This window comes from Marmota monax, unplaced genomic scaffold, assembly GCF_021218885.2.
Source record: "Marmota monax isolate L192 unplaced genomic scaffold, Marmota_monax_Labrador192_F-V1.1 WCK01_AAM20220418_F8-fsc00039, whole genome shotgun sequence".
In the NCBI taxonomy this organism is placed as follows: domain Eukaryota; kingdom Metazoa; phylum Chordata; class Mammalia; order Rodentia; family Sciuridae; genus Marmota; species Marmota monax.
Genome location: NW_026693602.1, coordinates 11,321,990 through 11,394,078, shown reverse-complemented (window position 1 = coordinate 11,394,078; position 72,089 = coordinate 11,321,990).

Below are 72,089 nucleotides of genomic sequence, written 5' to 3'. Positions count from 1 at the left end.
TGACTTCTGGGACCAGCCAAGTTCATTGGAGGCTTCAAAAGCACAAGGCCAAGTGCCAGATACAGCAGTAAAGAAACATCCTGGAAATGAGTAATGCAGTCCCAGCTGTCCCAAACCCAGTTCCTTCAGTTAAGTATGTGATTGAAAATCTTCCCAGTTGAGGCTGAAAATGCAGGAGCTGAGGAGAATCAGCCCACTGTGCCACTGCTGAAATCCCCACCCACACAATCTGCGAGCATAATACAAGTGTATCTTTTATACCAATAAGTTTGGGGTGGTTTATCATGAAGCAATAAAGCTGGAATTAATAAAAATCTCTTTTTCAGTACATAAATTACATAGCCTAGCATCTGCTTATGGCTTCAACTTCTCTCCAATCTCCATTCCTCTCCATATACTCAAAATAGTCTGGTTTTCTTTTCTATTTCTTTGAAAAAAAAAACAGTGTGCTTTATTTATATATTAGATAAAGTATATTATTAACTCAAAATATAATACAATTCCCAAGTTGTTTTACAAAACTGATTTTTTTTTAGTGGGGGTAGTTACCATGGATTCAACTCAGGGGCACTCCACCACTGAGTCACATCTTCACCCCTATTTTTTATTTTATTTAGAGACAGGGTCTCACTGAGTTGCTTACTGCCTCGCTTTTGCTGAGGCTGGTTTTGAACTCATGATCCTCTTGCCTCAACTTCCCAAGCTTCTGCCATTACAGGAATGAGACACTGCGCCTGGACTGAATTTAATTATTTTAGGTTTAAACATCTCTGTCTTCAGATATCATCCATTTGGATAATAATAGTGGGACATTTTTCTTATAGTCAGTTTTTCTTTTTTCTCTTTTGAACTACAGTTCTTTCAATCATATTTGTCATATTGGAAGAACTGCTTAAAACCTACAGTGTGTGTGTGTGTTTGTGTGTGTGTGTGTATATATATATATATATACAGTATATATGCTTTACAGTTCTTTCCACATATCTGGTAATTTTGAAGCATTCCAGCTCATATCTTTAGTTCATCACATTATTCTCATAGATTAAATATCTTATTGATCATACTAATTACTCAAAAATGTTTGTTATTAAATGAATTAAACCGTATGTAATCTACTATAATTTCCAGATTAAATCTATGTCATAAGTGTTATCTGCTTCAGATAGGTCGGGTTTTGACTGAAAACCACATACAATGTAAAGCAAAGGAGTCCTGACATACAAAGGGTTAATGTTCTTCAACAGAAGCAGCCAGGGAAGACTTTCCAGGACTAAGAGAAGAGGAACCAGACAGTGACATTGAAGATTCAGTTACAGACATGGAAGGACATTTTTCACATTTCCCTGGAAAGAAGTGTCATCTAAGATTGCATGATATCTCTGGCACCTTGAGGCATGATGTTCATGTTCAAGGCATAAAAAACTGGGAAGGCAGGAGCCACAAAGAGCACAGGGCAAGAGACCTGCAAGCCAACTCTGCTTTTTAAGAACTTTCCTGGAAATCTTCTGTAATATTCACTCACGTTTCACCTGGATCACCTTGCCACGCAGGAGGCATGCATATGGAAGCTTCACATATAAAAATCTAGGCAAGGGAAAAAGTTTACAAATAACTGTTGCATGGCTTATCAATACTTTCTGCCAAGACACTTCCCATATTTAATGATTCAGAAAGTGAGGTCACAATGTAGCTAATTGGTGTCTTTTTATATTTAAAGTAAAAAGTATATGTGTATATGAGTACACACACACACACACACACGTATTTGTGTGAAACCAAACAATTTCTGCTGATTGTATTGTAAAACCCAAGTTTCTGTCTCTCAAATTTGTCCCCTTTGAAGGTATCTTTGATTTTGGTAATAACAGCCATGATTTATTGAGTGTTTTCCTACGTAGAAATTACTGTGTAACTTTATTTCCATTCAGTATGTCATTTAATCTACCTTTCTAGAATCATTACTAATATTCCTACTTTAGAAATTAATAAGGTACAAGTGGCCAAATTTAAAAATCAGCTCTTCTTTTCACTGCGAGTCAGCAGCACATTACATTTGATTACAAATTTACTGGTTTCCAAAGCTTCTGTTCTTATCCCTTAGGTTAAACGTGAGACCACTAAACATGTGCAGTGACAGTTGATTGCAATGAGCACAATATGCCTGATCGAACAGGAAAGGTACTGAGATATCTTCCAAAGTGAACAGCACTGCTTCTATGAGGAAGAAACACTGCCAATGAGTGTTTTGTAAATCCTCTGAGAGATATCCACATATGTATGTCACATTTTCTAAAAAAATATCTGTGCAGTAATTGCCACAAGAAACCATATGTTCCAGCTTTATATATTCTGAAAGTGCAGTCCAGGATAGGGGGAATTTTCCCTGGTTAAACATAGATTTGATTGTTAGTTTGTTTAACACTAGTTGTCAGAGTCCGATCTTACTGCTGTAACACAATGTCATTATTTATAAGTAATTATATTTGATTTCTCACAGTTCTGTAAGTTGGGAATCACAAGATCATTGCACCAACAGATTCAGTCCAGGGTACCTATTCTAAGATGGCATTTTCTCCAAAATCCTCACAGGATGGAAGATGCGGGAGGGCAAAGGGAGAGTGCTGCATCCTCATGTGGTGGTAAGGATAGAGAGCTGGCAATTCTCTAAAGGCTCTTTTGCAAGACCATTAACCCCATTCATGGAGGGACAGCCATAACATATTCATCACCTAAAAACCCCACCTCCTACAGTCTTCTCATCTTTAAGTAACAGCATGAATGTTTGGAAGGACGCATACGTTCAAACCATAGCACTAGTTTAAATATGGTTAAAGAGATCTTTTTACTTTATAATGGTTAATATTTTAAAATTTTAGGAATATTTAAACAGGATAAATTATATAATTCCCCCAAATATATTTACATGAAATAATTTCAAGAAATTTATGTACATGGCAACACTATATGGGCCTATGGGCTTTTTGAGATCATCAACTAACTTTTTTTAAAATTTTTGATAGCGATTTTAGGATACTGATATTTTTCAAATTTTTAAAAACACTAGTGCTACACATCCATTGATTTACATATTGCCATACTAGTGTAACAGATGTGATTCTGCAATCTGTATATGGGGTAAAAATGGGAGATCATAACCCACTTGAATCAAATTGTGAAATATGATATATCAAGAACTATGTAATGTTTTGAACAGCCAACAATAAAAAATTTAAAAAAAAAAACACTAGTGCTACTCAATATAAATGAGATGAAATCTGTATGGAACAAAAAGTATTAGGAGAAACAGAACTAGTGACTATGATCACAAGTTTCAGCTGCTTCTCTGCACTGGTCATTAAGAATTAACACTGTACTTATATCATTGGAGTTCACCAATATATTTATAAATTCAGATATATAAGAAACTCATTCTAGGGATTTCAAGCATTACTTCTGGGCTTTTAAAGGAATATTTGTTCCTCTTATTCACATACAGAATTTATCAGTCCAATGAAAGCTGTATTTTTAATTAAGGACCAGTGGGGAAATATTTAACACCAAGAAAACTTCAGAGTAAACTGTATGCAGGAAACTTCTGTTATTTGGTGGAAATTTTCAAATAAGTTCCACTACTGCCCTGAATTCTATTAATATGTGGAAGAATAAAACTATATCCCCATCTCTCACTCTCCACAAAAATCAAATCAAAGTGTGTCAAAGACCATGGAATGAGAACAGGAACACTGAAACTGTTGGAAGAAAACATAGGGTCAACACTCCAACATATTGGTATAGGCACCAACTTCCTTAAGAAGACTTCTAAATCTCAAGAAATAAAATCAAGAATCAATAAGCAAGATGGCTTCAAATGAAAATAAAAACAAGAAAAAAAAAACTTCTGCTTAGTAAATGAAACAAGACAAGAAGACTGTGAAAAGAGAGCCTGTGAGAGGGAAAAAAAAAATCTTTGTTAGCTATTGTTTCAGGAGGGCAGTGATATCCACATCATATAAAAACTCAAAAAAATTAGACCAAAAAGAAAAAGCAAATAACTCATTCAATAAATGAGCAACTGAACTAAATAGGCATTTCTCAAAAGAAGAAATGCAAATGGTAAGCAAATCTATAACAAAATGTTCATCATTCTTAGCAATGAACAAAATGCAAGTGAAAACTACACTAAGATTTCATCTCACACCAGTTAGAATTACACTCATTAAGAACACAAGCAACAATCAATTCTGGTGAGGTTGTAAGGAAAAAGATACATGTATATATTGTTGGTGGGACTGCAAATTAGTCCAACTGCTTGGGAAAGCCAGACACCAGACTGGGTGTCCCTCAATAGATGAATGGACAAAGAAAATACAGTATATATACAGAATGGAGTTATACTCAACCATAAAGAAGAATAAAATTTTGTCTTTTGCTGGTAAATAGTTGGAATGGAGAATGCCATGCTAAGTGAAACAAGCCAGACTCAGAAAGTCAAGATTCAGATGTTTTCTCCCATACATGAAGGTTAGAAAAAATTAAGGGATTTAAGAAAAAAAAAGATCATGAAAATAGAAGGGAAAACATTAAAGTAGAGGACGGGCTTCAAGTAAGAGGGAGGAGAGATGAGAAAGAGAAGTACATAGTGAAATTGACTAAAGTATGCTATGTGCATGTACAAGTACATCACAATGAATTCCACTTTCATGTATAACTATAATGCACCAATAAAAAAATATTAGAAGGAACACTGAATAGAACAGAGGACAGAGATTAGGGCAAGGGAGGAGGGGAGGAAAGAGGGAAATGCAAGATGGTACTAGAAATTTAAATGGAGCAAAATAGCCTACATGCATATGACTACATCAAAGTGAACCTTACAACTATGTGTCACTATTATGTAATAATGCAAAACATTCTGAATTGGCTTATACCTCTTTCTCACTGTCTTAATTGAGATATTTCATGATTTTATTCTTTTTTGGAAGGGAGTGTACTGGGGATTAAACTCAGGGGCACTCAACTCCTGAGCTACATGCCCAGCCTTATTTTGTATTTTATTTGGAGACAGAGTCTCACTGAATTATGTAGCACCTTGCTTTTGTGGAGGCTAACTTTGAACTCATGATCCTCCTATCTCATCCTCCTGAGCCACTGAGATTATGGGACTGTGACACTGCACCTGGCTAAGATTTTATTCTTAATAACTTCAAGAGAATAAGCTGAGTAACTGTTTTTATGAGCATTGATAATTTTTGCTTTTAATAATTTAACAAATCTTTAATTTTTCCATGTTTTTCATGATTTTGAAGCTGATTATTATTATAAAATTAATGGAAAATTTGCTTGGCATTTTTCTGAATAATAAAAATCAGGAACATTTTTAGAGAGATATGGAACTGCTGTTAGAATATGTAGACTGACAAAATCTCATTATATGGAACAATTTATATATATATATATATATATATATATATATATATATATATGGAAGAATAACAGATTTTCCATCAATTTTTTTTTGCAGTTAAATTTTAGGGTAAAAGTTATGTATCTTAATAAGTGATCTAATTTTTTTAAAAATTCAAGACTAAATTGATTAAAAATTTCATTATATTAATTTTTGTTAAGTTTGATTATCAATCTTTATTGAAGTATTTTCTCTAAAAGAAAGCAAATAACATGGGTTTATAAATAAATCAACATGAACTATTCCTCAAAGGATATTAGAATGGCAATTAAATGACATGAATATAATAATTATTTAAAGTAGAATGTGATGTCATAAAAAAGTGTAGGTAAAATAACTTATTAAACTACAATAGCAAAAAATGTCTTGGGTAGCTGAGGCCAGAGGATCACAGGTTCAAAGCCAGACTCAGCAACTTAGTGAGGCCTAAGAAACTTAGCAAGACACTCAAAATTAAAAAAAAAAAAAAAAGAACTGGGGATGTTGCTCATTGGTTAAACATCTCTGGTACCAAAAAACAAAAAAAATAAAATGAAGATGTTTCCTTTATGGGGCATAAAGGTAGAATATTTGGAAGAACTGATATTTAAGCTAGATCTTGGACTCAACTTATTATAAACACAGGCAGAAGAGATGAATGGCCACCTCAAATTAGAAGAAATACAAATAATTAAATACATGAAATATGCTTAACATTACTATGAACCATTGAAGTAAAAAAATTAGCTACCATTTTTTCTCCCCGCAAAGAATGGCAGAACAAAAACATTAATACGGTTTTTGAGAGAAGGGGGAAGTGATAGATTCAGGCATGGTGGTCCAAGTGTAAAACCTCGAGTTTCTTCTGAGTGCAACCCTTTCATATTCTATATTTGGTATGTGATAAGTTTCTGATGTCGTGCTCTTGGAAATATTGTAGATAATTGCACAAGGCAGAGCTATCTGAATCTCAATCATTTCCTCCCTGTGTTGACCCTGAGCAATGTACTTCCAATCTTGTTTTTTTTTTCCTCATCAGTAAAATAGAAATAACAGCATTATAACCTTCACTAGTTTGTCAGGATGATTAAATGAGATTTTCTATATCATACTTAATACCCACTACATAGTAAGCACCCCATTAAATTTGCCTATTGCTATATTTATTATTTATTTTTATATTATGATCATGGTAAGATTTATAAGTTATATTGTTGAAAAAAAAATGATGTTTCAAACTGACCCATATGGTAGCCCTTGACAATGAATGCAGTCTCCCAAATCAGTGATCATATTTTCAGTAGGTAAATGTGCATGCATTCATCAATGCATTTAATGTGTTTGGAGAAAAGACACACCAAAGTGGAAACACTGATGTCTTTGAAGAAGAGATTGTGCTTGAACAACGTTCAGACAAGTCTATGTTTCTGAAATGTTTTAATTTTCTGTAATAAGGAGGTATTTCTGATGCAATTAAGATAATACACCTACTAAGTCCTGAGTGACTGATGGAATCCTGTAAAATAGATGGGGACAGACACTGCACTGGTCATAATATATTCAGTTATTAAGAAATCATGGTCTTCTTCAAATATCTAGGCATAGTAGTCTTTTAGATGGTGATATGGTGTGATTTCTTTCATTAAGCCAAAAATTATTAAGTTAATGAGCAAGAGATTATTTTTTCAGCACGGGGGTCTCTAATGGTGTTTTCAGGTTTTTGTATTATGTTGTCTGCAGGCCAAGTTACCTATTTCCATTCCAGCTTAGCATTCTGGTGACTAGAATGCATTGTTGTTCACATTATTTACTCTTCAGTGATCTAACACAAATAACACCAGCCTATAGAAACAACAGTCAATTATAACACAAAACATGCTGAAGAATCAAACAGCACCATGCGATAGACATGAAAACACCTTATTAACATTTTTATAACACTCTCAACTGAAATAAACAGACCACTCTCAATTATAGCATCTGGTTCCAAACAATTCTTTTTTTGGGTGAGAACTTTTTTAAAAACAAATGCTGGGCATCTTTCATGGACTTCTCATCAAGAAACAGCTGTTCCTTTGGAACAAAATGTATGCATGTTGGAAGTGTGACTGATGCTCACTTCTGCTTAGTTTTGTGTGAAAAAGCTTTACGTTGGGTGCAATTCCGGAAGACAAATGGCTTCAGATGTTTGAAAGGATGCCATAGCAGTAGTTTCAATGCAGCTTCTTGTGATTTTTAGACTATTTTCAGCTACCATTTTTGCATTCACATTTTACATTCAAATTATAGCTGGAGGAAGACATTCTTCTTCAGGACAAAGGCATTTCTGTTTTCATGTGCTCTTGGGCATCTTTAGGTTATTCATTATATCAATCATTTATCTTCATAAAGAGTTTGGTTATGAGCGATTACTTACTACACCAAAGCATAAAAGAAAGAGATAGAGTGCATCTATTCTTGAATGCACTTCCACAAGATTCCCTTAGGATAATTCTTGTTTCAACTTCAGCTATTAAAATTTTTGCTGAATTCAAATCACCTCATCGTGCTGGAACATGTGGAGAAAAATACCCACAGATGTTTGCCTGAAGGTCCCAGCATATTTAAAAGCAACTTAATTATAAGACACTATGAAGTTTTCCCAATTAATTTGGATCTAAATATTCTACATCTGCTTAGTCTTTAAAAAAAATAAAAAACTTAAAGAAATATTTACTTTTCATATGATTAGGTCTTTGATCTTAGGTTAAAAATAACATATATTGGCATTTAGAAAATAATTTTAAACAATGAATGTTTCAATAAGTGTTTTTTTTAATAACATTAAGAATACCAGTCTTTGAAAACACACTCTATTTTGTTGGCTGCTCATTTCTTGTTGCATTTGTTTATACTCCTGAACTTCTTGTTATTAAAACTCTCATGCAAAACAGAGAGAAACCTTGAATTGGTTATTTTCTATCTAATCTAGGTTAACATATTAAAGTTAGTAAATTACCGTGCCCGATAACAAAAATCTCATGCACAGAAAGCTTAACATTTCTGAATAATAAGAAGTATAGCATTATGGAAGGTACAATGCCACTTTTGTATGATTTAGAAATGAGCACTGAGCTGAACAATGATCTCCCTCCCTCCCTCTGCCCCCTCTGCCTGTCTCTCCCTCTCCCCTCTCTTTCTCTCACTCTGTGCTCACTCTTGATTTTGCATAATCGATATTTCAAACACTCACAGGGCTTTTGAATACTCTGGCCCAGATTTAATCTTCTTATTTTCTATTTTCTTGCTTCAATGTCTATCTGTTCTTCGCATTTTCCTTTCCATTTCATAAGAGGAGAACACATCTTTTCTTCCATGCTCATAAATACATTGCTAGCATTATTTACATTTCCCTTGCCTATATCTTTTCATTTTACTTCTCTTCCTTGAACCCAGGGGGAAATTTGAAAAGAAAGCAAAATCCTGCTCTGACCAGATGTTGATTGATTAAGCCAGGGATAGACAATCTATAGCCAATGAGGCAAATCCTGGTGGCTCTCGCTGTCATAAATAAAACTTCATAGGGCCCAATGGGATTCTCATCCTTTACACATTGTCCTGTACTATTTAAGTTCTGCAGTCAGAGTTGGGTGTTTGCCACACAGGCTGTAAGACCTACAAACCTAAGCCAGAACCCTTGTTGTAATTTCAGAACAACTCTTTTTGAGTTTCTAGTTTTGTTTTCTTTCTTGAAAAGCCCCACTCCCTATTCTCCAAATATAATGTGCTATAGACCTGACAAAATACAGATCCACTATGGCTGTGGCATGGAATTCTCTTAATATTTTCCTTCCCTCTCAATTTTATACAGTGGCATCACTCCTTTAGCCATTTGACTACTTTTTAGTGGCTTTTGCACTCAATCTTGACTACTGATTTTTTTTTTTAATTTTGACTTAATAATAACTTACTTCAAAAAATTCTGTCCTTCTTTAATTCTACAACACTTTTATTTCCTACTTTTCCATATTGATTTATAAGTCATATGAGTGTTTATTCCCATCTACTCTGACCTCAAAATGAAGAAACCTTTTAAAATTTCTGGACTAATTCTTACACATAGACGCAATTTCTTGAAATGATAATAAATAAATAAATATATTGTACTGTAGATCATACCGAATATCAAGCTTTCCTGGTAATTGTAAGAAAATGGCTTATGATCAGGCACAAGCGGAGCAGGGAACAGTTCAGACAGGTTGTCTCCTGAGAGTCACTTCTTCCCAGGCAGACAGACGCAACTTCTAGGGAGATATGTGTAACACCACACTTGCATGGAGGCAGCCTACTCAGTCAAGTGTATTCACTTTTTCACTGTAAGGGTTACATTTGTGACATATGTAGCTTTTTTCAGGGAGTCAGAGATCCTTTCCTTTCCAATCTACCTTCTTACAATGGTTAACATATCAGTGCAAGATATTCCAATGTATTCTCATTACTGGCTTTATAATATTTTTTGCACTACTTCACTTAAGCTCACTAATACTCTGACCTTGATTGGAACCCTGAAATAGAGAAGAGGCATTTCCTCTGCAAAGCTTATTATCTTACAGATCTACTGATGTTCACTTAACAACTCAATTATTTTCCTCTAGATCACCCTTAATTATTTGCAACAATTTTTACCTGTATGTGGGAACATTTAATTGGATGCATAATTTTCTCAGTTCACATTTTATGAAAAGTTAGTTTCTATATAAATTGTATTTTAGAGATTGCCAGTTTCAGCACACTCTGGTTTTCATAGGTCATTTTCCAATAAAACCCCATTTTCCCCATTAACACCCCATAGATGTCAGAGAATTATTCTTTATGCATTCAATTCCAGCCAATTCTACAACATGGAAAACAAACTCTCTTTATATCCATACTACCTGGGCTGTTAGAGATCAAAGTTCACATTGTTCAGTGAAACTCTGCTATATCTTAGGAAAATGTGGCTTTCTGCTAATTTAATCTGCTTGTCTTGTCTATCTGTGAACTCACTGAACAAAAGATATAGTGATTAGCATTTCTAGTAATTCTTCTTAAGTGAAGCTACATGCTTACCCCTTGCGCTATTGATGAGAGAAGAATTGGTATTCACTTCATATACTGAGTTTGATCCATATCTTCCACACAAATTGATTTCAGTTGTAGCTAAGTCCTCTGAAAACTTGGGGCCCCATTTAAGTATGAAGCCATTTTCATTCTGATTAGTCTCCTAAATGCCAACTGAACTAGATTCAATTTCCTGTGATCAACTCCTATAATTTTTTTTAAGAATGCCTGCACAGGGAGGGGGTAGTGCTGATTCATTGGTCACTTAAGTTGTTGACATTATATGTTAATTAATGGAGTTTGAAAAAAAATAATATGCTCCCCAAAATAGTGTGCTCCTCGTGATTCTCAATTACATGCATATACCCACAAACATTGTTTCAATTTGTTGTACCATAATGCTTCCCAGGAATGTCCTCTGGAGAGGACTTCTTCATTTTCGATGAACAGATCAAACACAAATTTATAGACCTAAGACTTTCTGAGTTCTAGTTCTATATTTATATTAATTCATAAATTTTATTCATATTCCAAATGGTATGTTCAAAGGAACAAATCAGATCAAACTGTGAATTGCTAAGCCGACAGCTACTATCTGCTCCCATTATAACAGGGAACTGTCTTAGAAATGCATCATCTTGATTTATGGCCATGTAGAGTACAGAAAGTCTGCTCTATTGCCTCCTCTACTCTCTACAATTCATTGCTAGTTTCCCTGAGGGGGGAGAAAGGAGGAGAATGGTAAACAAAGCCTAGGAGCTAACTGATAACTGCAGACAGCTACTCATAAACTGAGCCATCAGGGGGTACTTTGTCATTACTTTTATCCAAATTATACAGGTAGAACATCCAAGTCAGTAGGAGTCCAATTTCCCTCCTCTACAGAAAACAAGCCAAGAGATTCCTACCAACAAAGGCCATTTGTTTCAACAACAATGGCAAAAGATAGTTAAGTATTATATCTTTTTTTTTTTGAGCTGTTTACATGAAAATATTGTAATGGCTTCCCTTTGTGGTAACATAATCTTATGAAAACCTCTCCCATCTGCTGTGATTTTATCCTATTTCCAAAATAAGTTCTCTTAGCTTGTAGACCTCATCACACATATTTATCTTCACAGGTAATAACAAGAGCTTTCCTAATGCCCAAATGAAAGTTTGACAGAGAACCTCAGAAACCTCTACTTGGTGATAGGGCTGAATCCACCTTTAGACGTAATTTGGTTCCATGGGATCATGCTTGGGAACTGATATAATCTTCCTCATGGCATGTAACATGCATTGGGTTTGGGGCTCTATGGGAGGCAGAACAAAAGTTTGAAAGGTGGGAAAGATATGAAGTTATATCATTTCATTCCCCTTCCCCACCCCCCGCCATTACTGTCTCTTAGCTTAGAAAACCTTCACAGTGGATTTTGCAACTCTGTTCTCATATCCATCTGAGGACTCCATGATTTAACTGGCCAGTCATTCACTATTTTTGAGTAAGGACCTTATTTTTCCATTTATTATTATGTCCTATGCAATTACGTTGCTGGTGCTGCTATTACCTCAGCTTCTTCATCTACTCTGATAACATGTGTCATTCAAATGAATTATAAATAAGCAGGTGTTATAGACAGATTTCCAATCAAAATTCTGAAGAATTTGAACCTGTGATCCTATTTAATTTTTCCTAGTTGGCCCCACTTTGGGTATGTTCTAATATCATCTGACCCACTGGCCTGAGGCTATGGCCTGTACAACCAACTATCATAATATCTTTATACCACTTTCTGCTAATTGCCTGTAGTGTAGTCTTCCTAAATTTATATCTTGCTTGGAATCTCAGAGAGTGATCTTAATAGGAAATTTCCAGGTATAATTAGTTAAAATGAGCTTAAAAAATATTAGAGAAAGTCCGAAGTCCAATAACTGGTATTGCCCAAATAAGAAATAAGGACACACAGAGAGAAGAGGGTGATATGTTAAAGGGGAGGTTAGGGTAGCATGTGTATAAACCAGGAAGCACAATAGATTCTAGGGAGGCCGCAACAGGTAGGGAGAGGTAAAAACAGCTTCTCTCCTGGAAGTTTCAGACAGAACACAGCCCTATCAACGCCTTCATTTCAGTCTCCCAGCATCCAGAACTGTGAATGAATAGATTTCTGTTGTTTTAAGCCACCCAATTAGGAGTACCTTGTTACAGGAGCCATAAGATGCTAATTCAGTGCTATATTCACACTCTAAATACTTTTCAGGGACTTTGTAAATAGGGTAAACAGATTCTTGGTGAGGAATAATCTTGGAAATTTCATTGTTTATTGGCAAGTTTTATGAGAAATTAATTACCTCTTACAGTTTAAGAAATGTTCCTGATTGCTTCATAATAATTGCCAGGAATTTTATATATTGGGCTGTCTTAAATTGTACCTGGTTTATCAGCTTGCTTCTCATTGCAGTACTGGCAACTATGATCTTTAATCTCCTATCCAGCTCTTTTCTCTGAAAACAAATAGCCTTAAAGAAGTATAGAATATTTTTATTGTTATTCATTTGACTTCACTGGATTATAGCAATGCGATAGTAGATTAATGAAACAAATCTGACATAAAATAGTAAACATATATTTGTGTCCATTCCACAAGGTTCAAATTGTTTCTGGCTCAAACTGAAACTTGGGATAGAAAAGAAAATACTAGCTAAAGCTGGAATAGCTTACAAGACAAACCCATGTGCTTGCAGCCTGTGGAGCCATGTAGAGCCCTGTGCAAGGGTTCCTGCCACTAACTAGTTTAATGCTGTGTTGTAGCTACCTTGAAATCCTTAATAATTTTTGAAAAAAGAGCTTGTATGTCTTTATTTTATACACAGCTGCATGAATTATGTATCCAGTTTTGATTAGTTATTTTTACCTTTTTGTCTATTTTATTGCTGTGTACTCTTTCTCCTATGAACTCTACCTAATGCCTTCAAATGAATCACTGTCCACCTTACTTATTGTCTAGTCAGAAATATTCAAAGGAAGTACTTAATGGAAGAAAAAGTTCTGAACCATTCCCTTAATTAGACAGGTAATTTCCCATTGCCCCTTAGGATTCTGCATTGCTTAATGTTTATTAATAATAAGAGCTTGAGAAACACTAAATGATCTCATTTGGCTCAGGTAGTTAAACCTAATGAAGAGTGAGTCTTGTCACTATCCTATGAGGAAAAGGCAAAGACAACAATGTCCCACTCATGTGTTCATTCTGTCTTAATTTTATGTTCATGTAAAGGTGTAACAACCACATCCTAGTCTCTCCAACCCTGCGGTCTGGTCACATCCTTCATCTTTACCTTGGCTTCCTCCTCATTTTATTTTCTCTCAATCCACTCGGATTTCATAAGAGCATATGTGGGTCCCTCCCTGCCTTCCATGAGGGTTAGTGTACATTTGGTCCTACTGTCTAGCAGTGCTAAAATACTTCGCATACCATTCCAGGCCCATGGCCAAAAATCTCTGATGGGGACTGAGTGAATTGATTTCTATCTTTTTCTACCTTTTTCAGGTTCTGTGGTTTTAACTAAAGGGGTAAATTCAGACCATTCTACATCATTATTTTCATAATTAATTTGAACTCCTCTTGTCACAGATGAATAAAGTGAATTTCCATGGTACTTTAAGAGATGGGGATGGGCTACCTTTACTTCATCTTATTTACGATCTTATCAAGGTTCTCTTTTTAAAATCTTTTTAAAAAAATTATTCCATCCCTCCCTTTTTATGTAAATTCATGTAGATGAGCTAACTGTCTGTGTCCTTCTCTGATTTTTAACTTCTGTCTGTTGTGCTCAGGACAAGAAAGCTTGTTTCTCCAGATAGCCCTGCGTGTATTAATTAAGCTAGAAACCTGTCACTGCTCTCTACATTTATTTTGTCACTTTATTTATTCATCTATTTTTGGTCTCCCACCATATGCAAGGCTCCTAAGTTGAAGGAGCTTTACCTGGCCACTGTTCATTGCATCTATTACCATCCTCGACCAGAGCATTAGCAGAAATACTCTCGGGACAGCATATAGCCTGCATCAGGTCACTTGTACCTGTGTCATTCCAAGCACATGGAAAGGAGTGTCCGGGTGGTGATTTAGGAATGGGTTAGAGCAGCTGCTTGCCTTAGAGCAGGTCTTCCACATCTTGCCTTGACAAGTGCTGAGGAGATTCTCTCATAGTGTCTGGAAATGTCTTCTCTAAATGTGCAGCTCCTCCACGAGTGCTTCCTGGTCCAGGCGGCCCTGCTCATGAGTCACCTCAGAACTGACACACATTCCCATAGCTAAGTGAAGAAGCCATGCCAAGGCAGCTCCACCAGTCTGGGTGGTGAATATGCTGTTGTATTACTGAAATCCCACATTACTCAGTCGTTACCTGACCTTGGCTTCCAATTATATGAATAGTTTTTCAACTGATTACTTGTGCTCTTCCAGGGAAAAATGAAATTTCTCCAAAAGGAAGAGAGAGATAAGAAGGCCTTCTAATGAAGAAAAATATTCATCCTTGCAGCTTTTTTCTACCATCATTTCCTCCACTATGAAGGGTTCACAGCTATATTAGCAAAATCCTGGTAATAGATTTTTTTTTGAGGGGCTGGGGATTAAACCCAGTGATGCACCGCAACTGAGCAACATCTTGGCCCCCCCCCTTTTTTTGGGGGGACAGGGTCTTGCTATGCTTCTGAGGCTGGTCTCAAACTTATGATCTTCCTTTTTAAGGCACCCAAGTCCCTGGGATTACAGAAGTGGACCACTGTGCCCAAGTGCCAGGTGATGAAACTTTCACCTGACTTCCCCTGTCTTCATTTTCCAAGTGTTTGTTCTCCAGATCTGATCTTTGCCTTCAACCATCAGTGGTGAGACTCATGCTCTTTATTTACCTTGAAATTCCCCAACTTTATACCAAGAATGGCTGGTGAATGGTTTTAGAATCCAGTTCTCATCATAATTGTTCCATTGTATCCTCTTTATTAGGAAAGGAAGTCTTTCTAGCCCTTTTATTTGCGGTTTAAAAGTCAATCCTGCTTGCAGGGCCAATCTGAACTCACATGAAGTACAGAATTCTCAAGAAAAAAAAAAAAGCTTGTTCAATATGGAGCGCAACTGAGGATTTCAAAGCTATAATAATGAAGCATAGGTGAAGAAGACAAATCCCTAGGCCTTCTCTTCTTCCTGAATTTGCCCTGGCCTGAGTTTTTAGTCTTGATTTGTACATAAAGTGTTCACTTGCTTTAATTACACAGGAGTATCATTGGTCATAAAACACGTTTTAATCTTTGTGACAGCTAATATGACATTTTCCTGGGAATTATGGCTTTAAATTTATTCATTCCTGGTTTGCTTTTCATAAGTGATTACAGAAAACTCTGTATGTCTTCTTTTAAAAAAAGTTTTATAAATGATTTTTTTGCTATCAAAAATTGTTTAGTTTCTTTTCCCAAAGCCTCTTAATACTTTTTACAGAAACATTAGACAAGTGCACCTGTGTTCTTTGTTTCCCAGGTTTTCTCCTCACCTTCCTCCATCAAAGGAAATAATCAATAAGCAGGTGTTGTCCCTCTGCACTCTCACACCACCTAGCTCCATGCTTGGGGTGGACAGCACCATTTTCATCCATAACCATATCTCCCATACATCAAATGTGTATGATTGTATATTGACTAGAGATCACATATTTCCTCTTGAACCTGAAATGTAATGAAGCTTAAAATTGGTTGATTTCATCCAATAAATCTCCCCTCAATTTCAGTCCTTATCTCTATTCTTATTGTCACTGCTACCATTAAGGACTTCATGAATTTACAACTAGACACATAAATTAATTTAAAGTATTATCTTCCTACTTTTCTTTTAAGGCTTAAATTTTTCAAACTTCTCCTCACTGTAATGCAATTCTGATTATTTTTAACATGATAATTTGGTCATCGAAATGATCCAATATCATTTCCTGTCTTCTGATTTTATAAATAAACATTGGATTCACAGTTGTTATTTAGTTTTCAAGATACATTAACCGACACATATCTATAAAAACTTATTTTCTGCTTCATATATATGGATTATTATCTCACACGTTCAATCCTTCAAACATTTATTTCTTCACTGATCCTCAAATAAATTCCTACCTACACAGGAATTGCCAGCCCGTGGTGTTGGCTTCACTCATCTCCAGTAGTTCTGGAACTGCGTCCATGCACCTGAAAGCAGCTGGAGAGAAGCACAGAGCTAAATCATGTTCATTGTTACCTCATCCGGTGTCCACGAAGCCCATCACTCCTTCAGAAACCATCACCTTTTCTCCTTCATGAAGATTCTTTTCTCATTCCAAACCTCTCCCAGTCGACCAATCTCAATGTCAGTTGGTAACCCTGTTTCTCATGTCATGTTAAAATGAATCAGGAGATGTGCACAGGCTTCCACAGATACTAATGCCAGCCTCCAAAACTAGGTAGCAGTCATCCTGTGTGCTACTCAGAGAGAATCCTCTAGTTCTTTGACATACTGAGGCTGTGTCAGACTGGGGGATTGGAAAATCACCCTGCGTGTTGGGAAATGTTTAGTAACATTGCTGGCATCTCCTGTTGATGCCAGGAGACCTTCCATTCAGCAGTGGTGACAGACAAATGAATCTTCACACATTGCCAAATGTCACTTTGGGGACAAAGTCTCTCCTTGCTAAAAACCACCACCTGAAGTGTTGAGCTCTGCCTCATGAGCATCCTCTTTGCTGGTCTCTTAGCTCTCTGGCTATCTTGGATGCTGTTCCATAAATACAACCCCTTTTGTATAGCCAATTCCTCCTCATTGCTGGGTTATCTCATGGCCGTTTGGCTCTGTTATCAGTTCTCACACCACAGAAAACTGAAGTAAAGGAGCACTTACTTTTACTTTCCACATTACCCTTGTCAAGTATCACCAGAGAAAAGGAGTCATTTATTCTTACTGTGTCCATTTTCCTCATTTCATTCTCCATTATATCTCTTGCATTCACCTTTATTATTATTATTATTATTTTGCCTCAGTACTTTAAGCTCCCCCCACAGTTTATTGCAATGGTTCTTTTCCCTCCACCCACCTTCTGTCTCTGTCTCTCTCTCTCTCTCTCTCTCTCTCTCTCTCTTTCTCGTCTTGCTTGATCTATCACCAATATTTGAAATGCCTCATTACTAACTTCTCCTTATTAGACTATCTTCATTTCACGTCATGGGTCTTCTATTATTTCCCTAACCCTTCTTTCTCTTTTTCTCTTACAGGGTCTTTCACCAGTTCTCCTATTCTAAAACTCATACCTTGAAGCGCGTTACTCAGTACTTTCCCTCCGATCTCATTTTCTTTGCACTTTCTTCCTTGGTGATCTCATCCGAACTTACAGCTTTATATGCAATCTAAATGCTAATGACTCCCAAATTTACGTTTCTGTGCCATATCTCTATCCTGAATTGAACTCTCATGAATTGCATTTTTGACACTTCCATTTGAAATTTTTGATTATGATAGGTCTATGCTTTCCTCAAATACAGCTCACTCTGCACTGTTGGAGGACGTGAACAAGATACTGTGTGATCTCGGGATTTTCTGGAGTTCGACATCTAGGTGGAATTAGCAGGAAATACATGTAGAATAGAGGAAAGGCAGGAGCAAGGGGAATCTGGGTTGATCTCCATTCCTTTTATCATGGCTGATAGCTGCATTTCCTAGAGGAATTTCCAGCTCCTTTTACATAGACATGCCATTATTCAAAGTGAATATGGAAAGATATGTAATATTCAACACCTGTTCAGAAAGAAAGAGAGAACATTGGTCTTTTTTGGGGGGTGGGAAGTAGGGATAGAACTTAGGGGCACTCGACCCGCTGAGCCACATCCCCCGCCCTATTTTGTATTTTATTTAGAAACAGGGTCTCGCTGAGTTGCTTAGTGCCTTGCTTTTGCTGAGGCTGGCTTTGAACTTGTGATCCTCCTGCCTCAGTCTCCAGAGCTTCTGGGATTACAGGCATGTGCCATCATGCCCGGTGAAAACATTGGTCTTTGAAAACCGTGAAAGGCATCTTGGCAGACATGTAGAATGAGTTCTACCCTAAAAGTGAAAGAAGGTATATGACTGGACTGGCTTTTGTTTCTTAGGAAGAACACATAGATCAATTGTATTTTAATTCCTAGCTCTTCCCTTTGGGGATGTGTAATTTATATCATGTTTTCTGATATTTAAGTTTCCCATCCACTATTTCTTCACTGTCAACACAGTGCCAGTTACATGAGCTCTGTGTTGTACTCCTATTCATTCCTTCTAACACTTGCTTTCAATGAAGATGGGATATAGTAAAAAATAACTTCCGATCTCTGTGGTGCCATGGGGAGTTTCAAGAATGAAGCTTTGGGAGGGCTTTCAGGACTGCCATTCATATTTCATTGGCCAGAACTCACTTACTGCATAGCTCACTGCCATCATCAATCACTGAAGGTAGATCCCCAAGTCACAGCCTTGGATTTTTCTCTTCCTCAACAATCCATCTTCTTGGACATTGGTTTTGATTCAGCCTGTCTCCTCATGAAATATCTTTGACTTCCATCTAATTCTCATTTAGATATTGCTAAAGCTTTCCGCTTTACCTCTTTACTGTCAGGCTCAACTTCTCTGATCCATTCTTTCAACATTGACTAAACTATGTCTTGAAAGAGTTGATAAATCATCCTATCAACGCCATGATTAAAACTTAGCTTGTATTGCTGCAGTCAGAAGTTCAAATTCCTTTAACTATAAAATTTTATAAGAACTGGCTCCTCACTTACTCTTTGTCCTGATCTCTAATCTTATTTATTCCAGTTAAAAATCCGTGCCTCATGCAGCATAAATTTACTGTCTCAGTGTATCTCACCTGATGAAATGTGTTTTGGCTTTTTTCTCAAAGCTGTATTTTTAACTTAATAGTAATTTCCACAGTTTTCATGTTTATGTTAACTTTCATCTATATTCACTTCATACTTTGATTTTTGAAAATCTGCCCTTAGCAGTTATATGTTGTATCAATAAAATGTAAAGCTAGAAGAATATTTAAAAATAACTTAAATTTTTTTTTAAGTTTAGCTATTTAATTATGGTCTCTAACAGTTAACAAATTTTATGTTTCCCTTTTTGCATGACATGCATATTAATTTTGCCACTTTTTATTTCACAATAAATCATAAGGTCAATTTTACTTTATTAACTGAAATTGATCTTAGAAATGTTTGAAATTAGAACACAATATGAGCATATCTTGAGAGATTTCAAACCTTAAAATATCATAACTTATGAAAAGAGAAATGTGTATTTGTTTCATTTTTCCTTTTAGTGAATCAGTTGAATAGATAAAATTATTCATTAAGTGAATTCTAAGTATCAGATTTTTTTCCAAGTAATCTTTTCAATACCATAATAAAAATAATGCTAAATATGAATAATTAATAACAAACCATATTTTAACTAAGTACTGAATAAAATGATATTAAATTTTCTTTTTAAAATTGTATTACTAAATATGTTTATTTTCTAGAGATGTATTCTCATGCACATTGATAGAAATGACTATAATATAATTTTAAATCTATTTGGCAAAAAAATGAGGCAAAGATAGCAAGTTATAGTCATTGTTAAATATGGGTGAAGGTTGAATACAGATTTCTTATATGATTTAATGTGGGTATGAAAACATCAAAATAAAAATAAAATAAAATAAACAGGAAATAAGTAGTTCTCACCTTATTTAACATTATAGTGTCTACATATATAGTGTCTGAAGTATCATTGGTACAAGCCAAAAATTATTTAATATCTAAGGATACAAAATTAAAAGCTCATGAATGACCCATATTAAGGAGATGAAATATCTACTGAGTAACCATACAGAGTAATATTTTTATTTATATTTTAAAATATATTTCTCTTATTAACTTAAAAATTATATTAAGCTTATACAATTTGTAAATGCACCAAAATTGCTTATACATATATAATGACATGATTAAAAAAGAAAGCATAAATGCATGTGTTATGGTTTAGATATGAGGAGCTCCCCTAAAGCTCTGTATTAATGCAGCAATTATTGCAGGTGAAATGATTGGATTGGGAGAGCTATAACCTAATCAATTCATTCTAGTTTGAATGGACTGGGTGGTAACTGCAGGCAAGTGAGGGATGTCTGGAAAGGGTGGGTCACCAGGGGTGTGATCCAGAAGGGTTGTGCTTCCTGGGGGGCGGGGCTTCCTGACCCCACCATGAGCTGAGAAGCTTTACTCCATTAGGCTCTTCCCCACAAGGTGCTGCTTTACTTTGGGCCCAGAGCAATGGAGTTGGCCATCTTTGGACATTGACCTCTGAAATAGTGAGCCCCCCAAAAACTTTTCATCCTTTTAAATTGTTCTTATCTAGTGTTTTGGTCAGAGCAATACCAAAATTAATCAAAACAGCATATTTCTAGTTTACAGATTAAATTCTTTCAGAAAATAGTTTATTGTTTACCTGAAAGTATAATTTTGTATTACATCTTTCTCAATCATCATCAATTGCTATTATACAAATTAGAAGTTGAAAAGTTCAAAATTATATTAATGTTAAATCTTAAAGTGATTAGTAGTAACTAATGAGAATAAGAATTTCACAACATGTTATAAACTTTACAAGAATTATATATGCCAATAAGCATTATGCTTTTGAACTTAAATTCTATGTGTTTAACTCTTCAATTGTTAAAGGTCTAGAAATTCTGACTACAATTTTTATTGAGATATTATAAATTGGGCTTGGTAGACATTGCTTAAAATATGATTGAAACATTAATTTATTGCACCACCTCATTGTGTGTTTGAAAATATATTGATGTTGTGGTTGCTTGGAATAAAGGACTTTACATAGTCAAACTCTGGGACTAATAAAAATTGCTTACATCAAATACCATTCTTATTTCTTATTGTAAAGTGATGTCAGTTATTTTATATATCATATTTTTATGATTTAATGTTTGATTACAGTATCTGATCCATGAGAAATATTAATAGAATGAATATACTGGCGATAATATCTAACTTAAGAGTGGGAACAGTGTCACTAATTTTGCAGCTGTCTTTCACGCACTGTTTGCCATACAGAGAACTACTCTTGATTTTGAGCTTAGAGTTCCTTGTCTTCCTAAGAGCCAGCATGAGGTTAAAGACATATCTGTGGATCTAGACAGCCTGTGTTTGGATCTTGTTTCTCCTATTTACAATCTATTTGTAAGCATTATCTCTGGTTCCTTTCTGAAAATTTGAGTATTTTGGAAAAAGTAGAAAAGTGAAAGCATGAAATCTGCTGCTTTTAGATACAGAATAGAGAAACTGACCTTCAAAGTTTCCCTTTCTGGATGAAGCCCAAATGTGAAATCACAACAAATCAAATAAGCACATCACTTCCAGAATTGTAGCTAGAAAATTGTCATTTGCAACTCCTTTATAATATTAATACATGAATGTTAATATGCTGCTTGAAATATCTTGGGGTCCTAACTCAAAAAAAAATATATCCTAGAAGTGTAATTATAAGCAGTAAATTCTAAATCCTTTCCATGATTCCTTTAAGTCAAATACAGTCTTCTGCTGAAAAGCAACATAAGTGGGATATAACTGTGTAGGAGCAGCACTGCATATTTATTGCACATCAAAGAAAGATGCAGATGCTCTAATGATTCTGTTAGTAGTCCCAAGAAATGATTGTTGCTCTTCTATCAAGGGGTGTGTATACACATGCTAGAGCGAGGGAAGAAGAGAAATTCTTATGCATGGCTGCTCATTCAATCAGTTATATTTTTTAAAGACCTGAAATAATACTGGATATTAGTTATCCACAGTGGAAGACCTCAAACATGAAAATAGAAGCCTGGACAAAAAAAGAAAAAGAAAAAGATCTCACTGACATTTTCACTTAAAAATACAACAAATCAAAACTAATGAGAACAATAAAAGCACAAGCTCATTGGGGAGAGAGTCAGGCTGTCTTATCCAGAGGCATTTCAGGGGCCAAATCTGTGAATACCAGGAAGAGAACACTGTGTTGGAACCACGTGACAAATATTTGTAGCAAACACTGTCATAAAGGTGATCTTGAAGGAAGGTAAAGAAAGCAAATCATCCTAGTGAATAAAATTTCCGGAGATACAGTTCCTACATTGCCATCTTTTCCAAAATAATCTACTTCTGTTAGAGAAAATGCAAACTGCTTCAAATAGGAAGACACACATTATTAAAAGTGTCTTCCTTCAAATAAACACTAATCAGGACTCTAGTAATGCCAAAAATTATCAAATGTATATCTGTATATATTTTTATAGGAGAGCTTATAAAATATAAAATAACTGATGTCATGAAGTTATAAATTAGGCAAAAGATTATGGGGGAAACATCTACAAGGACTTAAGGAGAGAAAGCAAGCACAGAAACATGGCTTCTTCAGAGACATAAGTTGACTTCTGAAAAAAAGAGGGAGAAGGAAGAATGACTGAAACAGAAACGACCCAGCCTACAGCACAATTCCAGCAAAATGTGGCCAGGTCAGTGGGAGTCTCCAATCCAAAGTTATCTGCTGGAAGACCCATTTCTTAAAAATGGTTCTTGCTCAGTCATTGTCCAAAAGCACCTGAAAAATATGACCTTAATGCAAAGACAGTTATGCAAATACAGAGACAATACCTGGGGCTGCCTGTCACCTATGCTCTGAAGCAGAATTTCTGAATGACTCCCACTATTAACAATAACAACAACAACAAGAAAACAAAATCATGAAATGATAGCTTCCAAAGCCCAATTTAGGTGAGATAAATGTTATGTTTGGTACTTAAATATCTAATCATTGAATGTGCACATATATATGTACTTATGTGCATCGTTTTCTCTTTTTAACTGAGAATGCTTCAGTAATATTAACATTATCATTTATGTAATCCTGATTTTCTTTTTAAAAGTCCACTTAAAAGGAGAAGCTAAAATATTCAGCTTTAATTTCACCAGTAGATTTCTAATGTTTTGTAATCATAATGTTTAATTTGTGCTGTTCTTAGAACTTTAATTATGAAGCTAAATTGTACTAATACCCATTAGGTACTTCTTAATTGAAGGCACATCATATGTCTGATGCGGCAGTACTAATTGGTGTAATTAAATTCTAATATGCATCAGTAGCCTAATTTTAAGAAGTGAATAAAAAGCAGATAGAAATAAGTCAGTTCTTGGAGCTGCCTAGCTGTAAAATACACACATGCATTTGCAGTTGTAACATACACATTTACTCAGAACAGGGAACACACCATTCACATTTCAAAATGATTTCACCAGATAACTTGGAATAAAGACTTGAGACAAATTGGTCAGGCAAATTGGAATGTGCCATCAAAATTAACCACCATGAAGTTCAGCTTTTCTCTTTTACAAATCCTTCTCAAAGACAAACTCTGTGAGAGTCACTCCATTCCTGATTATATGTTTGGGGTGAAATCACAACCCTCTTGTAAATCATGTTATTGAGTTTTTTGATCAGAGGTGGATCACTGCTCAGAGATCACCCTGCTGATGCAATCTCTAAAAAATAGCAAAAAAAAAAAAAAGTTCTGTTCAAAAATGCTCAATTTTGATCCAATTTTTTTTGTTAAGCTTAATAAAGGTGATTTCAAAATAAGTCATTTTGATTATGTATTTATTCTGATCCTAATTGATTTAATAATGGGAAATTAAATGTAGCTTAAGTTTTAAAAAATCATATGGAATTAAAATATCAAATTAAATTATAAATTATAATTTTGATACATTTCTTTAAAAATCGTATTTTCTTATCTTAAAAATGTATTCATGTAGAATTCATTCCTGACCACAAATACCAATGTCATTGCTAATTTAATTCAAGTTTTTTTTTTTCTTCATGCAAGAATTGAATTTTCTCTTTTAATCAGTTTACAGAATCTTTAGACTCACCTACTTAGAAATGGTCTCAGGGCTGGCTTCATGCTTGTATGCCCTGGGAAGTCACATTGGATTCCATGGAAGCAACTTCATTCCTGGTTGAATCCTCTGCTGTTCCCTTCTTGAATTTCTAGCATGTTCTGAACAAGACGTAACCCTTCTCACTTTGCACTGCGCTCTGCTAATCAGGTAGCCAGTCATGGATGTGCTCAGTATTATCCTACAACCAGAAATTTTAATGTACTGAAGACATAGAAAATTAATTAAAAACTCCAAAGGATAATTTTAAAAGACATTTTAACTTGCGAAGAAAATAAATGTTTTACAAAGACTAAAAGATGACACAGCCTTTTGATATTGCTGGTTTGGGGAATGTGAGTAGCTGACTTCCAGCCCATGCATGAAGAAGCTGTGTCACTCCTGGGCAGTTCAACTTCCTTGAGCACACACTTTCAATGCAGTTTGTAACCACCTAATGCACACTGAAAGTTAATCTTCCACATATATATGAAGAAATATGTAGAATTATTTGATTATAAACACATAAAAGTGGTTCTAAACTCTTTAATGATTTGATATCTGTCAGAGGAAATTACTAGAATTAGGGATCATCCAAAGCACCACAAAAATAACTCTCTCACAGAAAAAATAATCACCAGTGACTATAACTCTAGAAAAATGGAACTCTCTCTGTTTTTTTGAGTAAGATATGTAAGAATAGAGAAAACCAAGGGCAGTATGCCTATTGATGTGAGATTGCCAAGTTGTAAACAAAAGACATACCATAAACTATTGGCAAAATCCCTAGGTAGAGATTTTTTGTGGTTGTTTTATAGTTGTCATTTATTATTTATATTTTACTTATTTCATAAATATATAATGACTAACAAATATGAGTACTTCAAATAAATAGATCAAAAGTCATTCAAAATCAAAGCAACGATAAGCTGTTGATATAAAAATAAGTTGAGGCCAAAGAAAAGGCTAAATATGGGTAATGTGGTTTTCTTTTGAATTTGCTTTCCATCTTAGAAAGTACTCAGATAAGCCAGGCTCAGTGATACATGCTTTTGATCAGAAGCTGAGTCAGGATGATTGCAAGTTCAAAGCCAGCCTCAGCTATATAACAAGATTCATTCTCAAAATAAAAAAGTAAATAAAAAGGTGTGGGTATATGGTTCAGTGGAAAAGCGTCCTAAGTGCCCCTAGGTTCAATCCTGCTATATAAAAAAAATTAAAAACAAGAAAAGAAAAAGAAAGTGATTTCTATAGTATTGTCATTTTTTTAAAAAAATCAGAGTTTTGTAAGAAATTCTAAACTTAAAATAAATAAACTCCTATAAGTAAAATATTTTACAAATATTTAATTTATTTATTTGTTTTATTCAGTGCTGGGGATTGAAACTTGTTGACATATTTTAGAGAGAATCAGAAGACAGACTGGAAACAAACATATTTAAAGTAAACTGGGAGGCAAGGCTCAAATATCTGAAAAGAAAATGTCTTTGAGTACAAGAGCCTTTCCAACAAGCTCACAATTTCCACAATTTTCCAGTTTTCTGATACATCTTTTTCAAATCATGTTTAACCTAGAAGTAGAAATAAATAAAAGACACAAAATTATAGCTAATTTTGTTGAAACTGGGTTGACTCCACAGAGCATAGTTAGCAAATGATTACATTAAGCTGTATATATGCAGCATTCCTGTGAATTTCAAAGCAGTAGACAAAAATCTATAAATAATGTAAAAGAAATATTAGCATGCTAAGCACAATATGCATTCATTGCTTTGACTTAACAGGATAGTTCTTTATTAATTCTTTCACTGTAATAAAATTTCTTTGCCAAAAAACACCTTGAAAATAAATATATCTCAGTAAGAAAAATATATAGCGATGACAAAGACCAGGAGTAGAGGACTTTTTAGGCCTCTGGTGGCCTATGCTTCCAGCCAGTCTGACCCACACCAGGATTCCCAATAAAATTCAACTGGTCTTTGTTTCTTAAAAAGAAAAGAAAAGAAAAGGAGCAAAATGACGAGACAAATACTCATAAATGTAACTCTTTTTTTTTTTCTGGCACAACTAGGGGATGGGGGCATCTCTTAAAAAATAAATGTAACTCTTAAGTAGACTAATTTTGTTTTATGTAATAATAAACAAGTACCATGGGACTTTTCATTAGGCAAGTCTTCCTTCAAGTCTTAAATGTAGTATCTGGAGTCACTAAAATGCCAGTGGAAGCACTTAAAAATTTCAATTGAACCATTTTTCTTCCTCCGTAAAGGAAACTATCAGGACTGCAACGCTGTACTTGAAGTTCTATTTGTGTCTGCCAATTTCATGTTCTCTTTCATGTGTTTTCCTCACCACACCACTCTATTTCTCCATGGGAACCAAATGCCACTCCACCCCACATCTGCATAGGTTTCCCCCAATGCCCATACTCTGATAGGCAAATTCGTCCACATTTTTAATGAACACTGGAACCCTGTTGTGGCTGGAAAATATTTCCTTCTCAGCACCTTTTTATCAGAGAGTGGATACTTTCCGGTCTATTTCTACTTCACACACCTGATGGTCAAAACGTTGTTTTTATGTGATTTTGGTTTTTATTCCTAGCTGTCAGGCTCCTATTCTTCTTCCCTCTACAGAAAAACACAAACCTGCAAACATCACCAGTGAACTCTGCCCATTTGTGGTCATGACTTGTGCCTGGGCCACGCTTTGCACTTCTCAGGGTTCTTTACCACCATTTCGTCTCTTTCTGCACCATGACAACTTCAGCTTTTGGCTTTCAGAAACATTTTCTCAACTGAACCCCTGTCATTATTTTACACTGCTTTTACTTAAAATTGATGGTTTCAAAATTTACCACTCAGTTGTTGTTGTTTTTTTAACCACCACAACTGTATTGACTTTCAAGTGTTTATATTTTAGATAGCATTTGTTTCTTAATTTAAAAAAAATCATGTCTTAGTCTGTAGTTATATCCACCTCCCACTTCATCCATCAGCGAGTGTTCAAGATCCACACTAGTGAAGGTGATTGAAATCTTAAAGACTGTCACTCTGTAGACAACAGTATCTTCCTTCTCCTCTTCCTTCTCTCCTTATTTCTGTTCCCTATTTTTCCAGGAAAATATTTCTTGTTCCTTTATTATGAAACTCATTCTTTTCAAGTTAATACAAAAGAATTTATTATGCTAAATCATCCCATTACATATTTTTCTGTGTCCTGCTTTGTACACAGTAGACATTTTGAAATTTGATTTCCATTTACTTAACTAATTTCCATCTCCCCTTTAGACAATAAATATAGTACAAACAGATAATGAGTTAGTTTTTGCTCATCATATTACCACTGGTATTTAGAATATTTTGCCAAATGGTAACAATAAAATAATTCAAAGTCAATAAATTTATTTCTCACAGTGTTCGTTTCAAATTCAGTGCTGTATTTCTATGCAAGTTTCTATTTACACATTCACAGTTTCCTTTTTAACTGGTTTTATGATTATTTACTTAAGGCGGAACACATACCTTAACTCATTGTTAACTTTCTTTTAGAAAATCAACTCTTGTACACTAGATGCAATGTCCTCCTTTCTTAGGGTCAGCATACAATTTACAGTTATTTTTCCTGTACATCATAAGTCTAAATCTCACAGAAAAACGTCCATTTACCACTCAGTGCTCATATTAAGCTTCTTACTTCAAAGAGAGATTATTTAAGCTGGGGGGGGATTGTTGTGGTTTTTATTCATTCTTTAAGTGAAGAAAGTCTGTTTCAAGAATAGCAAGTAAATAATCTTTGCAGAAGGTTTGTTGTTCTCTAAATTTCTCAGGCTTACAGGAATGAAAAGCAAAAAGTAGATTCTGTTAGGGGTTGAGTAAAATCACCTCATTCTTATAGGCTTACACAATATGCACTCCATATCTTGGCCATACATTAAATCTGAAGACTGATGTGGCCTTGCCAGGGTGAAAATCCAGGTGCTGGCCTTGTTGGACCTCAGTGAGGAAAGTCCATTTTTCTCCCTGTCTAGAGTCAAGGTATTGAAAGGTTTTCACCTTTACAGATTATGACCTTCACTATCCTATAATAGTGACTCTTAAAAAGTCTGCAGCCCCTAAGGGAATGGGAATACATTGACTGGGGCATCCTTGTGGAAGAATACCTGGGTGCTGTTTTTAAAATAGTTGACTTTTGCATTGAATGCTTCATTTTGTTTAGTAGAAACTTCCTTATGTGTATTAAATACATTTTACAATATAAAGAACATGGACAACAAATTTTGGAAAGATGATCTCTCATTTTTATTTTTTGTGACATTGCCCCAAGGAAATTAGGTAAAGCTATTTTCTTCTCAGTTTCAAATTTGAAATAGCAAACAATTATTATTGAATTTAACTATTTATCAACTCAAAATTCCACAGTTTTAGTCTATCCATCATTCCATAAGTCTTCATGATTGATTCAGCCAGAAGACATATTTAATTTAAATTGGAAAAAAAAAACTAAGTGCAGTCATTTCATCATTTATTCAAGGTCATTCTCAAGCTATGTACCGATATATAGAAACAAGAGAATTGGCTTTGCGTAGTATATTTTAATGTGGCTTGAGTATGGGGCTTAAAATGTCTCTTAGTTCCGTTGTTATAAATCCTGTAAAGTGACATTTAACTCATACTCTGAACATGACAAGTGGCCATTGATTTCTATTGGAAGTTTTCAAGTTAGTTTTTAGAGATCCAAGAACAAACCACATTATTTAAAAAACAAAATCAAAAAGCCCTCAAAGTTTAAAGCTGCATGATCTTCCGTAAGTCTAGAATTGTCTTTACCATAACAAAAACTAAAAATTAATGTCCCTCACAGACAAAACAAACTAACCAAACATTGTTGGGATTAAGAAAAAAAATCAGACATGACCTACATACCCAACAGTAGAGAATGCTAAAACAATGTACAATGTCCCACAATGAAATTCAGTACATTAGCAATAACAAATGCAAATCAATATTCATGAGCCACAGAAGTTTGAATAAAAAATCAAGAGGCAAAATAATAAATCTATGAAATTATTTAGAGTTAAAAACAGGCAAATATTTCATTTGTCCTTGGGTTAATAACAATACAGCAGAAGAATGTTAGAAATGTACAATAAGGATAAACATTAAACACATGCAAGCAATTGTTCGTGGAACAAGTGAGTAGAATGGATCAGAGAGGAGCATAGAAAGGATGGGTGGTGTTTAGGACGGGGCGTGGTTGTGTGATCATTTAACCATTTTTTTATGTTTCATCTTTCTAATATTTTCAATGAAAAAAGTATAAGAACGTTGGATATATTTTATCAAAGCGATGTCAAAGAAGCAGCTCGACACATCTAAATACTGATTTAGGTGAAAACGTTACATTAATTCCTTAGTAGGGACATCTGGCATGCAACTGGAAATACATGGGAAGGTGGGATGAGATTTTGAAATTCCGGACACCTCTGTGAAGTTGTCTAGCCTGCAACAGTAATAGCCACCACTTACTTACCAGGTGTCTATCTGCATGCCCAGCACGGCCTTCTATGCTCGGTTACTTCTTCCACTTGGCATTCAGATCACTCTGATTTTATTTTTTATTTTTTTCTATTTTAAAGACAAGAAAGATACGATGACCAAGCAAATAGGCAAACTAGAAGTATTTTAGTGCTTTATCCTATTATCTGTTTCTAACAGAAAAAATTTGTAATACTTGATATAAATGCCTTTATGAAATGATTTTGGATTTCACAGTATTGGAAATACAATGTGTTTTTTGTTTAATGTATTTTTTTTTTGTTTGCTAGGTTTTTTAAGCTGGAAATGTTGCCGATTCTTGACTATTTCAATAATTAATTTTCAAATCATGTACTTTCAGTTTACCTGGATAGGCATCAGATGGCATGGCGGCATTTGGCTCTGGATAGGTCAGAGAATCTGCCCTTTACACGCGATGTCCAGATGCTCTGTGTAATCAGAGGCCTTCCATTGCTTATTTTTTTTTTTTTACATCTGGTCAATAACATTTATTTGTGCTATTTACCAGGCTCCTTGGGGACAGAAAGAGGAGAGAGGAAGGAATAAAAGGAGAATGAAGAGGCTGAATAAATGTCATTCACCTACTCAGAGTTGTCTCAGAAAATTAAATGTTTCTCTGGGTTTCTTCACTAAGTAAGCTCTTCCTCCAGACACATTAGGAATGTCCTGATGGACTCCTAACTACTTGTCCTCAGGACATGCTCTGGATTTTATGTAAGGACGTTTCCGACCATTCTATGTTGAAGAAATTATGGGGACCCTGATGTTAAAATAGAAAATATGTGTTAATATGGCACATTTAATGACGTTTCCATAGTCCTGTATTATGTCATGATATGTTCCCTTACTGATCTTTGCCATAGCATTTTTAAGAATGAAATACCATGACCCAAAGGATAATTGTTATTATGAAAATCAATACTGATTCCAAAAGGTTTCAATAATTTGGTGTCTCTTTTTTCAGATTGGTAGCATCTATAGGATATATTTATAATAAAAATCAATATTGAAATTGAGCTATCCATTCTAATATTCTTGATTAGCTCCAAATTATGCTGGGTAGATGATTATTTTATATACATATGCTGATATGAAAATCAGTTTGGGTAATCAAAATAGAAGTTTTACTCCAACATACAGGCAAAGGCAATGACTTCCTAGTAGTATTCCTATAACTCGGGCAATAATATCTAGAATTAATAAATAGAACAACATCAAATTGAAAAGCTTGTGCAAACAAAGAAAACACAAGCATGAAGAGAGGGAGCTACAATTGAGAGACAGCGGATGACCTGAAGGAGGGTTAATATCCAGAATATAGAAAGAACTCAAAAAAATGCATGTATATAAACACCCCAATCAATAAATGGGAAAAGGATCTAAGCAGACATTTCCCAAAAGAAGAAACATAAACTCACACTAGCCAAGTCATGGGACCAGTCTAGGTGTCCCTTGGCAGATGAACGGATTAAAAAATGTAGTGTGCATATACAAGGGAATTTTATTCATCCATAAAGGAGGAAATTATGTCATTTGTCGGAAAGTGGATAGAACTAGAGAGCATTGTGTTGAACAAAATAAGTCAAATTCGGAAAGTCAAGGATCACATTTGCTCCTACATGTGGAAACTAGCCAGAACAAAGGGGGAAAAAAAGATCTCACTAAAGGGGATCAAGGGTAGGAAGGAGAGAAGGGGGAGGGGAGGTACTAGAGAATGAAATCAATCAACTATGTTATGTGTATGTACAAATAGACCACAATGAAATTCTGTCCAAGTGGTATGCACCAATAAAACATTGTAAAATAAAATAATACATACTATCTAAAAATTAGAGAATTTTTTATTTGTATGTTTCTTGGTTATTTTGGGGGGGGGCGGGGGTACTCTGATTTGAACCCAGAGGCACTGGTTTGAACCCAGAGGCACTCTATCACTGAGCCACATCCCCAATCCTTTTTTAAAAAAATGTTTACTTTGAGAAGGGGCTCACTAAGTTTCTAAATCTAGCATGAAATTTGTGATACGTTTGCCTCAGCCTCTCTGGGACTACAGGTAGGCAGGGCTGTACCCAGCTGATAAAAATTATAAGTTTGACTATAATCATTAAGTAAATCATGATAGGAGTATATAATTTTTTTGCTAGATTTCCTATGAATTAACATCTTAAAAATAAATTAAATTTCTCAAATAAAAATCTTAACTTCTATAAATTTATATATATATACATACATATATATGTATGTGTGTGTGTTTCATTTTTGCCTTATAACATATTGTACACTATTATCATTTTTCCCATTTAAATTTTGTGGTTTATTTGTATGTGTGTGTGTGTGTGTGTGTTGTGTGTTTATTGTGTCTTTGTCTTCTCCAAATGTAGGAAAATTTGACATCTACTGACATCTACTCTCCTAAAATTAAGGTGTAAAAATAAATTGTGTGATTTTGTGAACATTTTTTATGTTTGCCCATGGAAGCTAGAAGTAGAAAAAATTTTCAGAGTGAATTCAAGGACTCTGAAGATAGCTTAGTTAACTTTTTAAATAAACTGTTACCTTATGGCACTCAAGAAGACTGTCGACCTGGGAGATGCTGTTGACTTGAAGGTCACTGCAACCCAGGAGATACTCAGGCTTGGAAGCAAGTGGGACAGACAGGCAAGTTGTGATTAGGGGACATTTCATGAGTCACAGGCACGCTGATGTATAACTGTAGTTTTATTGTCCATGTATGTGGGTGATAGTGCAAAAGCTGCAGCTATAACTCCTTGGTAAACTCCCTGTGAGTTTGGACACAGACGTGCTGGAATAGAAAGAAACAATGATGGGGTCAGAACCATTCCCCCCCACTTATTGCTTAGAACAAATGAACATCACTTTGAAATGAGGAGATGCGAGCCATTTTGAAACTATTAAACTGGCATGTGCATTTCAAAAAGGAGATGTTAGGAATTCACTACTTAAAAGGGGCATGATGGGCCAGCCAGCCAGGAAGGCTGTGTCAGGAGGATCTTAGTTCAAAGCCATCCTCAGCAACTTAGTGAGGTCATAAGCAACTTAGTGAGACCCTGCCTCAAAATATAAAAATGGAGATGTTGCTCAGTGGTTAAGTGCCCTTGGGTTCAATGCCTGGTGCCAAAAAAAGTGTGTGTGTGTGGGGAACATAATGAGGAATTACTACAAAAATAATCTAATTAAAGTTGAATTAGATTTCTTGAAATGATACTCTGTTTGTGCATTTAAAAAAAACATAGTGCTGAAAATTGCTTTATGTTGGTTAGAAAATTTATATCAGCATTTATTTTAATTTTAAATTTAATTTGATTGTAATTCCTTTGCGCAAATCTTTCCATAGCAGAATGAACTTTTTGTTGCCTTTTATTTGTCATTTTAATATATTCTTTTTCTGAAAAAAATTTATTATCTATTGCCCATTCCACTTAGAGTATAATACAAAAGTAATACAATCTGCCAATTAACCAATTCAACTATAATGTATAGCAATCAAGATAGAACTGAAAGAAAAAAAGAAAAACCTAAAAATATGCATAATCATGATCAATATAATGTCATTAAAATGTTCAAATAAGTGCAATGTACCATCCTAAATAAAGAAGTATTTGAATACTGAATATATAAACATTAAATAAATCAAGATAAATTATTCACAGTCAAAAGTAATTTAAGTCTAGTTCATATTTGGTTTTACCTATAAGATGCTGAAAATGTTGACAGCACGTACTGCTTTTTTAAGGTAAAAATTAGTACAATAAGTACAAGCAATAATAATATTATTACTTGAACATATGGGTATTTTTGTTAAGATTCTTGGTGTATATTTCATATACAACAGGAAAATTTAAGAGCTTTTTCTTTTTTGTCCAAATCCTTTGAATACATTCTAGTCTGCTTTTGACATGACATTTAGATGATAACTATTAAAATATATTTTAGTGCACCATTGCTTCTCCTGATCTCTTTGATTCATAGTGGAATAGGGAGCAGGAGCATGGTAGGAATAGACGAAATCTAGAAAGATCAGGGGGTTGGAGGGAAAGGGAGGGGGCATGGGATTATTAATGATGGTGAAATGTGATGGACATTATTATCCAAAATACAGGTATGAAAACAGGAATTGGTGTGAATATACTGTGTATACAACCAGAGATATGAAAAATTCTGCTCTATATATGTAATAAGAATTGTAATGCATTCTGCTGTCATATATAAATAAAAAATGAATTAAAAATATATATTTTATTGCATCATTACTTATCCTGATCTCTCAAATTTCATATATATATGAACTTTAAAGTTCTGAGGTTAGTATGCATAAATATATCCTCTTTCTAATAGAAAAAATTATACTATCACTTTGTAATATATTTAAATGATAATTCATCCTAATTTGTAGTTTTATATACAGGGGTTTCCAGCAATTGAAGAAAATTAAAGTACGAATTTTAATTTCTGAAATACTTATCATATATTTTTTGTATACTTCTGAAGACAAATTATACAGCTATTTTGGAAACTGAGCACAAAATTCCAGAGGCAAGAAAGTCAGATGCAAAACTATTGTATAAGGACACTCTTTGATCTTTAGTAAAAAGATTCTCAGATCTGGATGAAGCCCTACTCATTTTCTGGTTACTTTGTCTAGATAAAAACAGATAAGAAGAGAGAGACAGATGCAGGTATACTTATATAGAAAAGTGGAATAATATTTTAAAATATCATAAATAAATGTGTATGCGTCAATATGTTTTTTGAGAGTTAATTTTTAATCAATCAAGATAGAAAGGAACTTAACATAATTTACAAAAATCATCATATCTAGTCAAGTGTGTTTTCAAAGGTGAAAGGTTTCTTTTCTTTTTTCTCTATGAGATGAGAAAGCAACTATTGGAAAATTTTAAATCTTGCTTTTATTAAAATACATTTTCTCAATTTTTATTGTTGAAATAATACAGAATTTGGTTTCGTAGTTATTCTAGTCAGGTAATGTATTCTTTCAAGAGGACGGCAAGGTACCTTGCATACAAAATCACCAAATAAGTAATGTTGCCGCTGATGAATTTTTACCTAATTATTCAATACATTTCTTTCTCTCAAAAGGAGAATGATTAAATGAATTAAACAACAGTTAAACAATTAGATTCAGTTCCTGCATTATGTGTCCTCTGTGCATACTTTTGTATTTTCAAGGTCAATCATTACATAGAAAAAATATAATTGTTTCTTCAGAAGATAAAAATATAGTACTCAATCTTGAATAAATTTGTTAATAACTAAGGAACATTTAAAAAAAAATTCCTGCCCAAAGCTGCAAAACTGCATTTTAATGTGCACACAGAAGTTGTGTTTAGGATATCACAGTAGGAAAAATAAGTGAAAAATAAAAACTTTCCAAAATTCAAAACCCAAACCTAAATCTCACAAATTTTCCAAAGCAATAACAACAATAAAATATGCACAGTATTTTTGCTTATGTTTTAATGAAAGAAAACAGCAGCACTACCGGGGAAATGGATCTCCACTGATGGTTTCTCTAGATTTAATATTTACAATTGAAAATCAGGTTGTTCAAGATTCTCTCAAATTTACACTCTAGCATCATTTTCTCTTCATATTTCTACCAGTCACACACAATACTGATATTGTTTCATTTGCAGTCCTTCAGTGTCACATTGCTTTCTGCATATCTGTGTGTAAGTCAGAAGACAGAAGTTTGTCAGTCAGAGGGTAGAAGTTATCCACGACCCAACCCTGGGCTACTATGCCAGACTCTTGGAATCTGATTAAATGAGGCAAGTGGAAGTATGATTTTATTTATCTATTTTTCTTCCTCATCCCCTTTTTTTGGAAGTACTGAGGATGGAACCCAGGGCTTTTGTACTTGTTATGCTAATGCTCTAAGACAGAGCTACACCTCCAGTGGATGTACAATTTTTTGGATTGAATGATTTGCGTACTGAAGACATGCTCATGGGCAAGTTGTTTGCTATTTCTAAAAATTGGTGTTCCCTGGGTTAGCCAGTCGTCCACGTCCACAAGGCCAATGCTGTCATATGCACCACCAAACCGTGTTCCATTGTACTCTATTCAGAGTATTAAGTTTCTTTTTACAGTTGTTCTCTCAGTAGATGCCATTACCATGAAACAACAAAGAGTTCAAGAAGATTTTGTGATACAATTGAAAATGGGGTAAATAGAACAGTTCCCAATTTGTGATAATCTGGGTCCCTGGGTCTCTAGCCTTCTGATAATTGGATTGGCCCAGTTCTTATCAGTGAGTTAACACAATGCAATGGATAGCCAGACCATATATGAACTTTGACCCATTACCTCTATAGCTACCAGCCAAAGAAGCCAACCAACCTCACCATAAAGGAAACCAGATAGCTATGCCTCAGTGAATAATGGCCAGATTTCCTGTTCCTACCCCAGACAATCTTGAGTCAGTAAAAAATGGTTCCATGACTATCACATAAGATGCCCCTCTTACATGTAGCCCACCTCCTGCTTCCTCATACCAGTAACCAGAGAAAATCTGATGCCCTGCTCTTCTCAATACTAAAGCCTGCCTATTCCTTGGCCCTACTCTGAGTCTCTGAAAAACAAAAGTTATGGTTCCTGAGTCCCTAACAATATCTTAATAGCCTCAGTTTGTTCTCATTTGTATGGTTTTTATTTATTTTCCAAAACTACTACTACTAATAATAATAATAAAAATCTATAGTCATGATACTATTTAAAGTGGTAATATTGGAAAACTATCCTAAAATCAGGATGAGAGAAAGTGTGTCTAACCATTTACTTTCAATATATATCTATAAGATGTAACCATTACAAAAAGATAAGAAAAATGAGTAGACTACATAATAACTGACTAGGAAAAATAAAACTATATTTACTTGAAAAGGACATCTTTATTTATGAGAAAAATCTAAGGAAACTGTTTTAAAAACTAAGAAAACTATATTTATATAATTTTTTAGCAAACAAGGTTAATTTACCAAAGCTAATATGTATTTCTACCTAGCAATGAACAAAAAAAATGAGAAAATTGTATTTATAATAGAATAGTCATAAAAATAATGCCTGGGAATAAATATAGCCAATTTTATGTAAGGCTTTTATCTGAGTACTACAAAATGATATTGAGACTATTTAAAAAAGATTTAACAAAAGGTCTATAAATGATTGTATTGAAATGTTATTAAGATTCCTAAATTTATCTAAAATTTCATTTTAAACTCTGTAAAAAAAAGCACAGTAGATTTTAATACAAAGCAGAAATAACTAATTTGATGCTAAAATATATATGAATATTTATGTAGAAATACAAAGGACTACGAAAAACCAATCTTAGTAAAGAATAAAATAAAAGCTGTAGCATTAAATTATTTCAAGACTTATAAAGATGCATATTTCAAAAGTGTTGTTTTGGCATAATGATCAGAAACTAAATTAACGGAGCATCCATAAATACTCTCACATATAATATATTGGGTGAATTGATTTTCTACAAACTGAAAGGGCAATTACATAGAAAATAAATACCTTTACAACAAAGCTGCAACAAGATAAATTTATGGAAATAAAATTAACTTCAATTCTCATGTCGCACCTTATACAAACTTGAGATGGGTCCAATTTGAGATGGATCATCGGCCTGAATCTAAAAACTAAAAATATAAATACATGGAATTATAAGCTTGTTTATTTGAGAAAGCAAGGATATTTTACAGAAAAGACACAAATAAAAACACATAACCCTAAATGGAAAAATAAATAAATAGAGCTTCTTCAAAATAAAATTATCTATTCTTCAAGAGAAAACAATGCAAAAAATTAAAAGTTCATGGAAGGAGAAAATATTTGCAACACAAATGTTCACAAATTATGTGCACAAAGTATAAATTACTGGTATACTACCTAGTAATAAAACATCTAATAAATTATTCTAGAGAGCCATGACTCTTGAATGTTTTAGAAAGGAAAACATTGTAATTACGCAGCACCTGTAAATATTATATACCTTTAGAGTGTAAAAGGGACATTCTAGAAGGCAGTATATTAATGTTTTACAAACTTTAAAATATTTTTACTTTGACCCTTTCACAGTTATGTATCCAACAGTAACAACCCATGCCCAGATACAGACTTGTTGAAAACTAAGAAGAAATGCTTCATTCCTAATGCCCTAAAAATTGAACAACACAAACATCCCTCAACAGAAGAGTGGAGAAATCTTATGTACATATTCATGCAACTGTAATGCAACTGCACTCAGCATTAACACCAATAACTACAAATCAACTAGTGATAGTGTGAAAATTACTTGGGTGTTTACAATATTAAGTTGAATGTAAGAGATAGGAAACAGAAGATTATCCAGATTTCAAATCCATTCATATTATACTCAAAAATAGATAAAGCTAGGCCAAGATTATGAAAAGAAGAAGGAATGATTTATATGTTGTGGGATTTAAGTGGAAAAATCATGAGGGAAATTTCAAGGTGCCAGCAGTGTTCTGTAGCTTAAATGGACATTGATTACATGAACACTTTATTTTAATTTAAAAAGATTATAAAGTGAGATCTGTTTATTTAATAATCTTCAAAACTGTATTTTAAATACAAAAGATATTGTTTTCTGTTCTGTTGATGTTGTTGTTAATGCTCAGTTGCTAAGGCTGGCCTTAAATTTGAGATCCTCCTACCTCAGCATCCCAAGCCTTTCTGGGATTACAGACATGTGCCACCATGCAGGGCTGATTTTCTATTCTTGATATTGCTGGACCATGAAATATTGACTGTTTGCACCTGGGTGTACTAGACGGGGAAGGGGGGCGGATTTGTTAATATATAGCTCATTCTCCAAAACCCAAGTTTTGGATTCATTATAAATTGATACAAAGAATATGACAGGAAGTTGAGAAACTAACAAAAGTGCTGTAATTAAGAAGACTTGGAAGAAGTGGATGAATTTGATTTATTATGCATGGAAATGGGGCTTTCTAATACTGAATTCCAGAACTAGGCACCACCTTTCAATGTAGAAGCAGAGGATGTGTGTTTCCTACAGAAAGTACTTAAGTTAGAAGAACAAGAAGACATATATTTTTCTAAAATAAATTTTAACTTCAGTTAAGCCTCATAGAATTAATTTAATTACCCGTGCTTTGCCATAAATAAATCGGTACAAGGTACACAGTCTAAATTAAACATTTGTTAAAACTGCATTGTATTTTAACACAAAATGTATTCATATTGATTTAGTTCTCAGTCATGTATATCAACCTCTGAGGACTTCCTTTTTCATCTTTTATTTTCTTATTGGCATTTTTTTTTCTTAGTCTTCTCAGAAAGCTCTCATAAGCTTTTTATTCCTCTAATTTCCTAGATGTTTAAGGATAACTGTATCATACATTCAGTGTCAGGGAATTCTGATTCTGTGCAAAGCTCTCTAATTATGCTTTTCCATAGAAATTGGTAAATAGTATTTTGTTATGGAAAACCCACACAGAAGAATATTTTGCCTATGTTTTAGATTCTTGTGTTTTAAAAATTTGCTTAGAGAATGATAATTTTTGTCCAATAACATCTTAGTGTTTTCATTGTTTATTCATAAAATGCTTCCAGATACATTGTTATTCTTTATATTGTTATGTGACATTGTCTTCTATTACTTCTCTAAACCTGACTGTATTAAATATATTAATATTATTTTACTATGTCTAAAAATTTTTATCTTATTCTAATGTATATTCTATAAAATTTAACTTTTATTATTGGAACATCAACAACTCAATTTCTAACTTATGTCTGATTGCAGTCTGTTAGAACCATTATGTATCCAACATTCTGTAATAACATGTCTCTGGGAATCCACTGACATCTTGACTCTGCTGCAGGTTCACTTGCAGAGTGCTTCTTGAAAAAAATATCTGTTGCCCTGAAAATTTTATATCATAAATTTTGGAGAGAAAATAAGAAAAAGATTAATGAGGGATTATTACAATAATAAAATAAAATATCAAATTCCTGTCATGCAAAAGAGAGCACTCTTTTATCTACTTTTCTAATGCAGTGTACATTAAGATATATATGGTAGGGAAAATGTTTCATATATTTATGATACTCATTTTTATGTCTATATAAGAATTCTGAGATTTACTTTAATTTCTATTTCCCGTAAAAGAAAATGAATAAACTACAAACACAAGTTAAAAGAGAATAGTATTTTAAGTCAATAAATTTTTGAATCATTAATAAAAATAACTACTACTAGAAACACCTGAATAATAAAGCTAGGTTGCCTTGAGCAGAGTTGTCCTTGATGATCAAGTACTAGTAAGAGCTTATTTGTTTGTTGCTCTTGAATAACAAGTATATCTGGTGCTCAAATTAATCATGAAGAATATTTATTACATCTCTCATTTCTCCCTATCTTGATAAATTATCGCTATGTTGCTTTCTGCATTTTTGAAATGTTTTTCATGTTTGAATAATTATTTCATACAAAAAGTTTGTGTTTAAAAGTCTACATTTAGTGCGACAATAAATGTTTTTAATCTAAGCATTTTAAAACCTTATACATGATTTAATACTGTATATACTATTTTCTAGATATTTAGTCTTGGCATGCATATAAAATAATCAAGAATTATTGCTCCCCCTGAGTACATTGATTCCAGTATTTCAGTTTTCTTCAATTTTTGTCGAGTGAATAAGCTTAATTCCATGGCATTGGAATTTTTAAAGAGAGGCCTAAGTGTTTATGGCTACACTGTGGGTGTGTTTTCTTTATTACTCAAAGTGAAAAAAAAATAACAGCAGTCTGTCATTGAGCCTCCAACATGCAAAACCGGCTCAATACACTTAAAGCTCTGATAGAAGGCTGAATGTCTCTTGTGCAAACAGCCTCAGACACTTATGACACCTAGGCACAGTTCTAACCTTTTAAAGTGAAAGGTAAATGAGGTACGATGGAATTAAGGTGATCCAAGACTGAAATTGTTTTGTATCTAACTCGGATCCTCGAATATTTAGAGAGCTGGAGGCTATGTTTTGTCGTAAAATGATGCCTGGAGACAAATGGCTAGCCTTTCCCATGCAGGGCATCTATCAAGGGCAAGTCCATTTGTGTTCTTTCTGACCCTGGATTATTCTTCTCCATGAAAAGATGAAGTGACTTTCTTTCAAGTTCTTATTCCCCTCATAATTCTGGATATTCTTTCAGGTGTACAAAAGTTCAAGAGTTTTTTTTTCTTTTCTTTTTTTTAAATCAATAATTATTGTCCCCTTGTTACCAATTTCGAGCCTGTGTTTTCATTTGGTTTTGAGTTTCACGCCTATCAAGCCTGCTTCCTGGAGCAAGAACACTACCCACTCGCCTTTCCTTTTCTTGTTCAATTTCAGAAATGAAAAGGAGAACAAGGAATTGCCAAAAGCTGGTTCCTAGAGACCCTAGGCTTCTGTCAAAACCTAGTTTGGATGATCACCTAGAATATTTAACATTTTATTAATATCAATATGTGCATTCACTTGTAGCAAGATTTTGACTTGATTTCTAAATCACTGACCTTCAGTGAAGAATTGCAAAATAGAAGACTTCACAAATATTATCATTTAAGGCATCCTTGCTTTAAACATTTTAAAGTTATTCTTATTTAATCCATCATACTTTCCATCATACTCTGACCTTTTCCATAGAAAAGGAAAATGTAAATCTCCCAGACAGCAGCTAACAAACTGTCATAAAAATGAAACTGTATTTTCTAATAGCTGTAGTTGTACAGTGCTGCTCTAACCCAAACTGTCACTTCAGTTGCTTCAGATTATTAATGGAAAATACTTATTTTCTAGCTTTGAACACACACATGCAAAAAAAAAAAAAAAAAACCCTTAGTTTATGAATTGTTTAACTAGGATATCCATGTATTACTCATAGTTATAAAAGAAAACTGATGGTATAATTAGAAAAGCATAATTCAGGGAGGGTTTGGGGACTCTATGAAGCTGGTGTAGGGACAAGACAGAATACAAGGGTGCAGTCACCCATGAGAGACATCTGGTCACTCTTATGTTTAGCAAAACTTGCTAGGGCAAGTGTAATAAAATTTCACCAGGAGAGAGGAGAGCACTAATCCATGTGTGAGGGTCAAAATAAGTCACTGTTTGGAAGCCAACATTAAAAGTCCCTCAATCTTTCAAGGACATAATGTATATTATTAACTACGGTCAACTTTCTGAAAAATAGATTGTTTTTTTTTTTTAAATTGTTCCTCTTAACTATAATTATATGTCATTTGACCGAAAATCTCCCCATGTCTGCCTACCACCTACACCCTCCAGGCTCACTGAAGAGCCATTTCATTCTGTGTTCTATGAGAGCAACTATTATTTATTTATTTGGGGCTGAAGATTGAACTTAGGCCTATAGCATTGTAGGCAAGCACCTTACCACTGAGTTAAACCCCAGCCCTCAAATGGTTTTCAGATTTCACATAAAATAATACTCACTACAACAATAGTAACTTTCTGAGATAATGCATTTGCTCATTAACTGAATCCAACTATTGACAATGTATATGAACTTGAAAACATGTTATACACAATAAATACATAGAATGATGTCAATTTTTTAAAAAGTTAAAATTAACTTTAAAAATTCCTTGATCTTGTTTTCTGCCTTCCTGTGAATTGAAATCATTTACTTCACCTCTCTGAATTTCCCTCAGCAGTTAGAAGAGAAAGGGGGACATACTTGTAGATGATACTTGTGGACAGAATTCATGCTCAAGGGGTCTATGCTAGTTTCTTTTTTACTAAAACACCTGACCAGAACCACCTGGAAGAGGAAATGTTTACTTTGACTTTACTATTACAGAGGTCCAGGATCAGTGGAATTCAATCACTCTGGGACAAGGAGAAGGAGAGACATCATGGCAGATGGCCATATCATGATCTGGCTCATAAAATATGAAAAACTTTATCTCGTAGATCCCTATAAGTTGAGAGAGGAGTGGTGGTTATTAGAGTCTAGGAAGAAGTAGGGGTGGGAAATGAAGAAATGCTGACCACTGGGTACTAAGCTATAGTTAAACCGGTGTAAGAAGTTCTGATTTGCTATTAAAAAAGGTGACTCTAGTTAGTGGAATACTTCAAAAAGTTGTAAGAAATTATTTCAGAAATTTTCACCATAAAAGATGATAAATATTTTTATCAGATGCATATGCTCAGCCTGGTTTAAACTTTATTCAATGTATGCATGTGTTAAGGTTTGGATCTGTGATGTCCCCCAAAAGCTCATTTGTGAGACAATGCAAGCAGGTTAGGAAGAGAAATGATTGGTTTATGGCATTAACCTAATCAATGAATTAATCCCTGATGGGTTTAGCTGAGTAGTAACTGGAGGCAGGTTAGGTGTGGGTAGAGGAAGTGGTTCATTGGGGGTGTGGCTACGGGTTATATATTTTATATCTTGAGAGTGGAAACTTTGTTTCTTGATCATCATGTAAGCTGTGTCCCTCTGCCACTCTCTTCCACCATGATCTCCTGCCTTACCTCCAGCCCTGAGAGGTGGGGCTGGCCTTCTATGGAGTGAGACTTCTGCAATCATGAGCCCTTAAATACACTTTCCTTCCTGTAAAGTTTTCTACTAAGATCTTTTAGTACAGAAGAAGAAAAAAAAATGGCTAAAACAGCATGTAATAAAAATACCACATCACTCCATTAATATGTACAACTTTCTGCTCATCAGATAAGAGATTAATTAAGATTTTTTTACTACTTTATTTAAGATTAAGAAAAGATATTTAAATCATAGTGCCAAAAGGCTATATATATGAGGACAACTACAAATCATTTCGGAAAACAAAAATGTCTGTATATAAAAATAGGAAAAGACTTTACTGAAATATTTAAAGGAGTGGATCTAAAGATCTTCAAATTTATCAATAATTGGGTAAAGAAAATTGAACTTATGACATCTTTTGTTTTGAAAAATGAACATATGAACTGAAATTGTTTGTGATTCTTAAATAAAATTTTCAAAAACAACTTTCATAAATCAAAGTAGATCAGGGGTTAGAATATTTTCAGTACCCAGAACCTCCAAGTTGACTCTTTCTAAGAGAAGCAGCTATTAACTTGGCTTTTATTATCATTTCATTGCTACGCTTCAAAAAGACACACATTGTAAGTGTTTCTGAAAAACGCCTTAGTTTTTTGCTTGCTTTGAAAATTCACAGGAACTTCTGTGTGTTATTTTGTGTCATACTTCTTTTGTTTTTTTTTTTTTTTTTTTTTTTTAAATATTTTTTAGTTGTTGATGGGCCTTTATTTTATTTATACGTGGTGCTGAGATTCGAACCCAGGGCCTCACAAATGCCAGGCAAGCATTCTACCACTGAGCCACGATCCAAGCCCCATGTCATACTTCTTTTGATCAATATATATTTCTGAGAAACATCCCTATGGTTGAAAGTAGCTGTAATACCTCTATTTTCACTTCTCTGTAGTGTTCCATTTTTTACATAAATGTGAATTTTTTTCTAGTCCTCATAAACATTTGTTTTATCAGAAATGTTGAGTGCTTGGGAACAAAGCTTATAGGAAAATACATGTTCTGAGAAATAGATGCATACGTTCAGGAAAGAGATATGAATACTTATTTAATTTGGGACAATATTTTTTTATGTCAGTATGATTAATTTGTGCTTCCTGAGATACAATGAAATAATATTTTTATGCATAAATTTAGTAAAATTACAAAGATTTAATAATATCAAATTACTATCTATAATGTAAAACTTTAATTAATCAATTAATTTGTGGAATTGGAGATTGAACCCAGGGGCATTTTAACACTGAGTTACATCCCCAGCTTTTTTTTATTTTTATTTTGAGATGGTTTTCACTAAATTGCATAGAGCCTTGCTAAGTTGCTGAGGCTAACCTGGAACTTCAGATCCTGTATCAGCCTCCTGAGTCTCTGGAATTACAGGCATGACCACCACACCCAGAGGTAAAACCATTTTAGATGTCAACTTTTAAAATGCATGAATTTTATATCTTGTGCATCTTACAAAGGAAATTTTCTTTAACTTATCATCTGTCTAGAGAAAGAGTAACATGCACCCATAAAATGTTATATAAGAATGTTCATTGGGTTATGAACTCCCACTTGAATCAAAGTGTGGAATATGATATGTCAAGAAATTTGTAATGTTTTGAACAACCCACAATAAAAAATTTAAAAAAAATAAATAAAAAAAAAAGAATGTTCATTGAATTTTTTATTTAAATACTCAAATCTTTGTAAGTATCTTAGATATTCATCAACAGAGAGAGAGATCTAAATAAATTATGGCATATCCAAGGGCTAAAGGAATGATGTATATTAACATGTAATGAGTCACTAAAAAATACAAGGCACATTAAACTGAAAAAAATAAAATTTCATTATTGTGGGTAAAAATATACACAGTACATAATCCTTGATTACCGAGTAAGACTCTCATGCATTGGAAGGAGATTTTTTTAAATTATTTTTTTTATTTATATATGACAGCAAAATACATTACAATTCGTATTACACAGATAAAGCACAATTTTTCATATCTCTGTTTCATATCTCCCTTCCCTTCCCACCTCTCTGCCCTATATAGAGTTTGTCTATTCCTCCCTGCATTGGAGGGAGATCTTATGCTAGCTTAGGTAATAGTTTCAAGGACACAAGTGATGGAAAGGCACAGGCAGCTTGGGGTGTGATCCAGTCACACACAGGCTCCTCTGATCCCTTATTTCCATATTAGCTCTGTTTGGCCCAAGAAGCAGATGATGTTTCTAAGAAAATGTACAACCCTCACTTACACAAGGGAGACACTTAAATCATGGAATATCACATTACGTCTTCAATTACTCCAAGACTGTTTTCCCAATAAGATGAGACAAGGTTTTTTTTTGGGGGGGGGAGGGGGTGTTGGGGGGACAGGCTACTTTTTTGAAAATATTCTGTAGGTAAGTAATTCCCTTCTGGGAAAAGAGTAGTTTACATGCTTGCAGGTCTGTCAGTACTGCTTCCAGAGAAATTGCCTTCTTTGTCTCTGGCATACTCTTATTAAAGGCAGTGAATGCAATACAGAGCTGTTGCTTACCCATGTGATGACACACACACCTTCCTGTAACCTCAAAAATCCCTTTGGAAAATGTCTGGAAGCATACAAACCACAATAATGGCAACAGTTGTCTGGGGAAGAAACAGCACACAATAGAATTATTTGTGCTTGCATTTTCCTCAGAATAACTCATTCCTATATTACTTCTATAAATAAAAAAAATATGTTTAATATAATTTCCATGTGTGATGATTATATGGCACGTGTGTAGGGTACTGGTCTTACTGTGATAGATACCTACAGTGTATTTGTAGTTGATAAAGTTCAGAAAATGCAGCTTGAAGACTGAGTCTGTTCTGCTATCTAAATGTATACAGCCTGAAAGCTGACAATGATTTCACAATTTTGAATGGTTTAAAAAATCAACAGAAGAGTACATAAAATTATATGAAATTAACGTATGTCCACGAATAAAGTTTTATTATATCATTGTCATATCCTTTTGTTTATGTATTATCCATGACAACTTTTGTGCTAACACAGAGTTTAATAGTCATGATAGAAACTAATAGCTTCATGAAACATAAACACAGTAATGCTCTTTGCAGAAAAAAAAAATTGCTGAATGCTGGTGAGTCATAATGAAGTTTAAATTAATTTTTAAATTAGTTCAACAAACATTTATAGCACACACATACATACAGATGGGGTTGCAAGTATTTGAGTATTGGTTTTATTATTATTGTATTATTATTATTTTGTGGGATTTTGAATTTTAAAAAAAATACGCCTTGGGAAAATGTTTACAAAGGATAAATTGCTAGATAGCAGTCTCACTCATTACTGAAGTTTTGATGTTGATACAGTTACAAAATCCTATTCTATGAATAACTGTCTCTAGGGAATAATTTCTTGAAAAAGAAGGGTAAAAAAATTGAATATAAAACAAAATAGGAATTGGAATAAAATGAAGAGAAGAGTACAATGTTGTAGAAGTTGTTTTTGTTTTGTTTTTTTGGTAAAGAAGTACCTAAAATGATTTGGATAAAAAGGAAACCATATATTATTCTGTATCTTCCAGATGAGTTGAAATCTGTTTCCTTTTAAAGTTATGTACGAAACCATTCTTGGAACTTTTTTGAGTCACTAAATTATGATGAATTTACCGTATAGACTCCTTTCATAATTTAGACTAAAATTTAATTCCTTTGAAGGTGAAAACTATTACATACCTCTTAGGTTTGCATCCCCCCAATTGGGATTGTATTTGAAAATAATTTTTGCTTTGAAAATTTGAGAAAGAGAGCTAAGGGAAACAGTTAACAAAAAAGTGAGTGAATTCTGTGTCTTATTAAAGTGTTTTAGAGACTAAACAAAAAGATGGAAAGTGAGTGAAGATATAGGAGAATGCAGGTTTGAATATTAGTATTATTAGGCTGAAAATTTTAAGAAGGCAGGAAACAATTAGTTGAATTATTTTAACTAGTGGTCATTTGATTGCTATATGCATGACCCATTCCTTTGTTCACATTTGGATAAAATGTAGAATATCACGATGGAATAAAGCCAGGAGAGAAACTTGAGGGAAATCAGTGTGCAGAGTGAGCTTAATTTATTTGACACAGTAAATTCAAGTAGGACATTGAAACAATGAGCAGGGAAAAATAAGCAATTTAACTGGATACAAATGCAACTTTTTTTTTCCTTTTTGAAGTTTATCTGTTCAGGCACTACTTGAAAAAAAATCAGTTTCTACTCTTGCTTTTGTTTTTCTACCAAACTCTGATAAGTTTGTCTTCTGATGACCTTTCTAAGCTAATTTGTGTGTTAGAATGCTGTGGGTGAATGGATCTCAATGTCTCCTTGTGACCAATATTTTATTCCATCTACTAAGGAATACAAACTTTTACCCTCAACCCAGGAAAGCTGTGAAATAAACTTCCATTTATTTCCAATTTAAACTTATTTGATAAAATAGAATGAGGAATTTTTATCAGATGTTATTTATATTTTCATGACTCTCATTCAAGAATTCAAGAGTTTCCACACTTCTTTATACATTCAAAAGTTTTAAATTTTTTTTTCTTAAACATAAAATGCTACTCTAAATGCTTTTAATGCATTTTTATAATACTTTTGTACTTATTCTCCAAGGATCTCTTGAGCCTTTTACTTCCTCTAAAAATGATCAAAGAAAGAATTAATTGACAAGCTAAGAAAAGTTAACACAAAGTAACACAGTATGTCTAAGTTACAGAGGTTACAATTACCATTTATTAGAATACTAGTTGTCCTCTACACTGTATTGTTGAAAATGTGGCCATCAAAGTTATTAATTGTATCCTGAGATTTCAGTGGCAACATAATGGTCTGTTTTTAATGATTAGAAATATTTTTATTTGGACAAATGGAAAGAAAACATATCCGAGATATATATCTAGTATTCTGAGGATTGTAAAGTCTTACCACATTTCAATTTTTGTAATACAAGTATTCTTTATCAGAATAAATGGCATTTGCCTATTTGCTGTTGCATTAGAAAGAATCATTTCTTTTCTTTCATTTGATTAGATACTGCAGACATTATCACTTGTGTTTCAAGTGTGTATTTGGAAATCAGGGCCTATGAACTGGGCACTGGTTCAAACTTTAGTGATTGAAAACAAAGCACGTATGATGATTAGGAACATACAATGAAGGGGGCTTTGTGGGAACACAGAACTTTCCAAAAATAATGATGGGTTCAAGCATGCATTCAGTAGACTTGGTTAGTCTAACTTAGGAAATGACTAAGGCTTCAAATGTCTAATTCCAAGTTAGTCAAATGAAGTCTCTTCCTCCATGTTTGTATTCTGAACTGTTAACATACTTTGAGAATTAAGACGAAGTTTACACAAACAACAAAATCCTGTCCTTTCATCATTGAGAAAGGAGTTTGATATAATGAGAGAAACGAGGTTGTGGTTACCAATTTGTCTCTTAATGAATGTAAAACTTTATGCCATTTCCTTTCAGTTTTGCTATTTTTTCTGTAACTAAGTCATCCAGTTAGTAATATTCTGTATGTTCTTATTAAATACTTTATTTTAGAGTGAATACCAACTCTTGTACTTCTTTTTTTATACTTAGTATAGTATAGATCTCAGCATAAAATAAAATTTTAATAGGATCTTTGTGACTTATAATCCTAGGTGCAAATATGTTGTTGGCTTCCCTTTTTCTTAAATTATACTTAGTTGATTGTGTTTGCAACAGTTTATTTTTATCTTTCTTTTCTTCCTTTCACCTCCTGTCCATGTATGCTTCCTCCATAGGCTGTCTCTACTGCAGTGACCCTACCACCCTTCTCCAGAAACCTGGGCTAGGCTGAGTTTCCCATAAGTTACCTTCCAAAAATATTGATATTTCTGGAAAAAAAAATGTTAACTTAGATTATTGTACTTTAAATTAAGAATCACAAATCATAAAAGGACCCTCAATGCTGTTAAGCTTCCTGCTATAATTCATAATGTATTCACTCTCACACTATGTGTGACAATATTCTACAAAGTGCCCACCTATATTTGTGTGAGCATGAGTGTGTGTACAGCAACATGCCCATCCAGGTCTATTTCTATACCTGTAAATTAATTTCTATTTCCATTTCTAAATTAGGAAAAATAAACAAAAATGCATATTGATACATGTTATTCTGATCAAATATTACTGAAGTCTTACCTCATTCTTCTCTGTAACTTCTTACTCCAAGACAGAGGCACATAAATCCTCTTGTACTCAATATACTCAATGTAGTTAGGTATTGCTATTTTATTTTCTAGTTTCTACTATCTGTCAGACAGGATCCCTAAGAATCTAATAATGTCTGATATGTACTTAATACTCAAACAATATATATTAAATAAATAAATGTATAAACATGATCAAATATCATGCAATATAATTTCTTTATAACATTATATCAAAGGAAAACATTAATATGATAATTAAAACATTAATATGCTCACTATTGATCAGTCTCATTTACTATTTTCCCCAAATCTATAGTAAAGTCATTATCATTTGAAATTCTGGATTAGTATTCAGTAAATAAATACATGGATCATACCATAGGTCTTTAATGTCTTCCATTTCTCAAGAAAAATACATGTGTTTGGTATTTTTAACGTGAAGTATTTTATTCTTTTTTTTTTTTTTTTGGTTACATAAGATCTTCTGAGAAGGGGAAAGGAAAGACAAAGTAATTATAGTAGAAATATTGAAGGATTGTTATGAATTAAATTCCTCTAAGGCAGCAGTCACTCAAGGAACTCCATCATTATACATTGTGTGTCATTTAAATAAAGTGCTTCATTGTTTAATTACTCTTTTTGTTTTTTTATTAGTGTATTATAATTATACATAAAAGTGTAATTCATTATGATATGTCCATATATGCACATGACATATTTAGGCTAATTTCATAGAATGCTTCATTTTTATTCCCTATAAAATAATTATAATATGGTCGTTGGAATATTGTGTGCTACAGTCACATAGGATATTCTAATAATACTACTTGTGGAAAAAGTATTGAAGAGGTTTTAGAACCAAAGACTATTTGTTTAATCGTGTCAGAACTCATTTTAACACTATGAAAAAGCTATGTATTTGTTCAATTTTCACTCACAGCACAAAGCATTAGATAAAAGAAGATTTTCAGTAATAGCATTTCATTTTGAGTCTTACCAATCCTTTTAGTTTTGGTATAACAAAAAGGCTATTAGCTTCTACTCTGTTGTGTTGAATTTTGATGATTTCTGACAGTCTTCACTGATATGCTCAAAGAAATGAGACTTGCCAGTCGAATAACGAAGATTTCATTAAATTTACCAGCAACAAAATAGCTCTTTCGTCTCTTAACTTTGTGATGTTTTGTCTTTTTCTAATCCTCCTCTAAAGATCCATTTAAAAAGCAATATTTTTTTTATTTTTGTGTGTTCAAAGGTTTCTCCATTATCAAGAGAATAGTCAATACTGAACTTTAGGATTATTACATTTATGGACAAAATAAACACAAAAATTATTATGGAAATCAATCAAATTCTGGTACTAATATGTAGTAAAAGTTGTAAAAATATTGTGCATGATATTTATAACATTTATACAAAAGATATAATCTACTGTTTAAATTTTAACACAAAATAAATAGGACAGATGATATTATCATTTTTATCAGTAAGAAAAAGGCCTATAAAGAGTGAATATCGTTCTTCAAGTTGTATGCCAGTGAGCCATAGAGATATTAATGATTCCAAATATTGCAAAATTCTCTTTTGAAATGATTCCCATCTTTGTCTTTATATCTCATTGTTTTAACAAGTGACTTTATGTTTTGTTATATTTAATGGGTACTCTTTATCTACAGAGCATCATTGCAATAAGTTTAAATTAAACATTTGAAGGGAGAGCGAAAAGACCTTTGCTGCCTGTCAGTAGAAGGAGGAATATTTGGAAGCAATGTGTTGCCATTAAGTAGCTTAGTATGATCTTGCTTCCCGGCATCCTTGGGTGAAGACAGATGCTCTTAGAATCATTGAAGGAAGAAAATTTTCCTCATTTTCTGGAAATGAGGGTTATAGTAAGTGCTAAATATATATTTCAAAATAGAAAGAATGAAGGTATTGATAGAAACTGGGAACAATGTAATAAATATAAAAACCAATATATCTAAAGTATTTTACTGTGAAAATGGCTTTCTGCTATCAAAATTCTAAAAGAAAAACCATGGAGGTATGTTTTTTTATACAAGATACTCTAAGAAGCACACATAAAACCCGTATCTTTCCTGAAATAACAACACATGGAGGGTTGGTATTTTTACTATTTCCTTTTTAGAAAAGAAGAATGGAAGACTCATGTTAGTATCATTGAAATGTGTCATATGAGTGAATGACCAGAGATGTTTTGTTTGTTTTATTATTAAGGATCAAGAGTAGACGCAGCATTGATTGTGAAAAGCTAGTACAGTAATGAAAAAAAAAATTACTGACCAAGGATTGTAAGAGTGGTTTTTCTTCTAGGCTAACAAAGAAGGATATAATATATAAGCCAATGAAATTCAATAATTATATGAACAAGAAGATCAAAGATATAAATAATCCAATGGGAACTAAGGCTTATATTCAATTTAAGGATAGATGGAGACAAATTCACTCAATCTATAGGTATTTATTTTGCTGTCTCATTGAATAAATATCTATTTTGAAGGAGATCTTATTTTATTTCATTATCTCAAGGAAAAAAAAAACTGTACTAAATCAAGGACCAACCAAAAGTGTTTTATTCATTTATTTTCATGTAAAACATAGTGTCAAGTATAATGGGATGTTAGTTACACTGTACTTTTCTGAGTGCTATGTGAAAATGGGATTATTTTGTCATTGTAAATAAAATAAAATAAAGCGGAGATTCTCCACAACAGAATGTCTGTCTGTCTGTTTTTAGTTATTCCAAGGTTTCCTCAAAACACCAGGAATAACAGGAATGTACTGGAGTAGCAAAACAAAGAGCTAAGTAATCACATAAAATCTAGAATGCAGAATAAATTGGCTGAATCTTAAGAGCATGACACCAGCAGAGTGGGGTTCAGGCCAAGGAGAAAATGAACACAAGGGAGGTATGGGAAGGGCCTACCTACAGTCAACAGAGTGCAGTGAAAAATCAAAAAAATAATACTCATCCTTTAAAGAAAAGGGCTTTACCCTGAAGTAAAACAGAGAGAAGAATGGGGAGAAGGAGAAAATGTTAGACGTTAAAATGATCTAAAAGAGTAAAAGGTGAGCAGACAAGAGAAGGAGAATTATTTTCATAAAACATGAAAACGACTTTAAGGAATATCAAGTAGAAACAACACAAAAACAGGAAGAGATAAAGAGGATAAAAATGAGAGTAATTCTCATTTTCTCATGTATTCTACAGAAGAAAAATAAAATACACAGGTAAATTATTTGAGCATGCAGTTAGAAAGGTAGGGAATTCATATTGACAATGAAATCTTTGACATTAACATACAGGAAAATAATAAACTGATTTAATTATTATGAAAGAAAGAACATGGTACTTCAAATATTTACCAAATTGTACATCATGTCTAATGGATGCAAAACATCATGAGCACTCAGGAATTTTGGAAATATAGTCCTATGATGATTGAGAAATCTCCTAGTTACTTATCTTCAGACAACATATCAAAAGGCTTGTAAATAAGCATTAAATATATTTAATTTTAGCGTTAAGATTATGTAATGGGGATAAAAGTGACAAAACTTACTAATATCAAATGTGCTAAGAATGAAGAAATAATGCAACTTACAACAAATAGAAAAAAAAAGGGGAAGATAAGGAAAGAAAAAAAAATATCCAAAGTTTCAAGAATTCCTAAATGTTGTTAAGAGGATAATCAGTAAAAATAAATGCTAGTCAAAAAGAAGGGAGGAAAAAAAAGGTGACAGGAGAACATATCATTATCTTTAAAGAAATCCCAGACATTGTTAAAATACAATAGAAGAGTGATATATGTTTGTATTATTATAAAATAATGACCTGAATAAACATGAACATTTCTAAATCTGAAACAAATCTCTGTGTCAATCAGCGTTTCATTGTTCTGACTCAAATACTTGACACAAATAATATAAAGGAGAAAGGTTATTTTGGCTCATACTTTCAGAGGTTTTGGTCCATGGGAAGCCAGCTCCATTGCTCTGAACCTGAGAGAGGCCCAACATCATGGGGGAAGCATGTGGTGGAGGAAAACTATTCAGCTCACAGAAGCCAGGAAGCAAGGAGGGAGAGAGGGTGGGACAGAAGGAGCCAGGGACAAGACATAGTCCCCAAGCTTATACCCCCACTAACGTAACCTAGTCCCCACAACCATGCCCCAACTTCCTACAGTTTTCATTACCATCCAGCAGTTCATTCATATTCTTAAGCCATCAAATTTATTAACAATGAGGCTAGAGCCCTCATGATCCAATCAATTCCTAAAAGCCCCATCTCTGAATATTACTGCATTGTGGACCAAGCCTTCAACACATGAGACGTTAGAAGACATTCCAGATCCAAGCCTTAACAATCCTCCCAAACAAACCACCACCACAACAAAAATGTGTAAATGTAGTGCAAAATTTCATGTAAATAGTATATATAGCAAAATCTAGCAAGACAGAACTGAAAATGAACATAGTAAGCATCTCAGAAACCCAAATGAGCTTAACTTACCATTAAATAAGTGTTTTTGGATCATATAATGAAATAGAATACAATACATTCTTGGGCAAAGAGACAGAAAGCATTCTGAAGTGTTTCAACATACAGCAAGATCAAAGAAATCTCTTTTCTGATGGCAAGAGTGTGAAGCTGTAATGACAATTATGCTGAAATAAGGTAGAATTTAGAACAAAATATATTAAAGCCTTCAGCCAACATTAAAATCTAGTGGATAGTAATAAAATATACCAAATTACAAATTTCCATGAGGCAAAATTGATAGAGATTGAAAGATGTTAAAAATTACGTGTTAAAAATGGAGATTTTAACATAGGTATTCATCGGAAAGTCATTGGAGAACTAAATAACCATAATCCTCAGATTAAAAGAAAAACATATTTCATGACAAAGACTCTCCTATAGGCCACACTTTGTTAAGGCCCTATGAGCCATCTTCTCCACAAGATCTTTACCTGGGACACTGTTCTTGCCCAACTGTAATAGACCACTTCAAGCAAGAACTCTGCAAAGTGAGTTTAAAAATAATCTTCTAGTCTTGACTTCTGATCATCCTGGTGTGTCTTCAAAGAGAATCCTGTGATGTGGGTTTAGCTAGGATTGCTGTATCCCTGATGTCTCATCTTAGTAATTTTTTATCCACTTATTCCTCATCCTGGTCCTTGGCCATGGGTTTCTTTTTGCCCTTATTGTCACAGTTGAGATTAATTCTGCACTAAAGCCTCTATTCCCGTCTTAAAATAGCTTCTGATTAAAACCTGCCTTTACCACTTTACTATCTGATTTGGTTGTCTTTACATTGCTCTTTGAAGACTCCATTTTAGTGAAAAACATGAATGTAAGGTGACCAGATCAACGTCAATTCTCCCAGTACAAACTGGAGATGATGATAACGAAGATGATGGTGACTTGGACAGCAATTGCAATGGACTGAATGATTATTTCTGCCCAAATATTATAAATTGAAATCCCAACCTACATACAGTGGCATTTGGGTATAGGTTCTTGAGGAGGTGAAGAGGTCATGAGGGTGAGGCCCTCTTGGATAGGATGAGTTTTCTTATAAAAGGGACCCCAGACCACTTTCATTTTCTTTCTGTTATATGAGTATATGAGCAGGTGTCATGTTGCAGCTCTGAAGAGATCAATCCCCCAAACCTGAGCATGCTGGTAATTTGAACTCAGCCTCCAGAACTATACAAACTAAATTTCTGTTTTTGATTGGCCATCCAGTCTGTGACCCTTTGTTATAGCAGTCGGAACCAATTAAGCAATAGTAGCAATGCTGATAGAAAAAGTAAAGTCATTTGAGATATGCTTTGGGGAAAGAAATAACAGGACTATCAGTTATTTTAATGTTTAGAATGAGATAATTGAAAGATGGTCATAAAAAAACTCTGGTTCTAAGTCTGTAGATAGAGAACAATCAAAGGTAAAGTAGCATTGTCAGAGTTATAAATATATATGAGGCTTTTTTCATATTTACTTTTAGTTGTAGGTGGACACAATACCTTTATTTTATTTTTATGTGGTGCTGATGATCGAACCCAGTGCCTCACTCATGCTAGGCAAGCGCTCTACCACTGAGCCACAATCCCAGCCCCCACGTGATCCTTTTTAATCAATGATTTTGTTGTGTTTGTTTTAATCATCCAAGCAAGGGTTTAGATAGACAAGAGAAATTAATACCAAACATCTCAAGAAAACAAATGTGTCAAAAGTTGAACTGAGAATAAATAGCTGAAATGGCAAGAAAAAAAAATCCACATCAGTATAATTTTAAAGAAACCTATAATGGAAAATGCTTTGAAGGGGAGGAAGTTGTCAATTATTTGAAATACTGCTGAGACTGGGAAATGTGAGTAGTGCCCATGTAAAAGTTATTGATGGTCATTAAAAGAACACTTTCATTAGAATTATGGATAGGAAACTAGATTAGAATGAGATGAATAGGTCTTTAATTCTGAAATTATGGCAATATAAAAAAACCTAAAAACTCTTATTAGAAACACAAGAAATGCAACATAAACTACAACAACTCTCCATTTAGAAACGTAGTAGAGGATTTCTCGTTCAGGCCATGAGTGAACAAGCCCACACAATGAAGAGGGTTATAAAAGCTCAGCAAAATATATCAGATAACTGCTGGAAGGCACAGGAGAACAGCCCACCATGCAGAGCACGAAGGGATTTATTGGGAAGAAGAAATAAACATAAAAGATAAATTATATGCACCCAGATTTTTTTAAACACTTCCCAAATACTGATGTGAAGAAAGAGAGCATAAGACCCTTTGAGGAGATAGAGACAGAGCCTGGAGCATCCAATGTGTCTGGGATACTAGGGATAAATTTTCAAGAAGGAGGTGACCACAGAGATGGCCCCAGACCTCCATACCAGTGCTCTTTAATTGTGGTCAGCCTCCAAACTATGCCTGCACAGAGTGACACTTGAAGAATCCCAGCAGGAAGCACTGCAAGGGAGGTTGGAGTGCTAGGCTAGAATCCCACTGGTGCTTCAAAGAAGGAAAAGGCTGTGGCTCAAATATGTACATTCTGGGTGTTTCTGAAACTAAATGTTATTGTTTAATTAACTACCTGTAGAAGTTGGCCATGAATAGGCAGAGGTGAAAGTACACATATATCAAAGACAATGATTTATCTCTTTCTTTTTTGGTCTCTTTAAGACCAAATTGAAAACCACAGTTTTCATCACATTCACAGATTAAGTGGGAAAAATCACATTATTTCAATAAATGCCAGCTATGTCTTAACGCATACAGATACAGAAGTTAGTAATCCCAACTCATCAACAATTTGGGATATATATTCTGATTAACCTTGCATTTAGAAAGTGCCTCATTAGCCTGGTAAAGCATATATTTTGAAACTTTGTAATGAATATCTTTGACATGATGCAAAATATTAGAAGACCTCCTCAAATCTAAGAAAAAGGCAAGATAAGATGAACCATTAACTTCTTAATGCTGGTACAAGAAGTTACCATCATGTGGCTAACTTAAAATAACACAGATGTATTCTCTTACAGTTCTGGAGGCCTGAAATCCATAATCAGTTTCACTGGGCCACAGTCATGGTTTGTGACTGTGCCCAGGGCCATAGCAGCTAGACACTTCAGGGCAGAATTGTTCAAGAAGCATACCAGTGCACTCAACCACTGAGGTACATCCCCAGACCTATTTTGTATTTTATTTAGACACAGGGTTTCACTGAATTGCTTAGTGTCTTGCTTTTTGCTGGCTTTGAACTTGTGATCCTCCTGTCTCCGCTTCCTGAGCCACTGGGATTCCAGGTGTGTGCCACTGCTCCTGGCTCTAAGATCTCAGTGGATCCCTTTCAATTTTTTTTTCCCCACATTGCTTCCTGGGTTGATCTTAGTTGCTTTCCTGTTGATAGATATTAATTTTGAGAAAATAATGATTGACTAGGCTAAGAGAGAACAGAAGACTTAAAACAGGCAATTCTCAATGATAGAAATGGAATATTATGATTTGTGGACAGTGAATGAAAGTAAGCCATGCTGCTTGTGAAAAATCCCTCTAGATGTCAGATAAATTGTTGAAAATTAATGCATTAGCTACTTCCAAATTTTCTAACCTAAAGAAATATAAATTACATAGGGATCACATTAAAGAAATAACTTTTGAACTCTGTTACTTATATATTTAATCTCCCATTTTTTGGTGAGGCATTTCACATAGTTTCAATGTGGTCATTAAATTTTAAATAAAGTTAAACAATAAATTAATATTCCTTCCCGTAGTGTCTAAAATTCTATTGTAACCTCAGTTTTAATGATTCAAAAAGACTAAATTATAAAACAAAAAGGAAAATGTGTGCTAGATTCAAATTAATGTAATATAATATTATATGTAATAAGGATATTTAAAACCCAATCATAAAGATGAAAGGATGAGAGGACTGAACCCTAGAATACAATACTAGGAAACCTCTCTAGGTTTCATTAAATATTAGTTCAGTAATTTGATTTTATATTTTGATATTATCAAACTATAGACCACAGAGATATATAGGTTCAAGAACTATCTTGGTAAATAGAGATATACTACAATACAGTGACATCAGATGTTTTTACATATCTTATATGACTGCTTAAATGCTATAATGTCAAGTCTGAGTAATTATGACAGATGTCACATGGCCCACACAGTCTAAAACATTTTGAAGTTGGTCCTTCACTGGAAGTTTGAGAAGCACTGTTCTGGGCTAGCTCAGATTCAATGTCATTGGTGAACCAATTTTGCTTGGTCTGACCATGTTTGGTTTCCTTTTTAGTGACAATAATCATCACTGCCTCTAAACAGAAGACTCAGAGTTTCATTATTATGAATGGTTCATTTAATTAAGCTATAGTTTTTATTTCAAGTATAATTAATTAGTGAAGGTATATTGCTTTTATGGGATATAATTACAGGCAGACAGGTTACTGCTTTGCAGCATGGTTATAATTTAGATGTTGTGGCTTTATAGAATTTAAAGATACAGTTTGTTTTTTATGGATTGTGTCTCACATCATGTAGTTCGTGTGATACCACTCTGGTATAGCCTGTTATTGATGTTTACTCTTAATTTATTTTACACATGAAATTTGGAAAGGAGAGAATTCATGTTGATAAAGGTAAAATTCACACAAATATGCCAGATACATTGTCAGAGTAAACAAATTCATATATTAACTTAGTAAGTTATTTTGTCATTTGAGCAAACAACAAAAGTTTGCACACTTAACATCTGTATTAAATAGACTATTTTGTTATTCATGTTATATTTCTGAATGACCTCTAGATACAGCTTACACTAACTTAGCCTAAGTGGTCGTTTAATTTTATCAGCAAAAAATAATGCACTTAGGATGGCTTAGTGAACACATGTGAAGAACTCTGGGTCACAACAAACCTGAAATGTAGGGTCTCCATAGTTATTTTAGCATATATGAATTGCAATCTAGGTGTGTTTATTATTGAAGCTTAGTAACTTGATTTGAAGAGTTTTATTCTTCTTCTATGTTTTGCTTGTTTGCACAAGTTGGTATATGATTAAATAGTAAAATTTATGGTACAAGAGATCTGGAGTAGGCGACAAACAATCAGAAACATCCACATGAACTACACATGGATTTTAAAGCAGATTTGCATGTTTCGAATTTGTTATTATTCTTTGTTTCCCGTGGTAACAATGGGTTACAGCCATTTGCACACATCTCTAGCGAAACAATACATAACAAGAGTAATGGGCCTATTAACTAAAATGGGGGGAGGGCAGTATACATAAGCCATGCTTGATTTTCAGTACCATGTAGATAAGTTCTTTATTTTTACAAATATCTTGGCTTTATATAATAATTATTTAGGAAAATTTTTTTTCTCATTGGAAATTTCTTGTCAGAGAACAACTTGATCTAAACATTTGTGAGCAAATTAACTTTATAATTAATTTGCTAAAACAAAGTTAAACACCTGTTTTCCCAGGTTGATAATTTATCAAATAGACAATGAATACTAACTCTGAAGCATTCTATTGATTGCCCTTAGAATGCCGGTGTGTTTGTTACATATAAGCCAAACCAGAGGCATGTAACTGTATACTAAAGGAGCATGACCATGGTCAGAGTGAGGGTGGGCTGTGGGGCTCTTCTACAGGAATCACTGCAACTTCAAGAAGCCCCTAAGCATGAGCTTTGCCAACAAAGTGTATGGGCTCTCCACTCTCAGGATGCTGACAGAATAGAACTTTGGCCTTGCCTACAACTCAGAGATAATGAACATGCAACCATCAGAGCAATACCATTTCCTTATAGCAGTATTCAGTAAAAATAGGATAAGTTCTCACCAACCTATCAGTGGCCTGACTCAGCTCATTCCTATTTTATTCACTTCACATACTCATGGTGCTCATGCATATGGACAATAAAAAAATAATAATAATAAAAATTAGCAACTCTAAAGTTTACCATCTGATGGCCCAGCCTAAAAGTGGCAAACATAACTTCAGGTTATATTTTATTTACCAGTCAAATAGTACCAATGTACTTGCAACTGAGATTGGGAAACATATTAAAAACAACAACAATACAACTCAGGCAGATGCAGTGGTGCACACCTATAACCCCAGCTACTTGAGAGGCTGAGGCAGGAGGATCACAAATTCAAGGCCAGCCTCAGCAGCTTCACAAGGCCTTAAGCAACTTATTGAGACTCTGTTTCAAAATAAAAAATGAAAAGGTCTGGGGATGTGGCTCAGTGTTTAAACCCTCCAGGTTTACTTCTTAGTACCAAAAAATAAAAAACCCTCTAAATCATTTTTATTTGGATCCTTTGTAATCTAAGTAACACAATTATATCATTTTTTTTAACCTGCATAATGAGGTCGTTTAGTGAACTGCTTAAGTCCCAGGAGGAGATCTACAGTGTGGAGCAGATCACGGGATTTTCATTCTTCAGCTTCCTCATTGTGAGAATGATCCATTAGTAGAAACGACTTGTGAGAGTTCTTATGAGAATTAAATGCTCAACACAGGGCCTTGCATGTTGCATGTTCTCAATAAATTTGACCATAAAATACATAATATAAGTTAATCAAGTACAGAATAGGTTACTAGTCATAGGGGAAAAGAAAAAATGAATCTAGCATTTATTTTTCCTAATGTCATTTTGTCAACATCTTATAGACACATGTTTAAAACAAGTCTTTTTAGTTCAAGAGATTTTAATGCCACAGTGAATACTGGAAGGTGATTAGGAAAAAGTAATATAGAAGAGGGAAGTGTCAGAAATCCTTATTACAAGTACTTATCTGTGACTTTTATTTTTAGGAAAGAGTGAGCTGGGAAATGGGAACTCTTTGTTGAGTGATAACTCCCATTTGGTCCTGGGTATTTGCATGGATCTTGCCTAATAGGCATTAGGTTCACTTTTGTTCTACATTGTGTTTTAAAGACGTATTTATGTGGAAAGCCTAGGTAGATTGAATTAGTACTTATTATGGATCAGAGAACAGATTTGCTTATTTGGAAGTATCATAAAGATAGTATCCCCATAAAGAATATTGGGCAGTTTTCTTACTGCTCACTTTACTAAAGATTTGGATTGCCTAATTCCAGTTCTTCAGGTGTATCACAAACTGGGTCTCCAGCTTCCACAGGAGCTCATTGGTGCCATCTCCATGGGACCTAAGGAGAAAGAGGAATCAACACAAATATGAAGCTTATGCAGTGGTGTGCTGTGCTGCAAAAACTGAAAGTCCTTTGTCTTAGATCAAACAGCCTTGTGTCTTCTACTGAAGCAGGCTTATTTATAAGCTCAAATTTTTCATAGTTCTTAACAATATTCCCTTAAAATGATAAATGCACGTCCTTGGTAAAATTATGAATACTTTTAAGGATCCTTCATATTCCAGTTTAATGACAAGTAGAAGAAATGATAGATTACTTTAAGCTTCTTCTCAGATCACTACAACTTTTAGGGAAATAAGTCACCTGTAAATTTCCCTCTAAGACTAGCTATTTTTCATATGAAAAGGAAAATCATGTAAAGTAAGTCAAGCACAACTTTCAATTCATCTTTATTTTTAAAACAATTCTTGTTAGTTTTGAAAACGTCCCAATTATTAGTGTTATCTTACATAAGAACCAAGTTTGAAGATTTATCAATTACAAAAGCCTTTTTCCCATTTATTACAAATTAGCAAGAAGAATGAAAGGTCAAAATTTTAGACAATCTTGGATCATTATTCTTGGCATTTGATATTGTGCATTATTTCATATTTTCTTTCATATTCCCAAAGACAGTACATGGTTGATAAACTTCTTTTTTTTTTTTTTTTTTGTAACAGTGATTGAACCAGCGGAACTTAACTGGTGCGCCCAAATCCAAACCCTTTATTAAAAATTTTTATTTTGAAACAGTGTCTCTCTAAGTTGCTTAGAGCCTAACTAAGTTGCTGAGGCTGTCTTGAACTGGTAATCCTCCTGCTGTAGCCTTCCAAGAATCTGGGATTACAGGCACACACTCCTGTTCCTGGCTATATAGTTGAGAATTTATTAAAAAAAACACCTGTCACTATTTGAGCCATCAGCAGTTCTGGGAACGTGAGAACATAAGATAAATTTACAATGCTGCAGAAAGGTGAGAAGATAATACAATGTCTCTGAAAACAACAGAATGCCAACCTCTCAGCCTGGCCATAAATTATTCCAGATTTTTTAAAAATCCCTTTTAGAGAAGCAAAGAAGTTGACTTCTCAAGACCTTTTAGGGGGAAAAATAGTTTGATATAATTGCCAACATCTCTCAGTAATGGGTATTTTAAGAAGTGCTTCTCTTTGTTTGTTTGTTTTCCAATACCAGGGACTGAACTCAGGGGCCTCTAGAGCTCAGACCTACATCCCCAGCCCTTTCTATATTTGCTTGGAGACAGTGTCCCCTGCTCTGTTGGTGAAGCTGGCCTTTAACTTGTGGAACTCTTCTCTTGGCCTCCTGGGTTGCTGAGACACCACCATGCCCAGTTAAAGAAGTGGCTTTAATGCAGTAGTGCTGCTTGTCTTTCCAACACAAGACATGGGGGGGATGCTCTGTCCCTTGTGTTCATTCTGGCCCCAGAGTGGTTTCCATCTTTTGCTCTCCATAGTTCTCATTTAGGGTTTTATTCTTATGATTGACGTTATCTCAGCAATACTTCTTCATTCCAGCTGGAACGAACTATCTGAGGGGAAAACAAAACAAAACTAAACTAAAACTTAAAACAATCAGATTTGTCTTTACAGAATTTTACTGGAATTTATGTCCATGATCGATTTCCTATTGCACTTGATCAAAATTAATCATTGTTTAAGAATCTTTGAAGTGCAATTTCCTGCCCATCGTCATCTGTATTTCAGAATACATACTAAAATGTATAAAAGAATTCATACTAAAAACAATTTGTGTCTCTAATACAAAAAGTCACCGAGTCATTTGATAGCACAGAAAAGCTTTTATTTTCTGCTGTGCTATCACTCTGGGAAGGTCTACAAGGCATTCAGTAATAGTAAGGATATGAATAACATGAATAATGAGGTGTTTCATGACAGAGGTAGGAAAAGCATTTAAGTTGAATGATTATTGCTTTATAATGTTCTTGGAAGAAAACTTAGGAACTGGAGAAAAATCACATTTGATTGACATCAGTTACATAAATTTATTAAATTTCTGTCTCTGAATTCTTTCTAAAAAATATTTGAGGCCTAACAAATAGATACAAATCTTTACCTTTTTTGGCAAATCAATTTTTAAATTTCATTCTTTCTTAATCAAGAATAGATAGCAGGTACTGTATTCTTTCCAAATTTCAACATTTGTAAGTTTTTGAAATTCCATGTAGAAAGAGACATAGTTATACTTAAATCATGCTTGAATGAGGAGATACATATGTGTGTGTGTGTGGAGAGAGAGAGAGAGAGAGAGAGAGAGAGAGAGAGAGAGAGAGAGAGAGAGAGAGAGAGAAAGAGGAGGAGGAGGAGGAAGAAGAAGAAGAAGAAGAAGAAGAAGAAGAAGAAGAAGAAGAAGAAGAAGAAGAAGAAGAAGAAGAAGAAGAAGAAGAAGAATTTGTTGTTAAAGTGGAGAGAATTAAGAATTTAAAATAAAAAAGGAAAAAGCACTTTCCCCTTAATTTTTCTATAATGTTAGCCACTCATATGCTCAGATATATATATATATATATATATATATATATATATATATATATATATATATATATATATATATATAAAGTCTGGTTTTCCTTCCTTAGTTCCACTTTCCTGAGACCTTATATATTCATTCATTGGAAAATGTCACTTCAACTATAGTTCCAATTTAATTTACCTGCTAAAGATATGCAGCACGGTTAATTAGAAACATATGATCTTAGAGCATGAAGGATTCTTTGAGATTGTATAATCCCATTCTCTCACTTAGGCTTGTGGAAATGGGTTTAGTAATCCTATTGAGGTCACAAAAATTCAAAGAAACACACAGAAAGTCTTTATGATAAAGTGCAAATAAATGTATAAAATCATCTGAAATATTTATTTATTTGTGAATATATGTATAGAGAAATATTAAGCCTTTTAAAACTATCTTTCCTGTATGGAATATTGCTGGTAAATTTAGTGGCATTCAAAGCAATGCCTTTAAATATTTCAAGATTCTTTTTTATATAATAATACAATTTTTTACAAGTGTTAGGGGTCCACCACAGTGGAAGTTATTAATTTTGAGATTGGTCAAACCATGGATGTCTGGGATTGCATCAAACTCTCAAAATGTACACTTGAAGAATAAAAAATAAATATTTTGCCAAAGGGGCTCTTGACACCAGCCCATCAAATTTCGTTGATTTATTAATAATATTTCAAAAGCCCAAATTTGTTGTTTTATAATAAATTTTGAAAATTGTTTGATGAAATAAAAAGTTAGCCATCCTTTTCATAAAATTATACTACTTTTACAATCAGAGTTTGAAAGAAAACCTATCAATCTCCTGAAAGTTACAGTGACCCCACTAATTTTGAAGATCCATAGATAGATGACCCACAAGACTCTGGGGCTAAGGTTGACCATGGCAAAAACAATATAACAAAACAGTTATATTCCTAATTTATTAGTTGATAGTAAAGTAGAGGCATTTTTGATTCCTACACATCAACTGTCACATTCATTCTGTAAACTTAAGCACACTGAGGTTCTGTAAGTTCCAATTCCCGGCTGTCATGTGAATGCTGCAGGGATTCCACATTCATTTATTAGCCTTGAATTTTCAAGTTAAAAGTTTTAATGAGACAATATGGAAAAAAATGAAAGCATTATTATGGCTACTGTCCTATCAGTTTGGAAAGAGCTCATCAGAATTCTCCGAAGCATATAATGAGGAAAATATATTCTGCTGCATTCTAAGAAGTTATTATTTAATAACATTAGTGTCTTTTTCTTTTAATTGAGATTTTACCCACATTCCAGATTACTGGCTACAAAATCATGTATGCTATATGACATAAACAAAAACACCTTTAAACATTAAATAAATCTTCTATGTATGCATGTTTATCATTGCCATGAAAATACATATGTGAATGTATACACATATGTACACAAGTGTTTACACACATGATTATTTTTTCTGGTGATGATATTCTTACTTAAAAAGTATGCAAACCTAGAATAACTGTTAAATTAATCTTAGCTTAGCTATAGATGGATGTATATGAGCTAGAAAACATTGCTGAAGATCATTTCTCATTCATTCCACAGAGACTTACTGAGCACCTCCTATGTGCTAGCACATTTCTAGAAGCTGTGGTCAAAGAAGTGAGTAAAACACTTGCAATGCCTTGATTTCATGAAGCCCTAGTTTTAGTACTATAAGAAAGAATAATAGCATCAGAAAAAGTGTAAGTTCTTCTGTGTCAGACAGTGTTAGATTCCGTGGAAAAACACGGAGCCAGGAAGGAGAAAAGGGAGTCCTGGAGATGGGAGTTGGATTCAAAGCAAAGTGGTTGCTGGGGTCTCACCGTAAGGCACAGTGAATACAGTGACTGATTATGACGAAGGAGCAAGGAGCTTAGTGACAAGGAGTGGGAGCATCACCTGAGGCCTTGGGGTTGGTGTGCATGGGACATTCCTGAAAGGATGTCCTGGTGGTGGAGCAGAGATGAGGTCAGGTGCCCAAGGATGGATAAGGTCACATAAAGCTTCTTAGGGAATGAGGACTTGGACATTTTCTTTAGTAGACAAAGAAGGTTGTAAGGAGAAAAGAAATACTCTCTTTAAAGATGGAGCAGCATCATTTATGACTACTGTTACAGGAAAGACGACAGGGTAACAAAAAGAAAAAGAGGGAGATCAGTGAGGGAAATCCTGGGTAAACTGTTTCTGAATCTCTTCTAAATTTGTATGACTATGAGCTGAGTTTTTTCTCTGCAAATCACGTTTTAACCCTTACTTGAGAGACGTAAGTTCAGATTTTTGCCTGAACAATTAAAGGAAGACTTTTGGAGTTACTTATTGAGTATATATTTGAGAGGAACAAATTTGAGTTTAGAGGTGAGGTAAGATAAATATTTTTACAGTTAGCATGCCTAGTTGAAATAGGTATTTAATTGCATGGCATATTTTAAATAAATCATTATTCTTATAAAAGAATGCCAGGGTATATTGATAATTTCACCTCAGATATAAATTAATATTAGAAAAAATACCTATTGACCACAATTGTTGGCACAGTTTGGCAGTGGGGTAACTTTTGATTTTGTTTCAGTGCATTTCACAGGATTTTTAGAAAATAAATAAATTACATAAATTTCTAATCACCCATAATGCTATAAAAAGAAGTACATTTTTTAGTACTTATGCTATTGATATATTTTGATTGAATCTACTGACAAAAAATACATATTAGGAATTTTTAAAATATCCTCAATGTGTACGTTGCTTGCATTGCTAATCGAGTTCCTTTTAAGTGTGATTCTCGTTCCCATTTTGATATAATTCAGAGACTACATTGGACACATTTTAATGAATAAGCAAATTAGTTCCAGTTATTTCAATATAAAATTCCTCTTTATGTAATGGCTGTCTCTAGAGATACAGGATAATTTGAATGTTTAATTTGGTGACTCAGTCCCATTTCATATTGTCTTATGAGTGTGTGAAAAAAAGAAATGCTATGATGTGTGTTCCAGAGAAAATGCATCATCTAATTACATTTGGGAGCATGATACCTCTTCAAAGCCTTGTTTTAGCATAAGTATCGTTCATTTTTAAAGGCTATGGTGCCTATGTGTTTATGTCTTTAAATTTTTTTTTAAAGTTTTGGCATTTACGTAAAATATAGAGACAATAGCAGTAAGTAAACTTATTTATATTTCAGCATCCAAATATCTGTGTGATGACATTTTTTATTTTACTAAAAATAATACATTCACATTTGTCAGGGGGAAATTTACAATGTTTTAGTTAGAATACACCTTTAATTCCAGTGTCGTCATTTGAATTAAACGTGCACAAGTCCTGAGTTCTCTGCTCCATACGACCCCCTTTTCTCCATGGACCTACACAGGAAAGGGTCAATCTTGTGTATTGGGAAATGAGGGTCAGGACACTGAGATCTGAAAACAACACTTAATTAGTGTGCCACAGTCCAGAGGGATAATCCCTGAAGTCGGAGCCCTGAGTAGAGCATGGCTTTACTTTTATACATAACAAGTTTGGGGTACATCTAGTCAAGAGAGTTGATGCAATCCTATTGGAGTGTGCATTCTCATTCTTTATATGGGTACAAGCTTGTCAACAGCGTAGAGACTCTTAGCTCATACAGCTTAGGCTTTTTACTGCACTAAGCCTAAAGGGGGCTTGTTCTATTTTGTTTCCTGATTCTGCTACTGCAGTTATTTGTTTCAGGTACCTGTTAGCCACTGCTGCAAGCCTCTGTGGTTAAATGTCAGTAAGCAGAGCTGCTGTGTGCCAGCATGCAAAACCACAGCCTGTCAGCTCTTAAACTGCTGAAGTTCCCATCCAGTTCTACCACACTTGGAGAGCCCATCCCACCAGGACCTCCATTCAAAATGCTACTCCACCACTTCCCTGACTCCTACTCAACTGTTCTGACTCAAGTAAAGACATAACACTTAATTTTCTCATAACATTATTCAACATGATAGTGATTACCTCAAATGTTTGGGTACCATTTAGTTGAATAGATATAGTAAAAGCACTTCCTAAAATAGAAAGCTCTGAACAACTGTTACATATACAGTGTGATTAAGTAATAATCATATGTAGTATTCTGTTTTTTTAAATGTTTTGTCATGGAAACATGATACAAAGGAAAAATTTAAAGCATGCCATAAAACCAGTGGTGATAGCATTGTTCCTCAGATAAGGACTAAATTGGGGTGTGTGGGCAGCCATGAGCCAGGAGCTCCAACAGTGGAGTCCCTTCTGTAGCCTGCTGTCAACCTTGCAGTACCTCTGAGAATACTGAGTCCACTGAGCAAGTGCTTTTGAGCATGCAGTTTTAGCATCACAATTTCACAATGAGTAAAGGGATAGACTTAAAAAAACTTCAAGAACATCATTGAGTATCATACTGAGGAAAATCCTCCATTCTATGAAGTATTTATAGCAATTCTTCATTTATGGAAGCGCCGCCATTGTTTTATTATAAACTCCTGCTCCGGGTGCAATAGACAAGATCACCCAGAATGAAGTCACTGTGCTTGCTGACACATGATCAAGCGTAATTTCAAAACAGGAGAGCTGTATGCAACATACTACATGTATAGCAACCAGTCAGAAGGGACCCAGTGTACCTGGGCTGCAATGGTAAGGAAGACCCCTTTGCTTTAAACTTACAAGGGAAGTAACTTTGAATGCATCAGTTTGGATTTGTTTTGTTTTGTTTTTGTTGTTCTATTTCTGTGACCCTTTCCTATCAATGAAGCCACACTTTACTTCTTATCATCAAAGCACCCTTTGTCCTTCATAGATGATATGCTGCCAATTCATGAATTTCTAACAAAAGCCAATTAGACCTGTTGACTAAAGTTTTTGAAATTCTGTTTTGTTTTCAACAAATGCAACCATAGATGCCTCTTGTGGGAAATAAGAAGAATGGAAGCATTGTTTATAGAATAATGAAGATGAGAACAAATGACTTAACAATATAGTCATGTAATTTGCTTTTAAATATGAAAATAAACAATGGCAGATATTTTGAAACATAAAATTATCAAGGGAAAACAGTAACTATGTCCCTTTCTTTGGAAAAAGACATGATGGATTGCCAGTGTCCCAGAAATGAAAATGAAGATGTAGCAATAAAATGATTAATAGTTTTAGATACATTTACATAACAACAGAGAAAAAATAACCCAAGGGGCTATAGTTACACAACAGCTGTTATAAACCTTTAAAATACTTTAGAAGTATCAAAAAAATAAAGGACATATGGAAGGAATCTAAATGCATTAGCATCTTCTTCATAGCATGTAATCAATATTCAAGCTTCATGATTCATGAGATAAAAGAAATATTATTTCATCTATTTTAATCTTACAAGTGTCATTTGTAATGTTCCTCTAAATCCTTTAAGTAACAAAAATTACTTGGTAGAAAAGCTAAAGAAAAAATACATAATAACAGTAAAATCAGGAAAAAAGCACTTAGGGCAAAACTGGAATACAGGGAATCTCCACAGGTATCTTAGTTCAGTTAACTTGGCCAAAACACAACAGCATGTTCTTGAAGAAGACACAAAGCCATAAATCTGGTGGTGGAAGAAAATGAAAAACAAACAAACAAACAAAAAAACAACAACACTACTTTACCTAAAATATCTACAAGATTTAGAATTATTTTTAATTTGTTCTTTTTAGTTATATACACAACAGTAAAGTGTATTTTGACATATTATACATATGGAGTATAACGTCCATTCTTGTGTTTGTACATGATATGAAATTTAGATAATTTTATTATTTTTTTATTTTTTTTAAAATTTTTTATTGGTTGTTCAAAACATTACATAGCTCTTGACATATCATATTTCATACTTTAGATTCAAGTGGGTTATGAACTCCCATTTTTACCCCATATACAGATTGCAGAATCACATCGGTTACACATCCACTTTTTTACATAATGCCATATTAGTAACTGTTGTATTCTACTACCTTTCCTATCCTCTACTATCCCCCCTCCCCTCCCCTCCCATCTTCTCTCTCTAAGCAGGAAGTGTGAATCAGGCGGTATAGCGATACCAGATTTCAAACTATATTACAGAGCAATAGTAACAAAAACAGCATGGTACTGGTACCAAAACAGGCGGGTGGACCAGTGGTACAGAATAGAGGACACAGAGACCAATCCACAAAACTACAACTTTCTTATATTTGATAAAGGGGCTAAAGGCATGCAATGGAGGAAGGATAGCATCTTCAACAAATGGTGCTGGGAAAACTGGAAATCCATATGCAACAAAATGAAACTGTATCCCTTTCTCTCGCCATGCACAAAAGTTAACTCAAAATGGATCAAAGAGCTTGATATCAAATCAGAGACTCTGCGCCTGATAGAAGAAAAAGTTGGCTGCGATCTACATATTGTGGGGTCGGGCTCCAAATTCCTTAATAGGACACCCATAGCACAAAAGTTAATAACTAGAATCAACAAATGAGACTTACTCAAACTAAAAAGTTTTTTCTCAGCAAGAGAAACAATAAGAGAGGTAAATAGGAAGCCTACATACTGGGAACAAATTTTTACTCCTCACACTTCAGATAGAGCCCTAATATCCAGAGTATACAAAGAACTCAAAAAATTAAACAATAAGAAAACAAATAACCCAATCAACAAATGGGCCAAGGACCTGAACAGACACTTCTCAGAGGAGGACATACAATCAATCAACAAGTACATGAAAAAATGCTCACCATCTCTAGCAGTCAGAGAAATGCAAATCAAAACCATGGTAGATAGTTTTAAATTACTAAAAATAGTCATCGTTGAAGCCAAGATCCTAGTTTAGGAGAAAACCTAGGAGGGTAAGACTGAAAAACTGATTTTTGAAATTAAAAAACAACAACAACAACAACAACAGCAAAACCTTCACAATTTACATGCTGTATGCTGCAAGTGTTTAAAACTGCCATGAAAGCCCATCCCTGCCAGAGGACTACGAATGGCTCAGAAAAGTGGACCTTTGAAGACAGACTTGAAAAAAGATCTAAATTTCAGGAAAACTGGGGAGAAGAAAAAGAGAAATGAAAGTGAAGTCAGAACTCACATAGACAGTCAGTGTAGATGGATAAATCGGGCCACGCTGAAGAAATCGGGTTTGAGGCCACAAGGTTGGAGACTGCAACATGGGAATTTGCCTGTCCTACACTGCCCCTCTTAAGAATTGTTACTGAAGCAACTCTCGAGCAGATGGGGAACTGCTAATTAATTTGCCCTGGCCACCCCCTTCCTGCCCTGGCCCCTCTAGCCCACCTGTTTCCCACCTTTTGGCCTTCCCACCGGCATCCCCCATCACATTACAGGATGAGGAGAAATGGAAGGAAAGGAAGAGGAATGTAAAAGAACAAAGAAAGCTCTAGATGTGTAATAGGGATGGGACTTGCTCATCCCACAGATTCCACTCTTGGGTTCCCTTCAACAGGACTTGTCGAGTTAACCGGTAATCAGCAGTATCAAAAGGACTAGTATAAAAAGTTTCCCCAAAACAAAACTCACCATCAACTTGTCAAAATCAGACAATATCTAACACCAAAAGCAATGTCTAGAAAAGAAAATGATTTCTCACATGAAGACAAATGAGGTAGAAAGAGTTTCTGAACCAATTTATACTTTAGAAATAGAAATTCTGTATCTTGAAAAGACATGAAGCCCAGAATATAGTTTAGGGTCATTTTTTCGGACCCATACGTTTTCTGGTACTCCGAGAAAAGTAAACTAATTTAAGCATGGAGAAAACACAGAATCAAAAACCAAAATGTACATTGCAAGATAAAATATGCGAATTAATGATTATAGCACAGTGTCAAGAGGAAGGCATTGAAAGGCAA